Source organism: Rhinopithecus bieti, unplaced genomic scaffold (assembly GCF_001698545.2).
Source record: "Rhinopithecus bieti isolate Rb0 unplaced genomic scaffold, ASM169854v2 scaffold_1380, whole genome shotgun sequence".
Lineage (NCBI taxonomy): Eukaryota > Metazoa > Chordata > Mammalia > Primates > Cercopithecidae > Rhinopithecus > Rhinopithecus bieti.
In genome coordinates, this window is record NW_016803492.1 from 733,721 (window position 1) to 786,549 (window position 52,829).

General features: G+C 35.8%; 1 protein-coding gene across 1 annotated transcript; it reads left to right on the top strand.

Moving 5' to 3' along the window:
* Positions 1-4,412: 4,412 nt before the first annotated feature.
* Positions 4,413-35,217, top strand: PI15 (peptidase inhibitor 15). Its single transcript, XM_017885848.1, has 5 exons — positions 4,413-5,155; positions 24,373-24,491; positions 25,483-25,615; positions 25,737-25,852; positions 29,264-35,217. The coding sequence occupies exons 1-5, from the start codon at positions 4,883-4,885 to the stop codon at positions 29,397-29,399; spliced, it is 777 nt and encodes a 258-aa protein (XP_017741337.1). The 5' UTR covers positions 4,413-4,882; the 3' UTR covers positions 29,400-35,217.
* Positions 35,218-52,829: the final 17,612 nt, after the last annotated feature.

Here is a 52,829-nt window from a genome sequence, read left to right on the forward strand (position 1 = left end):
TATGTAATATATATAATATATAAATATGTAATGATATATATTTATACCCTAAAATATATAATATGAATTACACAGAGCACTCAAAATTTAAAAATATGCTTTTGTGTTAATGCTCAAGGCTCTTGTAAGGCAGGTCAAGGCAGTTGAACTTGGCCCTGTGGACAATGGAGAGCCAGTAGAGAGTTATATGTAGATGAGTTAAATGATTCAGCTTGTTTTATAGGAAGGTAGCTGAAAGCAGTGTGGATAATGGATAAGAGAGTCACTAGAGTGAGAAATATCAGCTAGAAGGTGATTATTCTAACTCTAGAAAAAGATAATGGCATTAACTTTAAGCAGTCACAATAATAATGATGATGATAAAAAGAGTAGATTGGCAAAACAGTTCAGAGATAAAAATACACATGTTTTCCAGAGTTATTGATTGTATGAAACAAGGTGAGAAAGTGAGGACAAAAGGATGATTTGGGCCTTTGTCTTAGGGAGACCGAATACAATAATAGTTTTTTATTTATATGCCACATCACAGTTTATGAGTCCTTTCACATATACTGAACTTTGTTGTTTCAGCAATCTTGTGATGAATTAATATGTATTAAATTAAAAATATGGCTTACACAGTAATCTTGCAAAGATTCTCACCACTGCTAAATAACTTCTTTGTAAGATGCTGTGTGTTCTTTTCCCGGTCTTTTTTTTTTTTTTTTTTTTTTTTTTGAGACTGAGTCTCCCTCTGTCACCCAGGCTGGAGTGCAGTGGCGCCATCTTGGCTTATTGCAACCTCTGCCTTCCAGGTTCAAGCAATTCTCCTTCCTTGGCCTCCCAAGTAGCTGGGACTACGGGCACTACCACCATACCTGGCTAAGTTTTGTATTTTTAGTGGAGACGAGGTTTCACCACGTTGGTCAGGCTGGTCTCGAACTCCTGATGTCAAGTGATCCTCCCACCTCAGCTTCCCAAAGTATTGGGATTACAGGAGTGAGCCACCGTGCCCAATCAATTTTTTTTCATATAAAATAAAGGTTGACTTGTGTTCTCCGCTTCAAAGACACTTGGGCATACTTCTATTGTCTTTAGTTCTCTCCATGTTACTAGATAGATCGACTTTTCCAATAGCTGATGCAATGGGCATGTGTGTAGTAGATTGTGTCTCTGTGTCTCTGAAAGCAAAGTGATTTAGATAGTACTTCTCAAACCTTAATGTGCATATGAATCATCTGAGGTTCCTGATAAAATGAAGATTCAGATTTAGTGGGTCTTGGCTGGACCTGAAATTCTGCATTTCTAGCAAGTTTCCAGGTGATCTCAAGGGTACTAGTCCACAGAACATATTTCAATTAGAAAAGAATTAGACTAAAGTCAAATGCATATGTGGCACACACACACACACACACACACACACACACACACACACACACAAGTAGCTTTGCTTAAGCAGGTGTACCGTTCTGGAATGCTTACATGTGATTTCCATTTTAAAATAACAACCACTCAACCACTTTCTCACAGGTTTCAAGATGCTGCCAAATGTATATGCATTTCTTCTCAGTAATATAACTAAATTCCATTTCTGTCTCTGTTGGCAAGCAGGACCTAAAGGTTTCAAAACATGTCAATGGTCTTTTTCAAGAAGAATCCTCATAAAAAATCACCTCATTGTTAGTTGTTCATTAATAGTCCTCTTACTGACAACTTGGATGTATGCCTCTTAATTTTGTGAGTATTTTAAAATTAAAATTACTTCCAAAGCATTTCAAATACTTCTTCTGGCAATAATGTCTGCTTGGAAGCAGAATTCTTAACTCTCCTCCCACAGGTCTTTTCTTTTATGATTCCATAGCCTTGTGGGTTTCCTTAATAGTCCGAAATTCCACAATATAATCCATGTGTGCTGAAAGACATCTGAAATCATTGACATGCCTCAGGGTCTCTGGATTAAGCAACTATCAGCTCTGCCCTTGTGTAATTGGACTCAGAGGTGATCTCCTCTTTAGATGTATCTCAGAAATTCCTTCTCCTCCTCCTCCATCCCACCACTTCCTGCACTTACAGGAAATCCATTTTTGGTTTTGACAAGTTTCTCAAGCATCACATTTTTATCCCTATGGAAATCTTTCAAGTCAAACCCCAAGAGGTAGACAATACCTCTTTGTATGTATGACAAAGGGTGTAGTCTTAAATATAACTTTTGATTCTTATGAGGTTCTAAGCAAGAACTCAGTCACCCTGGAGAATGAAAGGCTCATGACTGCTGTTCAGGTATTAAAAGTCCTTTAGTTCCTCAGATAGCTGGGAAGCTGTATGAGATATGTAGAGAGTAAAGGCTAATGTGTGCTGCCACTAATTTCTCAAGAAGCCCACAGATCTTAGAGCTGGATGGCCTACAGAGAGTTTCTCATCCAACCTCTGATTTGATTCAGGAGTCCTTAATAAAGCATATTTGAGATTCATTTAAGGTGCCATGAATACTTTCTGAAGTGGTGTGACCCTAGTTGGACAGCTCCACTTGTTAAGATCTGCAGCTGTGAACAACCACGTGAATTTCCTCTAGTTGCTCCAGTTTCATAATATCCTTGTTCACTTCCTGAGTGTATATTATCTGTTTATGCCTTTTCAATTTTAGTGTTAATTCCTTGTTTAAAGCTCTCAATATTTCACCTACGGCTGTCCTAAAATGATTTCACTTTAGTTAGGAGTTGAATAGTCATCAAAATGTGTCAAAACTTGAACTTTGGTACATATTATTGTAAAGTCTGTATCTCACTGTAGTTTGAATTTTAGTGACACTTCTGGTATACCTCACTACCCTCTTAAAGAACTTGATGATGTCTGTTTCACCACAGAACGTGAATCTTTTCTCTCCCATTTTTAGGTGCACCAATGAAGAGTTAAACAGTATGCATTTGGCCACACATACTACTCGTGATCCAACTGGGAATATATCCTAGGAAACTTGGCTCCCTGTCCAGTATGCCACATGACCATCATTTCTGATGACTGTAAATTCACATAGTATTTCTTCTGCTGAAACATGTGGGAGACAATCACATTAGCAAGCTGGAAAAAATCAGTGTAAGTTAAATAAGTTTCTAAACTGAAGAGTGTGTATTTTCCAGGATTCCTATTGCTACTGACTGTAAATGGTCCACATTTTGTTAATGAGATCATGAAGCATTTGGGGGAAGGTCCTTTCATTACAGAGCACCAATGTTCACATTTTTCTTTTTGCTTTGTCGGACACAGATTTTGCCCCTATGACATCCTCCTAACAAGGCACTTCTAATTGTTGGCAGCTGCTGCTGCTGTTAAAATTCTTCATGGCCTCTGTGTTGTGCCCTCTAATATGTTTCCTGAGAGGCTGAGCTATTCTCTGCTTAAAATTTCAGCTATATGTTTCTAAACCTGAAACAGATGTTATCTTGGCTGCTGTCATTTGCCATGAGCTTCTCTATTCACATTTTATACAAGGCAGGTAAAAAATTATACATTTTATATAAGGCAAGTAATTTCTGACTTCATTCTGTAGAGAAAGAAAAAAAGGAAGAGAATTAAAATGAGAGAGAAGAAGAAGAAATATATAGAGTACAGGAATGCAGCCACATGGAAGCAGAGAACACAGCCACTTGAGCATCTAGTATCCTAATATCGTATGCTATAGTTTGGTTACTACTGATTTGCCTGGCATCCCTCTCAAATCATATTTGTGGCCACCCAGATTAACTATGTTAGCTGATCTCTTGATTTAATATCAGCTTGTTCTTTTTAGCTCCCATGTCATTTACTGTCTTAAAAAAAATGTACTGCTTGTTACTCAACCGTCTGTGTTTTCATGAACCCACAGTCTTTTTTTTTTTTTCTTTGTTTCTTCTTTTTTGTATGGGAACCAGGAACTAGAAAGCATAAAATGAGAGAAATTACTCACAGAAAAGGTGGAAGCCCAGAGAAAAAGGGGTTTGTCTTTTATGGCTTGTACTTTTTAAGCTGTGGGTGTGACTCAATTTCCTCACCACCCACATAAAAAGGTTGCCACCCAATCACTGTTTTTTTTCTACCCGAAACCCCTCCCCTTTGATTTTGGCTAAGAGAGACCCTTAGAAAGACTGCCCTTTCTGGACGTTGCAAACTGTGACATATAAAAGCTGTTAGCTGCTCCTGTAGCCAGCAGCATTCAAACTTTGCAGAGCTTTGCTCTCAGAGAGTTTGTAATAAGACACACTCCTCTTACAAGAGTTCATGCTACAACATAGCAAAGAACCTTAAATTTTTGGAAGAACCATATATTCATTTTGGCATTGTGCAGAGGTAAGCTATTTAGCTCAACAAGTTTATATTGCATGCATTGATTTTAAAGTAGCTCACATTTTTTTTAAAGAAATGAGATTGGAGTACTATGACTTTTTGTATGTGTTCTATCACTTGGTGTGTCTGTATGTCTGGCAGACATTTTCAGCACATTCTCTGTTGTTACCTGTGATTCATTTATTCTTCACTCTCAAGGTGAATTTCATTTCTGAAAATTTCCCACTGAAAATAAATATGTAGTAATGCATTTTGTGGTTCAGACATTTGGGACAAATGGTTCACATTCATTTTAGGGTTAGTGGTCATGCTGTTTATTTTTCTCTGCTGTGCAAAGTTCCTCTTAGGGGTCTGCCTCATGACACTACACAAAATGAATAGAGATTCTACTGTAGGTTATCTCCTAAGCTTGAGTTCAACATTTGTTTGGATTTTTGGAGAAAGTCAAATCAAGCAATGCTCCCAAATGATGACTTTGTAAATTCATACCCTCTAGCCCTATTTTTTTTTCATAGACCCTAACTCTACCTTTCTGCTTTAAAGCAAAGTAAACTCGGTGGCCTCTTCTTCTCCACCCCTCAAAATGATAGCAATCTCTGCCGTCAGCAGTGCACTCCTATTCTCCCTTCTCTGTGAAGCAAGTACCGTCGTCCTACTCAATTCCACTGACTCATCCCCGCCAACCAATAATTTCACTGATATTGAAGCAGCTCTGAAAGCACAACTAGATTCGGCGGATATTCCCAAAGCCAGGCGGAAGCGCTACATTTCGCAGAATGACATGATCGCCATTCTTGATTATCATAATCAAGTTCGGGGCAAAGTGTTCCCACCGGCAGCAAATATGGAATATATGGTAAGAAGAATTCTTTTTTTTTTCTTTTTTAAGTTCTGAGGGAGAAAGTTTTGTATTGTACATTAGCAGAATCTCAAACGACCACGAGTGTTTCTATGTCCGGGTATATGGACTTTGTACATATTTTAACCTAAGGTTCTTATGTGCCTAATAATGTTGTGTATTGTTGCATCATAGAATCAGAGAGACAGAGAGGTCCAGAGAGAGAGAGAGAGAGAGAGAGAGAGAGAGAGAGAGAGAGTCTACATAGACTTTCTTCTGTGAGTTCCATAGCTACTGGTGAATTGTATCTTATGTAAGAATCACAGATAAAAAGTGGGGTATGTTGACTGATCAAATTTGGAAGGTCCACTTAAAAGAAAAGTCACATGAACTTTTTCTGTGCTTTCTTTATCTCATAGTCATATTATCAGCTATAACATTTCTTGAAAATACTTCTTTAAATTATAGGTTTCATATTCATGATGTATTCTCTGGGTAGGTGTCTTCCCTTTCTTGGACAAAGCTCTTACTGACGCTAATCTATTTGTATTCTAGAGAACATGCTGACTTTTCTCTCCTTGTGATTTAATGCTTTGCCGTCCAGATAACAGTGAAGCCAGTTCACTTCCACACTGTTCCAACTTGCCGTGAACACATTCTTTGCTCTCTCTTAAAAATAGACAATGTTTAAATCATTTTACTTAAAAAGGAAAAAAAAAGTTAGTATTGAAAGGAAAAAGTCTTGTTAAAGCTTGTATTTGGCTTTGAATTTATGCAAGGTTATGATTTAAAGTCCAGCGTCTTACAAGAGTACAACTTGGAGCCTGTTTAAGGCAATGAAGACCATCAATATGGTATTTCCAAATTGGGATGAGGGGAGGGGGTACCACTAACAGTTTTATATGTGCTGAATTAAAATTTGGGATTTTTATCATATTCTAGATTTACTTGTTTTATATAAATACGTTTCATATTAAAAAGTTTGGCTAGTTGCAGATGCCAATGTCACAGGAAAACTAAAGACTTGCTAAATGATGTAAGAGAGTCATAGTTCATAGAATTACAATTTAGACTCCATAAAAATGCATTTTCCTAGAATTAATAAAGAAAGAGAAGATGTAATCAGTCCTGGTGTGATAGTATAGTCTCATAATTGAGAATATGGGCTATGTAATCTAAATGCTTGGGTTTGAATCCTAGTCCTGAAGTATATGCTGAATGAACTCATTACCACACTGTTTCATTTTCATCATCTCTAATATGAAGATAAAGGTGGTATCTGCCACATAGCGTTGTTGTGATAAGTGTATGAGTTGGGGAGTAATCAGACCAGAGCCTGTCACTAACTCGATGTTCAACAAACACTAGTTTTGATGGTTTCTTTGAACTTCTTGTAAAAGGTGCCCAGTGAAAACTCATTCGAGATCTAAAGACAAAAAGTTACCCGTTCAGAAGAGATGTTTTAGAAGGTGATGTAAATATGTAAAAGTAGAGGAACAAATACGTTTTTAAAATCACTAAAATGATGAAATAAATATGCCTAAGATACCATGCAAGCTCAGAAAGGTGTAATATCCCAACTATGAGTTTAGAGAATTTGTAGCAATCACATGACTCTAAAGTGAGAACCAAGACTACCCAGCCAGCTTTGAAGGCAAGCTCATCTGGGTTCAAATCCTAACTGTGCTGCTTACTTTGTGGTCTTGCACAAGTTATTTAATGTGTCTAACACCCAATTTATTTATCTGTAAAATGAGAATAACAGTACATGTAATAACCAATCAAAGAATGCAATTCACTATTTTTATCATATTGAGGTCAGAGGGTTCACCATGAGGAAAGGCATAGTTAGGTAAACACAGTATAAGTAGGTTGAAAAAAGCCACATTTTTTTCTAGCTCAATTTTCCCTCACTTATCAAGAATTAATTCATTCCACATGCATTTATTTAATTGCTTCCGTATGCCAATGACTTGACTAATTGTTTCCATAGATGATCTCATCTGATAGTTCACATTCTCCATGTGAGGTTAACATTGTGATCTTCATTTTACAAATGAAATCACTAAGACCCAGAGATGCTAACGACTAGGCCAAGGTGGTAAGGATAATGAATGGCACTGCTGGAATTAGAATTTAGGTCTGTGTACTTTCAAAGCCCATGCTTCTATTGGGGAGCATCTTCTCATTTGCTGCATTGAGGAAATGCCCCATGGTGGGAACCCTGAAGATGTCAAGGTATCTTTCTTTCCTTCTTTAAAATGCCAGATGAAGTCCTATAATATTCATACTCTATTTATTATTCCATTCTTCTTATTATTTATTTTGTAAGAACTAGTTCCAATGCTGATTACATAGTAGATGCTTTGTAAATCCTCATTAATTCGGTAAGAGTAATGAGAACAGTAAGTGCTAGAAATTAAAATAGGGTTTGTTTCAAATACTCATGTAAATACTGTGCCTACATTTCATTCACACCTGTATTTGTTAATTTAATGTTTATTAAATATTTAATATTCGTTGAGCATTGACTATATGTTAGGCTACATAATTGGGGATACATTCACGAGTAAAATAGACATCTTTGGCTCCCTGGGGGGTGGGGGGAAATCAGACAATAAGCCAGGTAAATAAATAAGTTACATAGGATGTAAGATGATGAGGTTATGAAGAAAAATAAAGTGGTTTGTGGTGAGGGTTTGATTTTTAATAAGTGGTCAAGGAGGAGCTCACTGAAAGGGCCTGGAGGCAGGCGAGGGAGTGAGCCACTCTCAAAGATGAGGGAAGAGAGACAGAGTGAGGAGTCTTGGACAAAGGCCTGGAGGTGGGAGAACATCCATCAGTTCAGTTAGGAAAATGTGCTTAATTGAGTGAAATCATAAGTTAGAAGGACTCTTTGAGTAAATTGATCACTGGAAAGAGTTCATCTAAATCCCCCATGAAGACCCAAAGGAACTTGGAGGGAAGTACAGTATAGTAGGTAGCTTGGAGATTGAAGCAGGGACTGTAAGTGACTTGAATTCTCTAGGCTAGATAGAAAATGCAGATCTTAGTTTGACACTATTTCCTTTAGTTATACTTGTTCAACATTGATTTGGATTGTGAGCATGTGAAAGATAGTAGAGTTCCTAACCTGTTCTATGTACCTCAGAAACTTAGGACACCCCTCACTTGATATTTCACAAATATATGTGCTCTGATCACCAGCCATGTGTTGGCAAATTCTCCTCAGTGAGTGATATCACCCGAGGGAACTTAATAAAAGATGGTCTTTGGCTCAGGGCTTTGAATTGCACCAGCCTGGTTTGTAATTCCTTTCACCTACAACTCTTTGAACCTTTTGCCACTCCATTTTCTCTCCCTCTAAAGTCTCTTCCTTAGTTTATTCCTTTATTTATAATACTACCCTTCAAGCTTTTGATGTCAGAATGCTTCTAATATCCATGACCATAGATGATTTCTCCTAGTTTTGAGCTGGGGTAGCCCTTCCTGTCTACTTTCATCATGTCTTGCTCTCATGAAGTGACTTACCGTTACTTTGTGTATTTCTTGCAAACTTTAATTTTGAGCTTTCTGGGTGCTGTGTCTATATTTATTCATTTTTGTATCTGTGTTTTCTTGGGCAATTTATTGTGTATAGAAAGTGATCAACCATTATCTGTTGAATTTAGTTGAAATCCTTGTGAATTGTTATATGTTTATAATTAGCATCAATTTTGATATTATAAATGCTTTAATAGAGTTTTTCTCATCACTTATAATATATTTGATTCCACACCTGAATTAAAACTTTTCTTAAATTCTAAAACAAAACATATAGATAGAACTTAAAATTTGCAAGTAAAACTTTTTAACTCTTGGCTTCTGTTCTACAATTAGTTTATTGACTAATTTCCAGAGCTCCTTGGACACCAGCTGTTTTTTATTCTTCCTGAGGGTAGCTTAAACCATGACTCTAAACCGCAAACCACACTAGTTTCTTAGAATAAGAATTATCTCCAAAAGAATAAAATTGCAAGACCCACATGTAGAGTAAAATTTGTAGGATGTTCTCTGAATTCAAGTCAATTGAATAAATTAATTTGAAAAACTTTGAGGTCCCTCCATGAGAGAAAGAGATCCAAAGAAAACCAAAATTTTTGTCTTTAGAGTCTAAACAATGCGATAAAAACAAAACAAATGGAAAAAAAAATCCACTAAGGATATAATTCAGTATAATATACTGCTGTATAAGACTGATGAAATAAAAGAGGTACAGACAAATACTATGGAGGAGTTGAAGAAGGGAGCGATAATCTCTAGTTGGCAGATCATGAAAGGCTCCTTGGAGGAGGGGCATGTGAAATAGATGCCCAGGAAGGGTCAGGGTTGGCTGATACAGCAGGCAAAGCAATGCATGAACAAAATCTCCAGCAGAGAAAAACCATGACACTTGAGCTGTATTTTTGAGAAGTTTGAGAAAAGGTTGAAGATTCCTTACTCCAAAGGCAATTAGGAAGACTGTGAAGGTTTTAGAGAAGGATTAGGGATGCATTTTAGAAAGATGATCCTGGCAGTTGATGGAGCTGATATTGGCAGTGAAAGTGACCAGAGAGGTGATGACTCCTGAGTAAGCAATGCCAATCCTTCAGCCAAAGGTAAGGAAGAACCACACAGCTGCACCAACATAAAGCGGCAGACATATGTGACTTACCATTACTTTGTGTATTTCTTGCAAACTTTAATTTTGAGCTTTCCGGGTGCTGTGTCTATATTTATTCATTTTTGAATAATATGAACATAAAGAGACAACTCCCTGAAGTGTCATGGGTGAGATGGCAGCCTTCACAGATGGTATGGAGTGGTGGAAAGGCAGATGAGGGGCAATGTGAATATAATGATGGAAATGAACTGATCACTTTAAAACTGAAAAAAAAAATACGTAATGTAATTTTAAGAAGCCAAAATAACTATATTGATAATACAGTATCTATTTTATTTATTTGGTGCCCACAAATATTATTTGCAGAGCTATAGATATAAGGTTTCCTACAGTGTTTTGGAAAAAAGAAAAATACTGGATACCAAATCAGAGCAGGTAGTAAAGTTACAGAAAGCATGACTTAAATGAATGAATGGAGAACATATTAATCCATGTTTGAAAAGAGTCCGTGAACTATTTGCCTAGGATGATAATTTATGACTCGGGAATAAAGAAAAATGCTGATTTTGTTTATTTGGGCTTCATGTGGAAGAGAATGTGGATAAGGTAAACTACTTTTTGTTTTTCTTTCTTCAGTAGTTGAACACTTGTAGTGTCTATCTTTATATATACATGTATATATCTATTTTTTAACAAAGCCATATACTGTCCCACATGGCACACTTCCTGTCATTTGGGAAGGATAACTCAATTTTCTTGCTGTAAACATGAGAATTTTAATGCGTATAATGTAAACTTCTCCAATGCATGCTTTCATGACCACTAGAAGGCCTCCTGAGAGCCTCTGCCAGCAGGCAATGTACTGAGAACAATTGCTGGCAGGAGGCATTTCTCCAGCACATTCAGAACTCTGCATTCCTGCTCTCCTGGATGCAAAACCTTTTCAATGTCTTGGCTTCAGAAAGAGACTGGGCACATTTTGTAGGAATTTTCTTCCAAGGTGCATGTTGCTTAGTATCACTTGGATATGCCTGAAGAAGGTAGTAGTAACCTTAAAGGTTCTTTCCTTTTGTTCTGCTCTCTCCATAGGGAGCCAGCTGCTGAAGGTAAGAACATTTTGTTTGTCACCATTTTCAATATAGACTCTAAAACATGCAAATGTAAAAGTAGTAACAGGATGTGATTTGAAACCTCAGCATCAGGAGGCAGGCAGAAAAGTTGTGAATCACATAGGTGGTGACTGTCCTTCCCAATATTGGACCCAGTTTTTTGGTGGAAAATGATATTTGACCAAATGCAACAGTGTAGAAAAATAATTTTACTGTGTTTCTCCTGAATGTTTATAGAGCCTAGCATCATGTCGGCTCCACAGAGAGTATGCAGTAACTACTCAGTAACTATTTGTGGAACAATTAAATGAGGTCCTTTAAGTTTTTCTTGTTAGAGTGTAACTGTGGTGCTCTGGGGGGCAAGAGTTGTACAACATTCAATCACTCACTCCATAATTTTTACTCATGTGTCTGGCACTGTGTGCTGAAGGAGTCAGTGGGGAGCAAAGGGACTCTCTTTGGGAGGAAGTACTGTGAACAGACAAGTCAGGTGCAAGGCAGCATGCTAAATGCTGAACTAGGATAGATACAGGTTGCTTTGGAATCCCATGGGAAGACCTAGTTCAGATGTGGAGTGGGAGTAAGAAGGTAGGGAAGGCTTCCAGAAGGAATGATTTTAAATAGGAAATATACAAAATTAAATAAAGTTATACAGGCATGAGTTAAGGAAAGAGGGATCTGTAGTGGGTATAGGAGGATGTTCTAAGAGGGTATGTAGTACACTGGAGACATGGATAAAAACTCAGTGAGGCTTGGATTAGTGTAGAGAAGAAAGACTGATGTTTGATGAGGTTGAGGAAGGCACACAGAAATTTGTTTGAATTTCATTTTAAGATCCAGGGTAATCATTGAAGGTTTTAAGCAGGGAAGTTATATAATCAAAGAAGTGAAGAAAAGATGCAGTCAAGAGGCTGTTAGGATAGTCTAGGTAGCCTCCGCTACATTTAAGGCAATAAGGATATTTAAAAAAAACATAAATTAGAGCCGCAAAATATGTAAGGTACAAGTCCATAGGAGTAAGTGGTTTACATGATGAAATAGAATGAGGATTTATATGATGAGGTAGCCAAGGAGGACGCCTCCATTTTTTGACAAAGACAATTAAGTTCCTCTGAGTTAGAGAACACAAAATAAAGAGCAGAATTCTGGAAGCCATTAGTGGCTGCAGGTTTATTACCCAGGATACACACCTTTGGAGGTTGAAAAAAGTAGCTAGTGTGGGGGAAGGAGCATTCTGCTACTAAAGAATTTTGGATGGGTATATCCTTTGGTAGTCAAAATGAATCACTTTGTATAATAGAGGTTGGGTAGTGTCATGGAGACAGCATAGATGCATTATTTTATACCTGGGAATCTACTCAACAAATATGCAAGAAAATACCCCTTCTGTTTTTTAAATGGTGTCATGAATTTAGTATTTATGAAAACCGTTTACCCTTAAATAGCTATGAACTTGAGGTATTTGCTTCTCTATAAGAATTTCTGAAAAATACTATGAAGTGGGCACAGAAGATATAAACTAACAGTTTAAAATGGTCAAGAAAGATGTTTGGCATAAAATGCAACCTAGACTGAGGCTTGGAGGGATGGGATTTGAATTCTTCCAGTCTATGTTATCCATAGCATCTGAAATCAGGTGCCAATCATTTTCTTGACACACATATGGAAGAATGCCCAACAAGTTGTGTTTTAGACTAAACTTTTCATAAAATCTCTTAAAATTTCACATCACATACTCCAAACTGAAGTAGTCCAAAAATGTTACTTAAGGACACAATATTGTTTTCTAGTAAAAAGTTCATCGAATTCACTTTTCATAATTTAGTTAACTATGAACATTCTATCAAATCTGTCTCTCTGCATTCCAGAGAGATCATGTTTTCAGCAGGCCGTAGGTAGGCGGAAAGGCATTTGAATCCTTCTGACCACTTAAGTGGGCAATGGCAAGATATGAGGTTTGCAAGATTATCACAGGAGAGCTCAACAATCTAGAAATTAGTTATTAAAATATAATATTGAGTTGGTGAAAACAAACACATGTATAAATCTCCTGTCTTATAATTTTAATATTAAATGATAGCTGGTGAGTATTATATTTCCCTGGAGAGTGGGATGATTGTTAGACTCTATCAACAGTGGTGTTAAAATTTAAAGATAAAACATATATTAAAGAAGGATCTAAGGAGGTGAATTAATGTGTTTTAAAACATCTAAAATGTTCTCTAATTTTCAGCTTCTTTTACCTGTAAGCAAGCTCCTTAGAATCTCCTTACAATTCTGTTTCTGATTATTTAGTTGCTTCAGGGTTTATCCATTTTCACTTTAGCTGATTGGCTGCTTAGTTGAGATTAATTCTTAATGTCTCTTAAACTTCAGACTGCCAGATAATGTGATCAAAAGTGCACCTCACTGCTTTTCATTTTAGGTGACCGACTCTACCACCATTCCCAAATCTCCAACAATAATAATAGCTACCATTAAATATACCTTTGCCCTGCTAGAGCTATGCTAAATACGCTTCAGTCACTGTCTCACCTAACCCTCTCAAGTCTTGCGAGACGAGAAAATTTTCCTCCTTTGGAGATAGAGAATCTTAAGTTTGGAGAGCATAAGTAACTTCCCCAAGGTCATAGAGCAAGTAAGTAAAAATGTTAAGAACACAATTCTATCTGACAAGCGCATGCTTTCAATCAGGGGTCTCCCCAATTCCCAGGCTGCAGACCAGTGCCCATCTGTGGCCTGTTAAGAACTGGGCTACACAGCAGCAGATGAGTGAGCATTGCTGCCTGAGCTCCACCTCCTGTCAGATCAGTAGCAGGATTAGATTTTCATAGGAGTGCCAACCCTATTGTGAACTGTGCATGAGAAGGATCCAGGTTGTGTACTTCTTATCAGAATCTAATGCTCTAAAGCCTGATGATCTGAGATGGAGCTGTTTCTTCCCAAGATCATCCTTCCCCGCATTCCTCTCTGGAAGAATTTTCTTCCACAAAATTGGTCCCTTGTGCCAAAAACGTTGGGGAGCACTGCTTTAAATAGCAATATAAAGTACCTGTTCCTCTTCCCATGTTCATCTCTCCTATTTCTGAGCCCTTTGGATAGAGAATTTCTCTATAGGCATTTCATCTGAGGGCATTGCTGAATATTAGGAAGAATTTCTTCTTGTGGAATCAAATATTTCTCTTTGTACTATATATACCCTTGGAAATCTCACAGGCCAGAAAATCTCACAGGCCAGAGCATACAGTCTCAGAATGGATATTAAGAACTGGGCTACACAGCAGTTCTCAGGGAAGAGAACCTCTATGTCATAGATTCTTGACTCAGTGGATCCTGTCACCAAACCCCTTCTTAGCCTCAAGACCCTTTGTATTAAACACCTACACACACAATCCTTTCCATTCAGATGTTGCCAATATAAGCTGTCAGGGGAGGCTACACAAAGACAGTGGATTTCTGAAGATCCTGGAAAAGGTAAGAAGTTTATAATTAAGGAAATGGAAAGTCAAGGCACTCCCCACCTGCCTCTTACTCTACATATGCACAAATGAATAGTGACAGTGAGATCATCTTGGGACCTGGAAGCCATGCAGCCCTGAGCAAGGAATTCCCATCACGGGTTGCACTTTCTGGTTGGGTTACAACATGTATGTTCTTCTGACTGTGAGATGTCTAGAATTTATGTGACAAATTACTCTCCAATTGCTCTACTTTTGTGGAGGTATCCTAAAGCTAACTTGGTAGACTCAGTGGGCACGTTCTCCTGATGATTCACATTCTTATGAACTAAGTTGCTTGTAGGTCAAATAAATGTGTGTTTTAAATGCAGATGATGTTATTATAATGGAAAGGGATTCATTGTTTCTCATCTTTGTTTCATTTATATTCACTGCTGCTGTAAACTCATCCAGTCTTACTGAGTGAAATACCACTTACGTGCTGATGATATTTCAAATTGTATTTAGAGACCTCTCAGTTGAATTTCAGACTAATTTATTCACCTATGTACTTTTCCAAAATTGAGCTCCAGATATTCAGTGATGGTGGTGATCAGTGGTTATAGTCCAGATATCCAGTATTTTGAAGGTAGGGTCAACAAGATTTGCTCGCTGAGGCCGGGCGCGGTGGCTCAAGCCTGTAATCCCAGCACTTTGGGAGGCCCAGACGGGCGGATCACGAGGTCAGGAGATCGAGACCATCCTGGCTAATACGGTAAAACACCGTCTCTACTAAAAAATACAAAAAATTAGCCGGGCGAGGTGGCGGGCGCCTGTAGTCCCAGCTACTCGGGAGGCTGAGGCAGGAGAATGGCGTGAACCCGGGAGGCGGAGCTTGCAGTGAACTGAGATCCGGCCACTGCACCCCAGCATGGGCGACAGAGCGAGACTCCGTCTCAAAAAAAAAAAAAAAAAAAATCATTTTTGTGGCCGGGTGCGGTGGCTCATGCCTGTAATCCCAGCACTTTGGGAGGCCAAGGCAGGTGGATCACTAGGTCAAGAGATCGAGACCACCCTGGCCAACATGATGAAACCCTGTCTCTACTAAAAATACAAAACCTAGCCGGCGTGGTGGCGCACGCCTGTAGTCCCAGCTACTCCGAGGATGAGGCAGGAGAATTGCTTGAACCAGAGAGGTGGAGGTTGTAGTGAGCCGAGATCGAGCCACTGCACTCCAGCCTGGCAACAGAGCGAGACTCCGTATCAAAAAAAAAAACTCATTTTTTTCTTATTGACAGTAATGATATTGACAGTATCACTGTTTTTGTGATTATGTTTATGTTTGAAGGTTTTTTATAAGATTCTAATACAATTATTTCTTCAACAGAAAAAACATCAAAAGCCCTAGTTGATACTGAAAGTGTCCCACCTTCCAATTACGATGACAACCTAGAATGAGAATTCCCACATTATGTACTACACTGGAAACAGACCAAGATTTGACACTTAATAAATTTTATGAAGACATTTTCACTAAAGTGAAATACTAAGGAATTTATTTAAAATGGAACTAAACTGATTTTATAAAAATGCTAAAGCTCAAATGTTCAAATGGAATCTTAGTGCTACAAAGTGCGCAGTGATAACGGAAGTCTCCCTTAGAATATTTGACTTTCCAAAGTCCTTACAATCTGACCTAATTGAGCTTTACTACTTTTAATGAGAAACACTAATACTATCCTTTAGGAGTTCCCTCACCAAGTCAAAGATAAAGTTTTATCTTCGGTGGTTTAATTCATTTCCATATCACCTCACCGAAGAGAGCTTTCTTAAATAAATACAAAGAATTTATGCTAAGGAGCCAGTGTGGTAATACCCAATTTGAATTCTAGACTATCAGAAGATGTGCAATTACATTTCAGAAAGGAAGAAGCCCTTCTATTTTAACTTGCATTGTATTCCTCCTAGCAGTCATGCATCGGAATGATGATGATGTTAAATCTAATTAGACACAGACTTACTACTTTCCCTACTGCCTTTCCTTATTGCTAATATTATAAATAGTATCTACTTTAAAAACCGTAATAAGCTCATGGCATCTACCAAATTTAAAATGCTGGAAATCTATTTGTTGGGGCAAAACTGCTTCTAATCATTTGAAGAACTAGAAGAGATACTTTTACTGTTAATAAAAAGCCACCACAGGCAGAGACAGGGAGATCACGAGGTCAGGAGATGGAGACCATCCTGGCTAACATGGTGAAACCCCTTCTCTACTAAAAATACAAAAAAATCAGCCAGGTATGGTGGCCTGCGCCTGTAGTCCCAGCTATAGTCCCAGCTACTCGGGAGGCTGAGGCAAGAGAATGGCATGAAGCCAGGAGGCAGAGCTTGCAGTGAGCCAAGATCATGCCACTGCACTCCAGCCTGGGTGACAGAGCGAGACTCGGTCTCAAAAAAAGAAAAAAAAAAGCCACCACTGTTGACCAGTGTACTGCCCAGTGGTAAAGAGCTCTGAAGTCAGACGGTCTCGTCAGAATCTTGGCTTCACCACTCACTAGCTCTATCAGTGACCTTGGGCAAATCACTTAAGCTTTCAGCCTCATTTTTTCATCTGTAAAATAAGGGTAATAATCTACCTCCCTTGCAGTTATTGTGAAGAATCAAGGAGATAATAAATGTAAAGCACTTGGAATAGTGCCAGCATTTAACACTTACAAAATGTTAGCTATTATTCTTACCATTTTTATTTTGTTTTGCATTTAACGTAACTGCTCAAAAAAATAACCAGAATAACAGCTTCTTTGAAAGTCATGGCCAGGCATGGTGGCTCACGCCTGTAATCCCAGCACTCTGGGATGCCAAGGCAGGTGGATCACTTGAGATCACGAGTTTGAGACCAGCCTGGCCAACATGGAGAAACCCCATTTCTACTAAAAATACTAAAATTAGCCGGTCGTGGTGGTGCGTGCCTGTAGTCCCAGCTACTCGGGAGGCTGAGGCAGGAGAATCACTTGAACCGGGAGGCAGAGGTTGCAATGAGCCAAGATGGCACCACTGCACTCCAGCCTGGATGACAGAGCGAGATTCCATCTCAATTAAAAAAAAAAGTCATTAGTTAGGGCAGGCATGGGGGCATGGTAGCTCACGTCTATAATCCCAGCATTTTGGGAGCTAAGGTGGATGGATCACTTGAGGCCAGGAGTTCGAGGCCAGCCTGGCCAACATTAATGAAACCCCATCTCTACTAAAAATACAAAAATTAGCCTGGTGTAGTGGCACACACCTGTAATCCCAGCTACTCTGGAGGCTGAGGCAGAAGAGTCACTTGAACCTGGGAGGNGGGAATGCTTTTAAATCAAATTTCTTTAATCCTCTTCTACTCTTACAAAGAACTATTTTAATATCATCTAATTAATCTAATCACCACTCTCAAATTCTCCTATGAAAGCCCTTTCTCATCCTCCCCTTCCCTGGCCTAACAAGGCTCAGTACTGCCCTCCTGTCTGGTTTAACACAAGTTCTTGTGTATTCAGCTGTCAGCTTCCCTTATTGGCCATTTCACAAGCATTTCTATCTAATGAGGATAAATCCACTAATTTTAAAACAGAACCGTAATCATGCCAATGAAGTGTTTTTAAGCCTTTGGCTGCCCTAAAGGAGAATAATTATGGCATCACTTAATTTTTAATGGCTTTTTTTCCCCACTTCTATAGGTTAGCACTTTTTTCTCAATCTAAGAAAAGATCAAATAGCCCTAGCTAAATTATTTTAAAATAAAACTTGTCTACGTAAGATGTTTTGCTTTTATATTATATATGCGAAATGACACATAAACATCCAAGAAAAAATAAATGTCTATAGGACATGCCGTACTATCTCCAATGCCATTGATATGGCATCCAGAAAATAACTATATATCTGTTCCCCAAAATTCAAAGTCTGATATTTTTATTTTTAGCATTTTGTGTATTTGAAAATGGTTTCCATGTGTAGAATAGACTTCTCAAAGGTCACTTTAATTTTCAAAATTAATATTCTTGTTTTTTCCTTAACATTTTAACTTTATAATTTTTTGTTCTTTTCGTAAGTATAGCAAGTTTTGACAATCACATTTATTTAATGTTTGTTACCACTTGCAAATTAAATTTCTTAAACTGCATGTACAGGTTTAATAGATTTGATTTTCTTTTTTAGTATTTCAATATATTTACTGATAGTAATACTTTCCATATAGTTAAGTAAGTTATATAATTCTAAGAAATGTAGTGATTCAATTCATCTAAATTTTGCAAAACTGTAGAAAAAATTAACAGATTTTCTTACCATTTTCAATGTAAAATCATAAATTCAAGTATTTATATGCATATATATTTAAATTGAAAATGTAAGACTAACATGTTACTGTAATAGGGCATTTTTGTGACCATTACATGTATTAGTAATATCAAATAAGATCAGATTCCTTACCCTAAAACCCATTCTTTTAATGTTTTTTAAAACGTAATTTCAACTTTCATATTTTAGGGGGTATATGGGCAGATTTGTTACCTGGGTATATTTCATGATGCTGAGGTTTGGAGTAAATTGATCCCATCACACAGGTAGTGAGCATAAGACCCAACAGTTTTTCTACTGTTCCCACCTTCCTCCCACCCCTCTCAAGTAGTCCCCAGTGTCTATTTTTTGCATCTTTGTGTCTACGTGTACTCAATGTTTAGCTCCCACTTATAAGTGAGAATGGGCATTATTTGGATTTTTACCTTAAATTTTATCATTTTAAACATCTCTACATGTAATTTTTATATTTGGAGTTAAAGGATCTTACCCAACTAAAAAGGAAAAGAAGTCATCTCCATCAGGTTTAGGAATAGAGTCCCAAGTAATTTTGGCGGTTGCCTTCCATTTCTTATTGCATTTATTAGCCAGAGATAGTGGCTGGGATTTAGGACAACATCTTCAGATGTCAGTGGGCTTCATGGTCCTGGCTGCCACTATGTTGAGGATCCCAAAACCTAGAAAAACAATTGATAAGACAGCCTCATATCTGGTTTGGATCAGTATCATCAAATTTTTCTGTCTACTAATGGAAGTCAGCAACCTTTGCCCATGCAGCAACATTTTTTACTCAATTTTGTATACAGCTCAAGTTATAAAGATCTCTGAACTTGATGAGAATCTTGCATTCCTTTCATATTCCTTCTATCTCTTGGCATCACTACTCTTTTAGATAAATGACTTCAGTGTGAATTCTGGATATGTGTCATGTCTTAGTTTGACTATGTGGTTTCAACTTCTTGTGCTTCTCAGACAAGGTACTGTGTCTACCTCAAGCTCTCTAATTTTATTTATAAGCACAATAGCTTATGGTGAATATTTTAGTCCAAAGCTAAATCAACCAATGTATGAGCTGACCAACTGAATGTCTCTTAATAAAAAAGAATGGAAGAAAACTGTTTGGAAGCAATAAAGCATCCTACAAGCATATGCATATTCTGACACCATTATGAACCATTTTAATTTTATGAATTAAAATTTATCTGATTTATCTAATTTAATCATAATATATAACTCCTAGCGGGTCTTGTAAATATTTTTGCATATTTACGCATAATATTCTTAATTTTGCCTCATTTTTAAGTTGAAATATTTGAAGTGTTTACAAGCAAATTATCTGTGAAAATACCTTATCTATTTAGAGGGATAAGAATTAAGACGTCAGAATGTTGAATCTTGTTTAATAAGAGCTCCGTATATATTAGGTGTTTAGTTTTTTCAAGAATAGATAACAATATGTTGCATATTTACTAGGCATTTCGTAGAAATAAGTACACACCTGTGCCCTTCTTTCTTCCACTGATACATCTGTAGAGTATATTAAAATCATTTTAAATAAATGCTGCAGACACTCAGAGAAATTTGTCAGATAGGTTGCCTATTAAGCATCTGGAAATTAATAAAATGAAATGTCTAAATAATTTACATCTTCATTTTCTGAACTTTCATAAGTTGTTAAATGTTTCCCATAATTACAATGGCAACATTCATTACAACTTGAAGCTTCCAGATAGGAAAGAATTAATGATAGGTTCTTACAGACCCCACTTTTTTGTTGAAAATTTATATATTTTTTGTTTCTTAATTTTTAAAATTTTTTATTGACACATAATTGATAGAAATATTTTAGGGTACATATGATAATTTAATACATTCATATAATGTGTAAAGATCAAATCAGTGTAATTGGGATAACCATCACCTTAAATTTGTGTCTTTTCTTTATGCTAGAAACATTTGAATAACTCTCTTCTATTTACTTTGAAATATACACTAGATTATTGTAAACTATAGTCTACTTATCTATCAAGCACTGGGTCTTATATTTTCTATCAAACTCTATATTTGTACCCATTAATCAACTTCTCTTCATGTGGTTTTGATAGTTATTAAATAAAGTTATCATTGCTTGTCAGTTTCAAACTTAATTATTAATATTAATAATAAAACTCATATTAATAAATTTAAATAACTGGAGACTAAGGGGATAAATCACTTACCGATCTTTCCCTGGGAATTGTAACCAGTGGAGAAAGACAGAGAAAGTAAATGTAGGTCTCAGTTTTACCAGAGGATACGATGTAATTCCCAAATTTTAGAGCTCACTGCTTAAGCCAGATCTTCCCTCTCTCTCGAGTAGATGTGAGTTCTGCCTGGAGACAGAGAGGCAACAAAGAGCATGGGGCCCTCTGACTTCCCCCGCAGTGAGCATCAGAGGGTAGGTCAGTCTTGTCTCCAAGTGGGAGTCTGACAGTACCTGCCAGACTTTCCAGAATCTTCCTTTAGGGACATGGAGACAGGTAGAAACCCTCCCAGTTTCCTAAAAGCAAACGCAGTGAGAGAAAGCAATTATCCCTTCTTCCCTGTAACTACCTTCTCCGATATATAATATTTGTACATAGAAATATCTAAAACCACGGACGTCAGTGAACACATTTTCTTCATATCAAAATTCCCTATAATAGTTAACAAAGGATGGTCTTGTAAGATATTTTCAGGCATGAACTTTTAGTTTATCTTTTGACATACTCAATATTTAGCTTTTAAATATATGAATGAGTATAAAGATAGGATTACATATGGTAAATTACTTTTAAAATTGTTAAATGCCTTAATTTTTTATTACTTATTTTTTATTGTACATATTTAAGGTACACAATGTGATGGCTTAATATACATAGAGGGAGTGAGATAAGGAAAAGAAATGTCTTGAATATTTTAGTTATTTTGAAAGTAATCTAGATTTGCTTTCTCCATGATATGGAAAACACTAGAACTGAGGAAGTCCCAGGCCAATAGAACATAGATCTTCCTGGCTCTGACGCTAGGGCTACTCAAGTGTATCGAAATTACAAAAAGTTAAAGATGAAAGGGACCCTGGAGATGACCTCATTCAATCTCATTTTACAGATGAGTTAACTGGGAGATCATAATTGACATGGCCTTAGTCGCAGATGACCTTAGCAGTGGAATTAGGGTTAGAGCACAGGATCCTTGATTAGTCACTGATCCAGGTCAGCACTACGTGTGCATGGTGTGCTAGTATTTCAGCGTAGGATTATAAGGAAGTGATTTTAGCAGTTATAGATCTGAGTGTGCACTCTAGTCCGATATGTACAGAATGGATACATGTACTTTTTCCCAAGTAACTAAAATTTGTTAATGACCTTTTAGGGGACATAATTTGTTGAAGCTACTCCATCTGAAATGCCTTTATAAATTAATTGTAGTGTTTTGTATTGTGGTGAACTGCAATCAATATTTTATGAATCCATATTTTGTTAATATTTGGTCAGAAGAAAAAATATTTGATAAATCAATTTTCAACCAAATGAAATGTTTTTTAAAGTTCATTTCAGCCCCAGAGTGCTATAACTTTTATATGAACTCTGTGAGTGAGTTTATTTTATGCCATCCTAGGTCAATATGTGTCAGATGACTTTGCTTTTCCTAATTTAAAACTATTTCTGAGTAACTAACAAATGTCTTTTGAAAGTAGGCCTCCTGAGGTAACAGGGTCTCTTGAGGAGTTCATCTTTTATTTTTCTTATTTTGTTTAAAATCACTAAATTGGTTTTTTTCAATTAAATATATTGTTATATTAAATAAATCTATGCAATCCATTATCCTTGAGGGAAATGAAGCCTTTTCAGTGATATGGTCAAGCATTCCCATGAGTTTGCTTGAAAGCTTGTAACTTACAGTGACTGCATAGCTACTAATCCTTGCTTAGCTGAACACAATCTGATGGAAGAAAAGTGGGACAAAAAGATCAATAGGACATTTACATACCTCCTCATATAAGCTCCATGTAAATATAAGTGATTATAAAACTGTTGCTTCCTTCTTCACACAAGGTCTCAATTTCTAAAATATCCTGCTAACCACTGTCTATTCACAATGTGAACACTATTTTTCCAGGTATAATAATATATAAATATTATAAATAGTTTAGGAAATAATGCCATGACATTGAACTATGAAACCAATTTTAAAATAATTATTCTCAACAGGTAAATGCATCACTAAATTATGTTAAAAGAGAAAATTTTAAACTTCTTTTCTATAATATGTATAGAATTATAAATATTCTCTATTCTGTATTTTTGTACCTTATGACTTGCCGGAAAATAGATTACTATTTCAGAGCTGATTTATTACTGGCAGGTCCACAAATGCTCGACTTGGTTTCGTCTTGTGGCTATGGAAATGAGTATGCCAATCCATATGGTAACTAATATGAATGTATGCTAAATCCATGGCTCATTCAAATTTTGTCCTACAATAGTTTTCAATTAAAGAAAATTTACCATACATCACTAACATCCTTATTAACTTAGCTTCCTCTATAAAGGAAAGCAACAGTTGCTATTTTTCTTAATTCATTTAATTGAACCATGAAGTACCATGTTTTTATAACACTATGTAGCAGTGTTACTTGTATTAGTTTGTTTCTAGTTTACGCCAACAAAAATGTAAATTCTCATAGTATTATTGTTATTACCACTAATGATTCAAATTATATTATGTATGTAGACTCTATGGGATTTATTATATCATAATAGAGTATGACCTTAAAAGTTGCAATATAAAATTAGACATTGTTAATTTTGGTAAAATCAGTTTGAATAAATTGGATCATCTTTGTTTCTTAAAATATATTAATATAATGGCTCCCGATGGCTGTGAAAATTATCTCTAGGAAAACCAATGGACTTTGTTGGATTCAAACTTCAGTAGTCAAGATGAGCTGTCCCCAAGTTACAACTAGTTACGGTATTTTTGTTAACCTTTTCTTTACTAAAACTGATGTATGAATGTTGGATCTAGATGACACTGAAAAGGTAGTAATTTTTTGTAGTATAACCATATTGCATTAAAGAACTTTGAATAACAGTGGCCTGAATTTGCTTTATTTTAGTTATAGCAGTGTCAGGAATCAGAATTAAAAGAACTCTAGGAGGCCTGGAGCGGTGGCTCATGCCTGTAATCCCCACACTTTGGGAGGCTGAGGCAGGCTGATCACTTGAGGTCAGGAGTTCCAGACCAGCCTGACCAACTTGGTGAAGCCCTGTCTCTACTAAAATCACAAAATTAGCTGGGTGTGGTAGCGCGCACCTGTAATCCCAGCAATTTGGGAGGTGGAGGTGGGTGGATCACTTGAGGCTAGGAGTTCAAGACTGGCTTGGCCAACATGGTGAAACCCCATCACTAAGAAAAATACAAAAATTAGCTGGGCGTGGTGGTGTGCGCCTGTAATCCTAGCTACTCAGGAGACTGAGACAGGAGAATTGCTTGAGACCAGAAGGCAGAGGTTTCAGTGAGCCAAGTTTGCACCATTGCGCTCCACTCCAGCCCGGGGAAAAAAAAAAAAGAAAAGAAAAGAAAAAAGAAAAAACACTCTAGGAAATAGTAACATGATTTATTTCATCTTACTTTTTGTTTATTATTAGCAAATCCCGTAATGCTGAAGATTTTTTGCCTCTACAGGTTTGGGATGAAAATCTCGCGAAATCGGCAGAGGCTTGGGCCGCTACTTGCATTTGGGACCATGGACCTTCTTACTTACTGAGATTTTTGGGCCAAAATCTATCTGTACGCACTGGAAGGTAGGAAGTAGTTTCACTGATGCAGTTCATCCATATGGCTTTATTAATTATGGACTCTAGGAGGGAATTACATCAGTTTCAAATAATATCAACAAATACCTATTGAATGCTCACTATGCTTGGTCTATCAATATTTTAGATGTCATCCAGAATTATTTAATTGGGTTAAAGGGCCAGTTCCCCTTTTCACCCTTGGAACACCTTCCCTTAGCCTGGATTTTTCTTTGAGCTCACAGAATCTTAGAAAGGGTTAAGCCTGTGCTGTATCTTGCCCCCTCCATCTCAGGAAAAAGCCCCATGACTGTGCAGAGGCTGTGTGTGTGTATGTGTGTGCATATGCACATGCATGAAACTTTCCCATAGTTGCATATACCTGCATATACATAAATGTATACAATAAAAATGCATGCATTTACATATATTTATACACACATATACATGCAGGTATATGCAGCTATGGGAAAAGCTATTCCAATTTGCTAGGATAATTTTTCTACCACTGTGCAATGTCATTATCCAACATTTTGAAGACCCATCTCCCCCAAATAAGGAAGGAAAATCAACTGTGCTATTATTAAAACTAAGGGAATTCAAACTGAAGTGAAAAAAATGCACTGGGTTCTAATATTGTGACTACTTTTATACATCTAATTCTGAATTGCTTATAAAATTCTGATGGAGGAAGTTTTCGACATGGATTAAATAAGACATTGATGATTCCTGAAATTATTTGCATTTTCTTTGTGGAATGACCAGACACATGTTTAGACAAATACAGAATCACTTACTCCAGCCCTGGCCATTTCCATGCTTGGCCCTACTTGGAGGAATAGGGGGCCTGACTAGGTGGTGATGGTGATTGTGAGGGGTGGATGTGCTCTTGGATCATCATCAATAATCTGCAAAAAGAATAATCAATTTACAGTGTAACATGAGTCCCTTATATATTACCACTGCTGCACTCTGATTTCTTTATTTTCTTGATATGCAGATATCGCTCTATTCTCCAGTTGGTCAAGCCATGGTATGATGAAGTGAAAGATTATGCTTTTCCATATCCCCAGGATTGCAACCCCAGATGTCCTATGAGATGTTTTGGTCCCATGTGCACACATTATACGCAGGTTATTTCAATGACCTTGTTAATTTTTGAGTCATACTTTTAAAATATGCTAACACTATTTTGGTGGACATGCATTGTCTTAGCTCTGATGTCTGTAATAGCATATTGGTTTATTTTCACAGATGGTTTGGGCCACTTCCAATCGGATAGGATGTGCAATTCATACTTGCCAAAACATGAATGTTTGGGGATCTGTCTGGCGACGTGCAGTTTACTTGGTATGCAACTATGCCCCAAAGTAAGTACCAGGTTGGATTCTGTTTCCTGGATCCTTTAAAGATGGTAAATATCCCTAGGCTGATAGGTATCTGTGACAGGTAAGTGAGTAAGACTTAGCTATAATGGCCTCTAATCTTCAAATCCACCATCCTTCCAATATTTCTGAAAAAAAGATTAGCTGAAAGATTACTTTTCACAAAGATGGGGATTCTAGTCTAAAATTGTAGGCAAAGCAATTTGAAATGCTGGGGCTCGCTAAATTCTCCTCACCATAGGTTTTATTTATGGCAATTGTAAAATAAAACACTGTACCACACAAGCTTTTAATAACTATATAAAATAAATGAAGAATCTTCCATGATATTCTCATCTATCAGTACAAAAATTGTTGGCTTACCTTTTTAGCAAAGCATTGGAAGTCAATTCCTTCTTCCTTCTCTTATTTTTTATATTTAAAAAATTCATAATTTAATCCTAGGGCACACATAAAATGGATTATGGAAATTTATCAAACATTATAAGATATAGCCATATTCATGAACATTCTTTATGAGGATAAACATTTATCAGCATTTGGTAAAATGCCTCTTGATTACAATAGCTCTTCAGATGATAAAATGTTCCAATATTTATACACAATTCTGTTCCCATTTGGAATAAATACCAAAATGTGCAAAGGATTTATGACATTGCTAGTGTCTTCCAAAGTAAGTCTCAAACAAAGATTTTCTCCAGCTATTCCAGCATGGGGAGGGAATGAGAAAATGTTTCACAAATAACTGCATTACTCATTTATATGGTAGTATGCCAGTGGCAGTGTTTTTACAAAGTCAGAAAAATAGTGATTCTCCCTATGTTCCCCTCTTCATAATTATTAGAATAGGAAGATTCGGAAAGTAGACTGTGTCTGCATTATTAAAAAAGCATTAAAATTGTACATTTGTATGAAAGTTTTAGTTTTACACATTGCCTTTTCCTGTGAAACCTTTACCCCTTTCTCCCTGACATACATAAGCCAATTGGTACTCAAATAGTCTAAGAGATTTTTGTTTCATTTATGTAACTATTCATTTTTTGCCCATAGTTATAATTTTCTAATGTTATCGGTGAGATATATTATTGCTTTATAGGTCCAAGAGATTAAGATATTACATTAACATGCTACATTTCAGTTGTAATAAAGAACAATTTTTCTGAAAACTAAGTAATAAAGAAGGTTTTCAAATCCTGATTGGTAGCTGAATAATTCTTCGAAACCTAATATGAAATTACGTCAAGTCTAACTGTTATTCAGTGGGAAAAAGAGAGAGGGAGAGAGAGAAAGAGAGAGAGAGAGAGAGAAGGAGGAATGGAAGGAGGCAAAGAGATAAGTGAAAGAGCGAGAGAAAGAGAAAGAATTTAGTTAGAATAGCATAAAATAAAAGAATGAATAGTATAAGTGTATAAATTGGCTGATTCACTGTTTTAAATATAATTGCCCTCTATTCAATAAAATCTGACATTTATGTAAAACTTTATCATATAAAATATGTAATAATTTTACTTATAATACAATTTTATTTCCAAGTTTCTGTTTCTAAAAATATGTGCTCCAAAATGTGTGAAAACAAATCGACAAAAAGATGAAATTAAGATAGCATTGGCTTGGCCCATATGCTTTTATAGATTTTGGTAAATGCATAGAGGGAGGGCCGGGTGCAATGGCTCACTCCTATAATCCCAGCACTTTGGGAGGCCGAGGTGGGTGATCACCTGAGGTCAGGAGTTCGAGACCAGTCTGACCAACATGGTGAAACCCTTTCTCTACTAAAAATACAAAATTAGCTTGGTGTGGTGGTGTGTGTCTGTAATCCCAGTTACTCAGGAGGCTGAGGCAGGAGAATTGCTTGAGCCTGGGTGGTGGAGGTTGCAGTGAACTGAGATTGCACCATTGCACTCTAACCTGGGCAACAAGAGCAAAACGCTGTCTCAAAAAACAAAACAAAACAAACAAACAAACAAAAAAATAGAGGGAAATAAGATTGTGAATGGTACAGGATTAGAATAAGAGAGTGAGCTACACTCATAAGATAATGGGTTCCCCTTGAACCTTTTTGAGCAAGCCTGTGATGGCATCAAAAGTAGGCATGAGGAAGCTTATCCTTAGAGCATAGTGTAGAATGCATTTAATAGAGGTGGGCAGTCTTAAAATCCCATCTCATTTTGTAATATGAATAAAAGTTTTTCATTTTAAAGGTAGATTTTCCTGTATAGATTTTTTATAGATAAAAGTCTGAATTTTTAACTGACTGGTTGATCAAGATATTTTCATGTCTTACAGACTTTATGAGTCACTGCTGGGTCTTAGTTGGGTCTTCAGGAAGATGAGGACCACCTGTTTTATGTTTTAGCCTCTTACCTATTGTTGTCTTATCTTCAACCCTGACTTTTTACCACCGATAAACAAATTTTCTCCCAACCATTCAATTGTCTTCACATTGCTGTCTATATTGCTATTTCTTAGTATTCTAGTTACTTATTACCACGCTACTGAAAACACATTTATTAACTTTTCCTTTATAATTAAAAGAGCAAAATAACAGTATGACATCACGGCTGTTTTTAACACTGTAAAGTGGAGATTTTGGTTTATTGTTATGATAATGGTCATCAACACAGTGAAGGAAAAATATTGATAACACAAAGGAATTCAACTAAATAGGCTCAGTATTGTCAAAAATCTAATAGCACTAATTTAAAACAATTAGTAGCTATGAATTTGCATATGAAATAAAACTTTTGAAATCGCTTTTAATTGTTCCTGAGAGACATTATTCTCTTAATATGAGAATAATGGTATATTGGTTTATACCATTATACCATATATGAAGTTTTTCACATCTCATTTTATGAAGATTGGGAATCTAAAATACTTTACAGCTTTAGGAGCAAATCTCCTTTTGTTTATGATTATATATATTTTGTGTATATGATAACTTGTTACTCATTCCATTACTTTTAAGTCTCCCAAAAAATACTAGCTTGTTTTTTAAATCATCCTTGGATGAGCATTAGTATGAATTTAAAAGGAGTAAATTTAAGGGAATATGGCCTGAGTATGTGCTCCAGAAATTTGCTGTAGAAGGAGAGCGATAAGAGTGGAATGAGCCTGGTGTCCCAGGACTCTGTGTCATCAGGCATTGCAGGGAGTAACTTCTTATCTGTAAATTAACATATCATCAACAATACTCAGATTATATTTTAAAAGCAAGATATACAGAATAAGTTACTATTGAAATAAGAAATGATTATAACTTTCAGTGACTTTCTAAAGCAACTTCTCAAACAGATCATCACATGTTAATACATATGAACATATGGCTTAAGGACAATCTACTTTTAAAAAAGGGATGGGTTGCATTAAGGGTATCTTTTTTCTTTTCCCTTCTAGAGGCAACTGGATTGGAGAAGCACCATATAAAGTAGGGGTACCATGTTCATCTTGTCCTCCAAGTTATGGGGGATCTTGTACTGACAATCTGTGTTTTCCAGGAGTTACGTCAAACTACCTGTACTGGTTTAAATAAGCTTACTTTATCCTCCACGAAATATAATGATTTCTGGGAACATGGGCATGTGTGTATATATATATATATATTGAATTTTGCACATATTATACATATTTTGTGCTAATCTTGTTTTCCTTTTAGTATTCCTTTGTATAAATTAGTATTTGTCTAGCATGTTTGTTTAATCCTTTGAGATATCTGAAACATCAATTTCTATTTTCTGACCTCTAAGCCTAAATTAAGATATTGTATATGTAATGATGACATAGTTGATGCATCCAATCCTAAAATTTACATTCCAAAGGAATTATATCATTATGTTCCTAAGGAATAAGTATATATTTGACCTGTAAGTGTGTGTATGTATACATATACATATATATGTATGGATTTATATATGCACACAAACATATAATATGTGATGTTACACGTAGACAGTAATATGATTCAGTAGTCAACTTGACGGAAATTTTTAAAAAACTATTTTCAGATATACATGAGGTGATGGGACTTCTTTAGCACCCATTTCTATAATATCCACAAAATGTTAATTTGTAAAATAGCACTTAGTGATATCTGGAAATAATAATTTAATTAAGTAACCATGAATTTCATTCTGGAGATATATTTTCTTATTTGAGTCTGCCAAAGGATAATGCCAACGTATATCTTATGTAAGTTCTCAAATCATGCCTTCCTCTTAGTCTCATTTTATTGAATCAGTCATCATGAGTTGAGCGTTTACTACAAGCAAGGCACTCTGCTGGTTATGTTCTGATAATGCAGAGATAATTAGACATGGTTCCTGCCCTCAAGAAGCTCACAAAATATTCAGGAAATAATGCTGACTGGTGATTTTGCTATAAAATTATTTTTAAAGGAAGCAGACACAGCAGTATTTACCTGTAGGTGGAGCAAGTAATAAGCCATACAGTACAATATATACATAAGGCTTCTCCTTCTCATGGAAATTTAGTTACGGTGCTTGGAATGAGAAGGGGAAGGGAAGAATTAACAAATGCCAGGATTTCTGGAGCAGATCCTAGAGCTGTGACTTTGGAAAAGAGAAAGTAAGACCGTCAGAAAACTAATGAAGTTTAAGAGAAATAAAATTCAGGGGACAGGTATGAAAAGTGTAATTGCACCTAACTACCAGATGGAGAGCTTCAGAATGGGCTATCCTTAGGGTCTAGTACATCTTGAGGCCTGTCAGCAGGAGGTGAAGGATTTCAGAAAGAGATGTGGAGGTGCTGAGGCCACCTCTATCTCTTTGTTGTTTAGCCTGTCATTGAATCAATCTATGTATCTTCTTGGGTCTTTGAGTATTGTACAAAAGATCCTTCGTGCACACCACACACAGTCATGATTTTGTTAAAGTAGCCTTCTTCAGATGCTTTTCTAAGGGCTAGTTACCAACTTTATTTTTGTGTTTCTGTAGAAGAAACATTTTCAGTTCTTCGCTGAGTCTGATTATGGAAATCCATTCAAAGTCACTATGAAAATTTTCCTCATGCAATTTGGAAATGCAGCATTTTCCTATCATGAAATCTCTTTCAGAGAGGAGAATACAACATATTGGTCCAGACATTTAACATATTGCACTTCAAGTACGTGTGTGTGTGTTTCATTCAGGTTGTGCAATGCTTCCATAGAATTACAGAACAATTAAATATGGTTAGTTCTAGAGTGCAAATAACAGAAGGAAGCTACTTGTTTAAAATTCCACACACATTTGCAGTTTCTTAGGTTGGATACTTTGAAAGATAACAGATCGTTAAATCCATTTAATGGTGAAGAAATACACCATCTGGAGATTGAGTCTACTTCTTAACGAATGACTGGCCCAATTATTCTTATAAATTGAATATGGTGACCAAATGCTTTGATATCATACCACTCTGCCTTTGTGGGCACATATGTAGACGCTACTAAAAATAAATATTTTTGAGATTAAAATGGAGAATAGAAGTAATTACATTATTTAGGTCTTAATCCAACTTTTTTCTAATATATCTAGACAATTGTAGGGGAAGCTCATTCATTGGATATTTGCTTGATTTTATCTAGAAAGCTTTTCCTTCTTCGATTTTGCTATATTCATTCTACAGAAACAGCAATAAGTACTATTAAACAGAAGATGGCTACACTAAGTTCCAGTTTTGTTGCTGAATTGCTTCTGTGAGTTCACTTTTCAGTTCTAAGGAAGAATAATATTTGCTACATATTTCACAGGAGTTCTTATGAAAGTAAATTTACCAGATTAATAAAATTCATGAATATTAAAATTTTCATTGATATTATGAAATATTTATTTGAGATTAAATTAAATTTTCACGAGCCCCTCTTTGGCAGGAACTCTGTTTAATTCTTTGTATTTATCCCAGCTTCTTAAATGGTGGCTGTAACATAATAAATGTTTAATAAATGCTTATATGAATGGATTTTAGAATTAACTAAAAGCCAAGAATGGCAACAATTTACAGAAATCCCATCTTTCCATGCTTAAGACAAAAATGTCTTAAATACAAAGTTTTGATTGTATCAAAAATCCAGAGAAATCATCAAATATATCAGATTAAGACTAGCGTCTACACACTTAGGCAACAGTCCTTTCCAAACCATGACAAGAACTACAAGTTTATTTATAATTTAACAACTCAGCTGAAAATATAACGGGTATATTTGTTATTCTAACTCTATTTTTTAAAGTTAATAATATAAAGTGGCCATGTAAAATATTTTATTTTCCAGGCTAAAGCAAATGAAAGTTTGCTAGTATCAACACAGCCTGCCATATTTTTCACAGCATGCAACAATGGTGCTAAGATAACTATTTCTCACTGTAATTGCCAAAGGCAGAAAGGGTCTGGCTATAAGCTATTTCATAAGAGCAGCTTTAAATTGTCAGTATTAAGGTTTTCATGTGGAAAGGTATCATTAAAAAAAAAAGTAATTGGCATACATATTTCATAGCATTGATCCTCCCTATGGTGTTGATTTTTTTATATGACCAGTAGAAAAATTTTAATATTCTTACAATACAGGTTTTGGGGCTTCCATATCATCAAGAGGCTGAAAAATTATAATTTTATAATGAAACTGATGGATTTCATTATAGAATTATCTGTGAGTTGTGTAGGCACCGTCTTAATGTTTCTGGTTATGATAGATAAGTTTGCTCAAAAAATGTGGATGAAGTCATTATTGTTCTTATTGTTTTTGCTTCTGTTCAGTTGTCTAAGCATCATCCTTTCTGTGGCCCATCACCCAACAGAGTTGCCCTACAAATTTCATTTGGCAGCGCCATAACATTCATTTGAAAAGTTCATGGAAACATTCATTTGAAAGTTCCGTGCAACTTTAGCACAGAGTTGACCAAACACTAGGGCAAGTTCAATTTACACAGAATATTTGAATTGAAACAATAGGTATTTTTCTCATAATATGCACTTGTGTGAAACCAACTTATCTACATAATGAAATAGAATACATATTTAAGCCAGTTTACTTGTTCTGTGTTGATGCCGTGCTTGTGAAATACATGCACAAGCTAAACATAATTTGAATGGGACTATGAAGGAAAAATAATGCTTAGACTTTGGTGTAGGTTCTTCCTGTGTAGCCATATAACCAGGCTCTGCAGTATCAAACGATGCCAATCTTGACATAGATGGAAGCCCTTACCTACCAAAGTGATTAGAGAGACTAAAGTTACATTTGTCTTAATGTCTAACATTATCTTTGCTTTTATGTTTCATAAAAATTTGTCATTATTTGTGTTGGTGAAACATATAATCACGTCCAATCATTTGAACACATGCAAAACAATTTTTAAGATGATGTTATTGTTTAAATTTGACTTATGGGAGATTAGTAAAAAACTTAGACGGTTTAACACTTCCCTGATTAATGGTGCTGAAAACACATTACAATTACCACATATCCTTGCTATCAGTTTTGAAGTTTCTTAGCAATTAAAGTTTTTTATTCAGTGTGAACTCTCAGTGTCTATTCTGGTGCTAAATATATGGTGCTAAATGAATTGTTAGTGTTGATGGCTTTAGTAATGCTCCTTTTATGCATTGTTAAAAGTGTTATCCATTGGATTCCTGATTCAGAAATACTAATAAAATCCTTTGTTAAATTAATCTTTACCAAAAATAGGCAAGTTAACTCTGTTGTTTTAATTCAACAGTCCAAAATTATTTAGATGTTACAGAATGTAAATATATTTCTTTGGGAGTTATTGATTTTCTTTTTAAAATCTTTTTATAGCTTGGAAATGTCCAAAGTCACGTATCACCTCAACTGGTTAGATTGTCTGCAACTAATAATGTTGTAGGCACTGGCGCCCTCTGGTGGTTATGAGGACAAATTCTTAATGGCTACTTGACTTACAGCAAAAGCCATTTCTGTTCCATAAAAATTTGTTGCGCGATATTAGAATTCTCATATATTTCCTAAATCTGACAGCACCTAAAAATGTTTGATAATATTAACATGTATCTAAGAGGAAAGGAGAGTTAATATATTCTGGCACCCACTTTCCTAATTAATAATGTCTTCCATGATTTTCCAGGTCTGAGGCACTTATTAAAGTGCTCTTTTTTCTTTTTTTTTCTGAATTAGGTATTGCTAAAATATATTTTTAAATTTAGTTAGCTTTATAAATACAATTAGAATTACATTTAATTAACAGAATTATAATTGTCTCACTTTCAGAAGTGATCATTTATTTTTATTTAGCATAGTTCATAAGATAAAAAACATATAGAAAAATAATCAATTTCATATATAAAAGGATTATTTCCCCACCTTTAATTATTGGCCTATAATTTGACAATGTTATTTGGTCATATTATTGAACTGATGTATTATTCCATTCAAAGTTTTCTAGATTGAAAAATGTATGTAAAAGCTTAGGATTATATCATCTGTAATTAATATAGATAATACTTTCCTGTAAACCTTCAGTTTAGGTACATAATTGGGTGTATCTCTTTTGTGATCTGGGTGTAATCTCTTTTGTAATCTGTTTCGACAGATTTCTGAAATTATGTTAGCATCATCAAGTAAGATTTACCTTGAAGCACTTTCCAAATTGATATTTCCAAACTTATTTTAAAGCAGTAGAACCTTTTTTATGAACCAAATCCCATGCAAAACTCCAACTTGTAGCATACATAAAATGGACTTACTTATTCCCCGTACCTTCTCCAGTGTCTAGGAATATTCTTCTCTGAGCCCTAGGATTTATTCTACTACACAGAGCAACATTAATCTAAATGCTTTAGCTCCCTCTTTTTTCTCTAAGAACAATCAGCTAATGAAAAAAAAAATTTGAGGGCCTAAATTATTCCAACCATTGTTTGAAATACTCAGTTCAGTTTGTACATGTTAGCAGCCTTTTAGTTTGGAGGAGAATTAAATACTGTGCTAAACTGGTGCTTGGATACATACTGCAGCATCTTATGTTTTATTTGACAAACAGAATTTTGGTACCATAATATTTTGAGAATTAGAGATGATTGTGATGCATATATAAACACTATTTTTTAAAAATATCTAAATATGTCTCACATATTTATATAATCCTCAAATATACTGTATCATTTTAGATATTTTTTTAAACAGATTAATTTGGAGTTGTATTCATTACCTAATGCTGTGGCAAAAACGGTGCCTCTGATGTTGTGATATAGTGTTGTGAGTGTGTACATATATAAAACCTGTGTAAACCTCTGTCCTTATGAACCATAACAAATGTAGCTTTTTAAACTCCATCGTATTACTTTTCTTTCAATAAAAGAATATAATTAATTGTGTTGTTTTTGAAGTATATCTAATTGTTTTCTTTATTTTCATAATTTTAAAGTAGATTAGACACTAGATGAACTGGCCTGTTGGATGGACCATCTACCAGTTTTGATGAGAGATAATTCACTTTTCTAAAGCAACAATGATTGTATCTTTAATGCATCACTGAACACCAACTTTTCTATTTTTCTTTCTTCCTTCCCTTTCCTATTTTCTTCCCTTCTTTTGCCACTAAATCCCCCAAAATATTTTGAGGTATCATTATAAAAGATATTTCCATGGAGGGAGAGGAAAAGAACATCAAGAAGTCCTGACTCAGGAAAACTGCAGCAGTTGACCATGAATATTTTTTTGTTCCTTCCTAGAGAGGGCTTCTAAGCCTTTCTAAGGGAGAGGCACCATCTCAGGCCACCAATCTGCCCAAGGCTGGAGACTCGCAGGGTGGCTCTTTCTTGTAGAGGGGTAACTCCTTCATCTCTAATGAGATGGTTGATCTCACAGGCCAGCTGAGAAAGACCAGAATCTAGAACTTCATTTTAATTTTTCCTTACCATTGAGAGAGCCTCACAAACTGAAGCCTTTTCAAAGAGCATCTCCCCCCAACCCTGTAGCTCTCTCTCAGCTTCTCTTTCTCTTGCTAGTTGTCCTTGCTCACTTCACTTCCTCCTATTTGAAGCCTCTGGTTTTCCACTCACAATTTTGCGAAGTTCTGTCATCTCTAGAGGAGGTGGGGTTCCATTCACTGATGGGTGTGTGTGTATGTGCATGCATGCATGTGCAGGTGTGTGAGGTGTGTGTGCCACAATTTCTAGCCCCACAGAGGCCTGACTGATGCTAGCAAAATCTCATCCTTCTATTCTTGGATAGCTCTGAAGGTGAAGAAATGGGGCGGGGGATGATGACCCCATTCAGTCTTACCCACTGGTGAGCACTAATTAGCCTACACTCTCATGAGAGGCAATGCCCCCTGACAAGGCAGACACTGGCTTTCCCACATACAGCATTACTGTGCTCTTATGAGCAACACCTATTCCTGCTGTCATTTGACTCTGCCCTAGGTCCTTCTGAGACAGCAACCTTGGCACTGTGGTCCCACGGAGCACTGACTCTCTCCTGGGCCGTGCTTACATTTTGCAGGAGTGATTGGTCCTACCTGGTTCTGTCTTAGCAAAATGGAGAGGTGGCACATATCCTCAGTTGAATATGTGTGACCCAAACTTTCGCCTTTGATGAAGGACAAGTGAAGTCCTGGCATGTTTCCTTCATTGATAGTCTAATAATTGAAGGGAACATACCAGCTTATGAAGGAACACATGGATTTTACCAAACTTAAGGGCAGACAGAAATTCATTCTGTGACTTTCTACATAATACATTGAACAATGTAGTTAATTATTTCAAAAATGATTTTTACTGAAAATATGCACATGAAAATGGTATAACTATACTTCATTCTAAAAGCGAAAAGGTATGTGAAAATTCTACAGGCTCTAGAATCCATCAGTATGCTGCAAAATTGTGTATGCATTTATGCTTTAACTCAGCAATTGCTCTTCTACACATCCATTCCAGAGATACACTGGCAAAATATGAAATGATATGTGTGTAATGTGATTCATTATAGCATGATTTGTAACGATTTGTAATAGTGTTAGCAAAACATCCATTCTAGACAGGGAGAGGTTGACAAGAGACACAAAGTAAGACATGGAATATGTCAGAGGGTAATCAACACTATGGAGAAAACATAAGGCAGGATGAGGCAGAGGAAGAACAGGGAAGGAGGATGCTTAATTTTACCTAAGGAGTCAGGAAAGCCCTAATGAAAGTAACACTTCAGCAAAGATATGAAAGATTTGCTGGAGATAGATAGCCATGTGGCAATTACACCTGGGCATCTACCATGTGGATTTCTGGGGAAGAAGTTTCCAGGCAGTGGAAGATGGAGGGCAAAGGCCTTGTGGCAGGACCTTGCCTATCTGGTCCTCAGGTATGCAGCAGAGGGGGAGAATAAAATAGTATTAAAAAGGGGGGCCCGGTGCAGTGGCTCACGCCTGTAATTCCAGCACTTTGGCAGGCCAAGTTGGGTGGATCACCTGAGGTCCAGAGTTCGAGACCACCCTGGTCAACATGGTGAAACCCTGTCTCTACTAAAAATACAAGAAATTAGCCAGACGTGGTGGTGGGTGCCTGTAATCTCGGCTACTTGGGAGACTAAGGCAGGAGAATCGCTTGAACTCTGGAGGCGGAGGTTGCAATGAGCCGAGATCGCGCCATTGCATGCCAGCCCTGGTGACAGAGTCAAACTCCGTCTCAAAAACAAAAACAAGTAAAAAATAAAAAAATAAAAATAAAAAAAGAAGAAAAAAGAAAAGAGGCCAGAGATTTCTTAAAGGATGCAAAATTATGACTAGGTAATAGGAATAAGTTTTATGTTCTATACCACCATAGGATTACCATGGTTAACAACAATATAGAGTTTCAGGAGGAGGGAGGGATTGCATTGGGGAGTTATACATGATATAAATGATGAATTGATGGGTGCTGACGAGTTGGTGGGTGCAGCACACCAACATGGCATAAGTATACATATGTAACAAACCTGCACGTTATGCACATGTACCCTAGAACTTAAAGTATAATAATAAAAAAAAAAAAACAAAAAAAAAAACAATATAGAGTTTCAAATAACTACAAGGAAGACATTGAATATTGCCAACACAAAAACTGATGTTTGAGATCATTACCCTGATCTGATCACAATATATTACATGTATCAAAAAACCTCACTGTGTGCCCCAAAAAATGTACATTTATGTGTCAAATTAAAAAAAAAAGAAAATGAGGACAGGGAGGTCACAAAATACTGTGTGGACTCGATTATTGTAAGGACTTTGACTTTTATTCTGAGTGAAACAGAAAGTCATTGAGAGTTTTATGCAGAAAAGTGCCATGATTTGACACATTTCAGAAGGATCACTATTTTCACCATGCTTAAAATAGACTGTAAAGAGGCAGAGAGGTCACCTTCATTAGGATCTTGCTCTGTCAAACATCTTTTCTTTCTCTGGTAGATTTACTCTTCTTCCAAGCCCAGAAGAGCATACACAAAACAGCCACTGTCTTATCCACTGTTTAGTCCCTGACCACTCAGACTCATGAATGTGCCTCACATAGTCATTAACTTCATTTTTTGATCAGATTATTAGATTTTTCCTATAGAGTTGTTTGAGCTCCTTATATATTCCGGTTATTGATCCCTTGTCGAATGGGTAGTTAAAAATATTTTCTCTCATTCTTCAGGTTATCCCAATTGCCTGCTTAATCCCTGGCCTCTTGCAATTCATTCATTCTACAAACATTTTTTAGTATGTTTCACATGTTAGGTACTGTTTAAAATAAAAATCAGGCATGTGTATACCTGCCAGAAACTTATGTTGTGGTGGTAGGTGGCAGAAATACAGAAAATCACTAAGTGTATAATAAAATGTCCAGTGGAGATCATTGCTACGAAGAAAAATGAAACGGGAGGACAGAGAGGATGACGGGCCCATGGGTACCTGAGCTGGTCAAGAAGGGTCTCGCTGAAGAGGTAAAATTTGAGCCAACACCTGAGTGATGTCCACTCTTCCTCAAATGCAACTGTGCCTTGAAAGAATTGTATGATTTCACTGAAAATAACTAGAACTTTTATTGTCTTTCTTCATTGTTTCTGTTGAATTTAAGGCAGTTTTCATTTGATTTTTCTTGAAATTCTTCTTCAGTTCTGTACTATCCTAGTTGACCTCTATTATCTCTGGGACTTTGAGTGGTTTAATGAGGAATCCATATCCCTGAGGACAAGCCTGACATGTCACTCTGAGGTTCAAATACTTTTCTTTGCTTCGTTCTCCGTATAGAATAAATGCAAACAGCCTTTATTTTCATTTAACTGCCCTCATGCTGAGGCCAGAATTTATATTTACAGCTTATTGCTGCTATGCTTCACATTTTTTTCTAAGGATAAACTAATACCTGGTATCACTTATATCCTCTTCCATACTTCCTAACATCTCTGCTGAGTCTCATACAGTTTACATTGCCTGGGCATGCGCGGGATAGCACAAATCTATCATGGCTTTAATTTTACCTCTTCTGGGGGTCTTTGATTTCCCCATTTATAAGCATACTTTCCTTTGAACCCGAACAGCACTTGAATGATATCTCTATTCTTGCATTTACCTTCTAGTTTCCCTTACTGCATAATCATAAACATCCTGAAAATATCTGTAGTGCACAACAAGGTCTGTGCTAGGGTCATCTTTGTATTACAAACTATTAGCACAGAATAGCCATTCACCATTGAAAGAATTGATTCTTTTGTTCAGGACTGTGGTCAAGCTGCCATATTATTTCTGCCATAGTCATATACCTGCAGGTACACGAGTGACTAACAGATGCCACTCTTGTAGCTATCTGCAGTGGCCTACTTCTGTTGCAAACTTATGGGAACTTAGAGTAGTTACATCATAGGAATATTAAATATATTTTTTCCATTAGTCATATTAAATATAGAGAAATAGACAATGTTTGTCAAAGAAACGTCTGTCAAATGCAGAGAATATGTGAATGATTTTTAGTTTTCCAATCTTTGACAAACTAATGTAATTCATACTTCAAGTGGACCAGTGAGTGTGTGGTGATGTTTTCAAAGATATTTGAGAATAAAGTTGAAGAGAAACACTGACTAAAGAAGAGTAAGAAACAGATACAAGGGTTGTACATTTTTCCAAAAATGGTTCAAGGCTCTTCTTTAATTAAAAGTATTTTCGGGCTGGGTGGGGTGGTTAATGCCTGTAATTTTAGCACTTTGGGAGGCCAAGATGGATGGATCACCTGAGGTCAGAAGTTTAAGACCAGCCTGACCAACATGGTGAAACCCCATCTCTACTACAAATATAAAAGATTAGCCGGGTGTGGTGGCATATGCCTGTAATCCCAGCTATTCGGGAGGCTGAGGCAGGAGATTTGCTTGAACCCGGAAGGCGGAGGTTGCTGTGAGCTGAGATGGCGCCATTGCACTCCAGCCTGGATGACAGAGCAAGACGCCGTCTCAGAAAAACAACAAAACAAAACAAAACAACAATAAAAAAGTATTTTCAAAGATCATGTCTACTTAGTATAAATTTAAACATCAATTACAATAGAATAGCTGATCCCCTTGTTAAGTAAATATTTATAGCAAAAAATAACTTTATAATTCAAATAATTCTTAATACCCTCCAGTAAATAAATATTTTTTAGGGCATTTCAAAGCACCTATTCTATTTCCTAGTTTTTTTTTTTTTTTTTTTTTTTTTAACAAGCACAATCCACAACAAAACATTAAATAAAAAGTATAATGGTATCACCTTCTATATGTTTCATATGCATGCATATTTTTACATATTAAAAAACAGTCCACATTATTTGCATTCTACTCATTTCACAGTGGAAAACCTAGCTAGCTACATTCTAGAATGAAATGTACTGTAATGCAATTTTTTTTTTTTTGAGATAGTGTCTCCCTCTGTCACATAGGCTGGAGTGCAGTGGCATGATCTTGACTCACTGCAACCTCCGCCTCGTGAGTTCAAGCGAATCTCGTGCCTCAGCCTCCCAAGTAGTTGCTATTACAGACTTGCACCACAACATCCGGCTATTTTTTGTATTTTTAGTAGAGACTGGGGTTTCACCATGTTGGTCGGGCTGGTCTCGAACTCCTGACCTCTGTTGATCCGTCAACCTCAGCCTCCCAAAGTGCTGGGATTACAGGCGTGAGACACTACGTCTGGCCTATAATGCAATATTAAATGAGAATATCAAGTATACCTTAGGAAGACCTGGGGTTTGTGGGTAGGTATGGACTCTTAGACTTTCTGACTGAGATGATCTCTGAAACAAATCCTCTCTTCCTATTCCTGTTCTCCATAATCGTGAGATTTTTTTTCCCAAATTGATGTAAGACATTTGGCAATATACTTAAAGTTTTAAAACTCTAATCACAACATATTAAAAGAAAACTGCACCTGAGCACATCATATTACTAAAAATCAAAGACAATGAAATGTTTTAAAGCAGCTGAAACAAATGACAATAGTTATTAATGGTGCAAGAAGAAGACCAAAGGGTGATTTTCAGTAGAAACTTTGAATGATGGAAGGTAAAAGAATAACATCCTTAAAGTATTAAATGCAGAAAATCTCCAAACTGAAATTCCAAACCTGTAGACCTTATCATTCAAAAATAAAAATGAAATAACATATTTGCAGATTGAAAGAAAAAAGTTGAGAGAATTATTGCCTGAATACACTAATGGGTGTTCTTCAGACACAAGGAAGATGATACTAGATGAAAAAAGTAAACTATAAGAATAAATAAATAATGCCAGAAAGGTGAATACAAAGGGAATATAAATGAGTATTAACTGTTTAAAATGAGAACAATAATGATGTCTTATGGGGTTTATAGTGTGTATACAATAATACATATGACAACAATAATACAAAGTGGGGAGGAAAATAGAGTGTCTTGCATTGATTAGGAAATGGTAGTTGTATTAATTTAAGTAGTAAGTTAAGAAACCATATAATCTCTATAACAATTATTGAAGGAATAATAGAAGAATGTAAAATAAAATCTAATAGAGCAGGAAAATGAGAAAAATGGATTACTCAAAAGAAGTCAAAAAGAAAGAATTAGGAAGCAAAGATGAGACACAGAGAACCAATGGCTGGATTTTACAATTCAAGTTGTATATCAGTAATTACATTAAATAGTTATTTTATCTTGATTTTATGGAAAAATACAAAAATTACAAAATTTTAGGCAACAAGCCATGTATTTTCAATGTAAAGATATGGCAGAACTAAAAGAAAAAATGTAGAATTCAACAATCATCAGGGGAGGTTGGAGCACTTGTCTCAATAATTGACAGAATCAGCAGTCAAAAAAATCCAAGAGAGACCTAGAAGATCGGACCCACCTATATGACTTATTTGTACATATAGAAGACTTTATCCAACAACTGCTTAACAATGTTCAATATATGTGTCAATGGATCACTTATCAAATTGGACCCTATAATAGGCCAGAAAGCAAGACTAAGCAAATTTCAAAAGATTACAATCACACAGATTCTGTATTCTTTATATATATATAATGTATATATGAACAGCTTATTATGTATTTTATTACCAAAATATATTTATTCCAGAAATTTGAAAAAAATTTGAAACCAATAAATCCAAAACCAATTTGAAGTTGGTTTGCCATCCAGAAGTCAATTAACATAATTCTAATCATTATCACAATAAAGACAAAAATTCATATATCATTTAAATAGAAGTAGAAAGATAATTTGATAAAATTAATGAACTATCATAAAACAATAACAAAAACCTCTCATTGTTTGGAAAAGTAACCCTCCTTAATCTGATAAAAGATATTAACAAATGTCTTACTGCTACCATCATATTTAATCTGGTTAAATATTGAACAATTTTCTATGGAAGCCAAGAATGAAACAACTATATGTATTATCATCACTTTTATTCAACATTGTACTGAAGTCTTATCCAGTGTAACATGGCAAAGAAAAAAATATATATATATAAAGAGAGGAAAGGGAATATTAGAGTTACACTATTAATGCAAGACATGATTGTGCACATATAAAATCTAGAAGAATATCCAAATAATTAGAATTAATAAGTATGTTTGACAAGGTCATTGTAAGTAAATGTAAGTTTTACTTTCTGCTTATCAGCAACAAAAGCTAACATTAAATTAAATTTAAAAATATTTATAATAATGCCAAAATACCAAATACTTAGTTATAAATTTAATAAAATAGGTGTAAGACTTTTACTCTGAAATTTTAAAAGCAATTGAAATGTATAAATCATTTTAAACATTGAAAATTCAGTATTTTTAAGATGCCAGTACCCTACTAGTTGATCTGTAAATTCAATGTAGTCCCCACTAAAGTTCCTCTGTGTATGTGTGTGTGTGTGTGTCTGTGTGTGTAAATTGACCAACTGAATATGAAATTTACAGGAAAATGCAAAGACCTAGAATAGCCAAAAGTCTTGAACTGAACGAACAAAATTGAAAGTACTTTACCAGATCTCAGGACTAATTTTACAATTAGAGTAGGTAAGTCAGTGTAGTATTGGCATAAGAATACTCAAATTCAAACAGAGTGACCAGAAACAAACTCATATGTATATGTGTGCTTGTGTGTGTGTGTCTGTGTTTCCTGATTTATGACATAAGTACTACTGCAATTCACTGGGGAAAGGTTGATATTTTCTATAAATTCTTCCTTATAATTTGACTATCTATTTGAAAACAAACAAAGCAATAATATTAAGCCTTACCTCACACCATACACATAAATTAATTTGATTTACAGAACTGTAAGCAAAAATTAAACATCAGGTTTCTGTAAGAAAACCTAAGAAAATATCTTCATAACTTTGGGAGAGACAAACACTCCTTAAACAGGACACAATAAACATTTACTCAAAAAATAGATTTATTAATATAAATGAATTTTATTAAAATTAAGACCTTTGCCTATCAAAAGATGGCATCAAGAGAATAAAAGGTAAAGTATAAGCCAGGAGAAATAACTTATAGTGCACTTCCAAAAAAGTATTTATACCAGAATTGTTGAATAAATCAAAAGGAAAAGATATTAGAATTCTAAAAAATCTGACAAAAAATTTAAATTTTATCTTCGAAGATTTAACTNTTACCTCACACCATACACATAAATTAATTTGATTTACAGAACTGTAAGCAAAAATTAAACATCAGGTTTCTGTAAGAAAACCTAAGAAAATATCTTCATAACTTTGGGAGAGACAAACACTCCTTAAACAGGACACAATAAACATTTACTCAAAAAATAGATTTATTAATATAAATGAATTTTATTAAAATTAAGACCTTTGCCTATCAAAAGATGGCATCAAGAGAATAAAAAGGTAAAGTATAAGCCAGGAGAAATAACTTATAGTGCACTTCCAAAAAAGTATTTATACCAGAATTGTTGAATAAATCAAAAAGGAAAAGATATTAGAATTCTAAAAAATCTGACAAAAAATTTAAATTTTTATCTTCCAAGATTTAACTGGTTTTTACTCAAAATTGCTTGGTTATTATTTATAGTATCTTATTCTATTTATATTTTTATTAGGCTTCTTTTAATTTTTTGAATAAATGAAAGGTAGTTATTTTATAGTCTGCATTTGCTAATTCTAATATCTGCATTAGTTGCAGGTTTGTTTTAGTTGTGATTTTTTTACATAAAGCCCTCCCTTGCTTACACACAAACAACACACACACACCAGGAACTTTACCTGTAGATTATTTGAGGCCTAGGCTGAAGCTGAGTTTCTCTAAGACGGCTTTGCTTCAGTTACCACTTTAAATTAAGTTCCTGGATTCAGATTTTTCAGACTGCCAAGATAGAGTGGATTCAGACTGAAACGTTGGTCATGTAAGGGCTAGCTTGTGGTTATAAAGTCTCAAGGACGATTTTATTATCTTACCACTTACTGCCAAGATCAAGTCAGCTAAGATTTCCTGCTGTTCATTTCTGTGTGCTGGGTTTATTTCTCATCTGCTGTTATACTGCTGGGGTCCAGATATACCTGAAGTCTCCTATGAGAATATCCAGTTGCTTCCCCTTTTATTAAATTGTTCTGCAGATTCCTTCATTTTTTATCAGTCCAGTGATGCGCTAAAGCAAGTAAGTATTTTATACAGAATTTTAATGATTTTAAGTATGAGGGTTTCTGAAGATATTTATTTTATTACTTGGCTAGAAGCAAGGTTGCATCTTTGCACTAACTTTAAATCTAAATAGGGTTTGGATGAATAGTTGTGTAATACGAGGAAGGGATCTTCAGCTAGATCTTCGTCTAGTAAGTAAGCCAGAATTTGAACCCATGTAAATAAATTCTAGAATATGTTCTTAACCAATACTAAATTTCTTCACCTGATGACTAGTGAACTAATGAAATTTGATAAATGTTGAATAATGACATTGCCCTTAGTTAAATATTGAATAATTAGTTGAAAATACTGCATAGAGATATAGTAAAACTCAAGTGAATGTAGTTGGAGTAAAGAAAATTAAGGAATCTTGTCTTAGGTGAACTCTCCATATGTTGCTATGTTTACTCATAATTACATGAGGAGAAATGATCTGGTTTTGGATCTAACATTTGACACTAAATCATCAAACACTTTTGCATTAATGTTTTTGATTCTTCCTTGAAGGTAGGAGTTTTGCTATAAATAATTTAATTTTTGATGTACTCTTAAAAATTTTAAAGTAAGATTTTTTTTACAGTTTTTTAATTCTTCCAAATCAGAATAAAGGTTTCATTTTTGCTATTTTAATTTTGTAAAAAAAGTATTAAACCACTAGAGTTTTCCCGCCTTCTCCATTGAAAGATTGGTAGGTTATTTTCCTACTTAAATTATTCTCTTTTAGAGATTTTATCAAATTTATAACAGTCTTGTTAAACAGAGATTTCCTTCCTCAAGTTTAAAAGAGTCTTTGTTTCAGTAATTCCAGTTTTCATTGATAGATGGTTGATAAAGACTCCAATATATATTTTAAATATAACAATGAAAGTCCATTTGCTTTTATGTACAGCTAAAATACCTCTGGCACCTACCATATGTCACACACACACACACACACACACACACACACACAAAACTTGCTTTTAGTTGTCTTAGATAACTTTTTTGATTCTAGAATTTTGTGCAGATAGGAATAGTTTTCTAATTCACAATTTTAGATGCTGAAGTTAACTAAATTCCAATACGAATTTAAAAAATAGAAGTAATAGAATAGGTGATTTAAGTACAATGCAGTAAAATGTAAATGGGTATAGGTTTTTGAATAAATGCTATTTTGTTACTCCAGAAGACGAATTGGATGTTCAGAGTTGAGCGAAGGGCAGACTGAGAGTTGGGGAACATGAAATAGAAGTCAAAGAATACGCAAGGTAACGTTTTTATAACAGCAAACACAAGCTAATGTTAACTTTTGCTTTGTCAAGTAGGTTCACTTTTTCTTTAGAATACTTGTGTTGTTGTTTTGTCACAAGATGGAGTTTGTCTACTGGTTATCTAAGGTTCACAAGTAGTTACAGAAAGCGGCCTAATTTGAGATTTGCCTTGCAAGCACTGGATTTTGTATTGATGAATCATTCAGCAGAAACTTGGATAGAAGAAGTGATTTGAGAAACAATGTAAGGAGATAACACGAAATACCTTTATTGCTATCATTTCGTGTTATAAAACATTAACTTATTTTTTAAAAGTGAATTAAATCTTCAGTACACTTCCACTTAAGGCTTTCACGTCAACGAAAAGGAAAAAAAATAATTTCAAAGAAATTTTCATGGAATCCTGAGAGAACTTTAGAAAAAAAATAAATATTTCTGGTAAAAAAAAATATGTTACCAAGACATTATTATTGCTATGGGAAGAAGAGCCTATGAAACTAGAACAGTAATACACACTTGATTCAATATGAGCAATAAGTAGGAAAGGCTGTCTTTTCTGTTCTAATTTGTAGTGTTTTGTCTTTTTCACCATATTTGCTAAATGGGAAACAATAGGGCACTTTTGGGCATGGACTATGAATGGACAAATTCCACACTAATATTTCCCCTAAAATGTAAGTATGTTCATTAGTAAGACCATGTTAGCCCCTGGAAGGGATCCTCTTGAGTCAAGCTCAGCTCAGTTTAGAAACCGGCCATGCCTACGATTAGTTTCAGTCCTTATTTTTTAATGTGATTATTCTTGCATCACAGCCAAAGGAACCCAGAATTAGTTGACAGGCTTTTTACTTAAAATGGTTGTCTTTAAAGCAATTTCCCCAGTTAATTTGTTTTGCTGCCATCAGTTAAACTGAGGTTAAAAGAAGAAATATCTCCAATAAACTACTGCCAATCAAGCACAATTATCCACTGCTATGGCAGCAATTCTAGGCCATAAAAGAACTTCCAATGCTTCTTGAAATCAAAATATGAGAGGATGAAATTATTTTCCATTCAGTCATTATTATCTTCTTTGGATAAAATGTTTCAATTTCACCAGATTCCTCAGATCTGTTTCTTTTTAGTATTTTGTTCAAAAGTTGACCCCCGACCCCACCCGGATGGTGTCATTTCCCAGAACAAATAAGCACTCCCAGTAACCACGGCCGGCAGTTGGGCTGGTTCTTGGGCAGTAGTCTCAGTGCCTGCTTGTACACAATAATTTTTCAAAAGGTGGGAAACCAATTTCTGGCTTAGAGAGAACTTAGGGAAAAGAAAACAAACAAACAAACAAAAAAACTAAACACAGCTTACCTTCTCTTTGACCTATTTATAACGTATCTGTGCATTCAGCAAATAAGTCCATTAATACTTTGAGCCCTTAATAAACAAGGGAAGCCCACCGAGCTTCACTGCACATATGCTTATGGGCTCACCTGATTTTAATATAACTAGCCCCCTTTCTGAACTCTCTCCACCACATTGAATGGAAAACTGGATGACTTCTTCACTCTAAAGTTCAACTAGCTCTTTGTGTCTTTTAAGGAGCCACTTACTTTATTGAAACAGTGATTGGAAAAGTCTTTCAGTGCCTAAAAGATTTGCTCTGTTTCAGAGTTTAAACAAGAGGTGGAGGCTTTGCTAAGGCACTGAGGGGAGTATGGCTGTAATAAACCCATTCTCTCATTCTCATTTGGGGTTGGCCTCAGTGTTGGCGCAGTCTTTCTAAGGAGTATATGAGTTTTTCACACACTACAGATAATACCCTTGTCTTCATATTCTGTCTTTTTGCACACATGAGTATATCAGGGACATTTTATGGAGGCTACTGCAGTCTCAGCTCATAACAATACAAAAAAAAAAAAAAAAAAAAAAAAAAAACCTTCTTTGGGTGTTGTGGAAGAGTAAGAGAGTCAGCGATGTTTTTCCAGTGGAGTCTGCCACTCTGACCTTCGTAACAGGTGGGAAAAGTTTTCTTTTATACTTTGCCCTTCTTCCACAGAGGTTCAACACCACTGGCAGGACAAGGTGATGAAAGAATGAACTGAAGGTTTCTGGAAAGTGAGTTTGTGTGAGTGAAGACAAAGGAATATGAGCCATTGTGATGTCCTGGCAATCTCTCATGCTTGAGTCTTTTGCTGTTCTATGTTCCCAATATTTTGGCATGAATTCATTCAGGAATGTCTAACTGGCAGGACATGTTGTATACACGGATTGTTTTGGTTTATTTTTGGCTACAGTATTTATGATACTTACTTCTCCTCCTATTTGTAAGAATTCAGCTTGAAGAAAGACAGTCAATGAGGCTTGTCTGAGGAGTTGGCCACAGAGAATCCCATATTCTAGACCAGTTTCTGCCACATGGTGGACTGCAAAATAGGCCTGTGGATTGGACAGCCTCTTTTTTGTTGCTCTATAGTACCAACTGCTCTTTCAGTCTTTAAGTCCCATAACTCTCAGACAGTGTCACTTAAGACTTAGGCTAACAGTAAAGGTCTGGGGCCTTCTACTTAAGCAAGAAGACAACAAGAGAACTTAGATCAGTGCTAGGTGAACTTCCATAGCACTACATGATATCTTTTGGATCTGTGTCCCCACCAAATCTCCATCAAATTGTAATCCCCAGTGTTGGAGGTGGGGCCTGGCAAGAGGTGATTAACTCATGGGAGCGGATTTCTCATGAATACTTTAGGATTCTCCCTCTTGGTACTGTCCCTGTGATAGTGAGTTCTCATGAGATCTGTTCGTTTAAAAGTGTGTGGCACCTTCCCCTTCTCTCTCTCCTGCTTCTGTTCCTGCCAGCTAAGAAGCCTGACCCCCCTTCACCTTCTGCCATGATTGTAAATTTCCTTAGGCCTCCCTGGAAGCCAAGCAGATGCCAGCACCATGCTTCCTGCACAGCCTGCAGAACTGTGAGCCAATTAAACCTCTTTTCTTTATAAATTACCCTGTTTCAGGTAATTCTTTATACCAATGTGAGAATGGACTAATGCACAACTGATGTCAAATTTTCCTCTAATTTGGTCTTGAGGTCTCTCTCTCTGAGAGTGACTATAATTCTAGCCCTGACCTGATGGCTCCAGGGGAGGTTGTCATGGATGTTTACAGAATGCCTTTCATGGGATGCTTCTTTATCCTGGTGGATGGCCTAATACCTAAGTGTCTAACTTCTGATCAGGTGTTTCTCTTACAGGAAACTTGTTTATACTAGCAGGTGCCCTCGAAGCTCTTGGCTGGCCTGTGTTCAGTTTATTCCAACAAAAATAGCCACTCTCTAGGAGGGCCCTGAGCAGGAGGAGAGTTGTGCTCGAGTGTGCCCATCAGGTGAGATGCAAAGAAGGCCACACAACAAAACACACGAAATAACACAAATGGTGTATTACTTAACAGATTCAGAGAGAAGATGGTAGCACACTTTGCAGGGCCAATGTGAAGGGGAGAACGGGGACACTCGGCTCAACCAGCAGGTGAGAAGCAAGTGAGAGAGACAGAAGGACTGTAGTGCAAGACCTTCACTGGGGTCCAGGGCATTGCCCAAGCAGATTACCTGCAGGGAGTTCTAATTAGTTGACCTACAGCAAGCAGGCACAAGTTTTGTGGATCACTGTGACCTGTCTGAATAATCCATGCAAGGTGTGGGGATCAGTGGGGTGAGTCAAGAGAATTGTACCCATCTGTCCTTAGGGAGGTGGTTTTACTGGGAGGTGGTTGTCTAAGGCAGATATCTGGATTGATCCTATTGAAAACTGGGAGGAGTTGAAGAACTGGAAACTGTGTTCAAAAGTGACTAAGCTCTACTTTTGTTATGAGAAAGTACAACTCTTATTCAAAATTACAAGAATTCATTCCAACCAGTCACTCTAGGACCTTGGTATTCTAGCCCCCCAGTACTTGAGTTTGCCTTTTCTGCTGGCTTTTCCTTTTTGTCCTTAGGTCTCCATTCACCAGGCTCCTAATTGGTTCTTCTAGTCCTTCCACTGAATGAAGTTCCACCTCTGAACTCCAGTCATCTTGTGACTTTGTATACGTTATCATGGAAAATCTCCTGTGAAACTACACATGTACAGTTCAACTTGAAACTTTAAGGTTGATTGACTGCATTTTTTTGGCTCAAGCCACCACTGCTGAATAAATGAAATTCTAGGTACCAGAATGTGAAATGCCTAACAGTTCCTGTGTACGCATGTGTTTTTCTCTTTCAATTGATATCCTGACTTTAGACCAACTTCAGACTTGCATCTGTTGGACAAATAACCCTGATGCTCTCGTTTTCTTTATCCTCAGTCCTGGAGAGGGGTGAGGAAGGGAGGAGAGTAGGTAGGAGAGAGGCTTTTGTGAACTTTTAGCTTACCCCCTCCTAAATCCTTCTGCTCCATCCCAGTACTGTCCAAGCAAGCTTCATACATACAGGCTTTCTAAAACCTCCAGAACATAGAAGAGGCAGAATAGCATAATGGTATTCACTCTGGAGCCAAAGGTCTTGATTGACTCTGACTCTGAGACTTCGAAAATTATTTATTCTCATTCTGTGCAAAAAGGTTCTTAGTAAAAATCCTGCTGATAAAACTGTTGGAAGCCTGGAAGAACAGTCTTCTCTTTCATCTTGAACAACCCACTAAAACACATTTTTAATCTTTTCATTGTAAATATTTCATTTGTGTTCAGTGATCTCAGATTTTCCATATTCTGATCAAAATTATCAAATTCTTCAATGATAGGCAATTCTACTCCTATATCATATATTTAGATATTTTTAAAATTATTATGTATTCCTATAATAATAATGGTATTTATCATTCTAACTTTTATTCTGCTTTTACAATACCTGACAGGTAGGTATTCAATGACTACCGATTAACTGATTACATATAAGCATAAATTAATTAACTAGTTAATCCACTCTGGATTCACTAATTCTGTAGTCAATGTGAAATCTCAATCTAATGATCAAATTATATCTCAACCTATCTCAGTCTAAAGATGTTGATCATAGTTTCTGTCCCTAAAACTTCCAAATCTGCCTGGAAGCATTGGTGACCCCTAATGAGCCTCTTTTTAAATTATAGAAGTAAGAAACTGCACAGGTTTCAGGACAAATTATCCACCAACCACAAAGAATGGAAATAAAGAGAAAATCAGATTTGAGTTGTAATGCTTCTGATTGAAAAATCAGTAACAGAGGAAAGCTTAGTGTTTTATAGGAGCACAGATGTGCATTAAATTTTGTATAGCCATGCTATCAGAGAAGCAGAGGTAGGTCATGAAATGAACTGCAAATGGTAAGAGTTTTGCCAAAGGGAAGCGCATTCCAGGCAAAAGAAATAGCAAGTATAAATAATGAATTTGTAAAATTTACAGAATTAATCTCCTAACCAGTGATACAATTCTTCTTAGACTTTGTAAACTTTTGTAGAATGCTTTGTTAAAATTTCTTAAAGTTATATTTCATTCACTAGCATTAAAAAAGTACTTTTATTAATTAATTAATCTATGTCACTTCTTCAATAATAAGAGTAGATATTTTCTCCTAGAAATATTGCCAGTATCCTGCTGAGTTTAGCCACCTGTCACCCACTTTCTCCCCATGTTCAATCACACATGCCTGTGAAATGTCTAACTGTGATTTTGCCCTAATGAGAGGAAATCCATAGAAAGTTTACTCAAATGAACTTTAAACAACTATGGGAGATAATTAGGTACAGGTCTATTTTCACAGGCTTTGTGAATCATACTGGAAACGAGAAGGAGTGAAAGGGCCAAGAATCAATTTTGGAACTTCTTGGTATTTGAGGTCTAGGATTGGGGTGCGATTGGGAGTCAGGACCAGAGTGTATACTGGACTTGGGAACTCTGGGGTGTCAGAGGTCAGGTGGCATTTCATTTGCACCCAGCATCCATGTTCCCTGGGGTCAGGTGAGTTGGGGTTCACTGTCAGACTCTCAGAGCACCAAAAGTAAGACTTTTGAACACTTTAAATTCCACTAGAGAGTAAATATATATATGTATTTTATATATGTTTATAGATAATATATGATATATAACTAAATGATGTATTACATAATATATTTACTTTCTACATATATTACCTATAATATATAAACACATATATTACATATAATATATAAAAACTACAAACATATATTGCATTATATATTGTGTGCGTATATATATGTATTACTAAATACAACTTAAATGCAACTTTAAATACAACTGAAATACTGAAATACTTATTTGTGATTGTGGTCTACAGTTTTACCATTAATGGAAAGGAAAAGTTTGAGTATAAGACACTTATGTTTTCTCCATTCCAGTCTTATCTTTGAAAATCTCCATATTATTAAAGACACAAAATTATTATCTGAACAGAGACTACAGCAGGGTAGTGATCATGTGTGTGTGATGGCGACCAGCCTCACGCCTTCTCCTGCTTTATTGTTCTGCCACATGACAAATGATATTATCCTGTTTGATTCTAGTTTCCCTCCCTTTCTAGAATAAAGTTCCATGAATTTTTTAAAATTTTCTTTCTTTCTTTCTTT

Coding starts and splice junctions, on each gene's coding strand:
- PI15 (XM_017885848.1), top strand. CDS start 4,883: ATGATAGCAATCTCTGCCGTCAGCAGTGCACTCCTATTCTCCCTTCTC. Junction 5,156..24,372: donor CAGCAAATATGGAATATATG/GTAAGAAGAATT, acceptor TTGCCTCTACAG/GTTTGGGATGAAAATCTCGC. Junction 24,492..25,482: donor CTATCTGTACGCACTGGAAG/GTAGGAAGTAGT, acceptor CTTGATATGCAG/ATATCGCTCTATTCTCCAGT.